The 71,053-nt window shown below is 38.4% G+C and overlaps 4 protein-coding genes, 1 long non-coding RNA gene and 2 other non-coding genes across 10 annotated transcripts; 3 read left to right on the top strand and 4 right to left on the bottom strand.

Annotated features, from left to right (window-relative positions):
• Positions 1-5,870: 5,870 nt before the first annotated feature.
• On the top strand, positions 5,871-11,043 carry LOC110791496 (uncharacterized). Of its 2 annotated transcripts, XR_002534100.2 has the most exons (5): positions 5,871-6,689; positions 6,836-9,470; positions 9,564-9,672; positions 9,786-9,884; positions 10,624-11,043. It is a non-coding gene; the product is annotated as an uncharacterized lncRNA (long non-coding RNA). The 2 variants fall into 2 exon arrangements; XR_008930682.1 differs by lacking the exon at positions 5,871-6,689 and having other exon boundaries at positions 8,642-9,470; positions 9,571-9,672.
• A 27,272-nt stretch (positions 11,044-38,315) lies between these two features.
• LOC110791498 (uncharacterized) lies at positions 38,316-41,980 on the bottom strand. Its single transcript, XM_056839294.1, has 3 exons — positions 41,713-41,980; positions 39,855-41,605; positions 38,316-39,728 (listed from the first exon to the last, which is right to left on the bottom strand). Exons 1-3 carry the CDS (start codon positions 41,978-41,980, stop codon positions 38,316-38,318), a joined length of 3,432 nt encoding a protein of 1,143 aa, XP_056695272.1.
• Positions 41,981-47,146: 5,166 nt separating this feature from the next.
• LOC110791503 (kinesin-like protein KIN-14E) lies at positions 47,147-58,555 on the top strand. Of its 2 annotated transcripts, none has more exons than XM_021996255.2 (24): positions 47,147-47,498; positions 48,194-48,406; positions 49,322-49,394; positions 49,518-49,649; positions 49,722-49,960; positions 50,063-50,390; positions 52,588-52,687; positions 52,774-52,955; positions 53,060-53,175; positions 53,315-53,417; positions 53,925-54,077; positions 54,170-54,316; positions 54,388-54,600; positions 54,923-55,087; positions 55,178-55,282; positions 55,357-55,497; positions 55,577-55,771; positions 55,921-56,047; positions 56,132-56,334; positions 56,530-56,712; positions 56,829-56,924; positions 57,096-57,293; positions 57,447-57,718; positions 57,897-58,555. In XM_021996255.2, the coding sequence occupies exons 2-24, from the start codon at positions 48,261-48,263 to the stop codon at positions 58,090-58,092; spliced, it is 3,813 nt and encodes a 1,270-aa protein (XP_021851947.1). In that variant the 5' UTR covers positions 47,147-47,498; positions 48,194-48,260; the 3' UTR covers positions 58,093-58,555. The 2 variants fall into 2 exon arrangements, with proteins under 2 accessions (XP_021851947.1, XP_056696492.1); XM_056840514.1 differs by lacking the exon at positions 47,147-47,498 and adding an exon at positions 48,548-48,738 and having other exon boundaries at positions 48,266-48,406.
• Positions 58,556-58,864: 309 nt separating this feature from the next.
• TRNAE-CUC (transfer RNA glutamic acid (anticodon CUC)) lies at positions 58,865-58,937 on the bottom strand. Its single transcript has one exon. It is a non-coding gene; the product is annotated as a tRNA-Glu (tRNA).
• A 651-nt stretch (positions 58,938-59,588) lies between these two features.
• LOC110791502 (2-oxoglutarate-dependent dioxygenase DAO) lies at positions 59,589-65,321 on the top strand. The gene is made up of 3 exons (XM_021996254.2): positions 59,589-60,333; positions 64,463-64,778; positions 64,869-65,321. The coding sequence occupies exons 1-3, from the start codon at positions 60,005-60,007 to the stop codon at positions 65,115-65,117; spliced, it is 894 nt and encodes a 297-aa protein (XP_021851946.1). The 5' UTR covers positions 59,589-60,004; the 3' UTR covers positions 65,118-65,321.
• TRNAE-CUC (transfer RNA glutamic acid (anticodon CUC)) lies at positions 64,118-64,191 on the bottom strand. The gene has a single exon. It is a non-coding gene; the product is annotated as a tRNA-Glu (tRNA).
• Positions 65,322-65,465: 144 nt separating the features above from the next.
• Positions 65,466-69,677, bottom strand: LOC110791501 (probable L-type lectin-domain containing receptor kinase S.5). Of its 2 annotated transcripts, XM_021996253.2 has the most exons (3): positions 67,833-69,677; positions 66,674-67,532; positions 65,466-65,672 (listed from the first exon to the last, which is right to left on the bottom strand). In XM_021996253.2, the coding sequence occupies exons 1-2, from the start codon at positions 69,100-69,102 to the stop codon at positions 66,709-66,711; spliced, it is 2,094 nt and encodes a 697-aa protein (XP_021851945.1). In that variant the 5' UTR covers positions 69,103-69,677; the 3' UTR covers positions 65,466-65,672; positions 66,674-66,708. The 2 variants fall into 2 exon arrangements, with proteins under 2 accessions (XP_021851945.1, XP_021851944.1); XM_021996252.2 differs by lacking the exon at positions 65,466-65,672 and having other exon boundaries at positions 66,351-67,532.
• Positions 69,678-71,053: the final 1,376 nt, after the last annotated feature.

Below are 71,053 nucleotides of genomic sequence, written 5' to 3'. Positions count from 1 at the left end.
GGAAGAGGGAGGGTAACATCCATTTCAATCAACACTCGAGCAAAAGAAATTCTATCCTGCCTTGTGGTACTTAAGGGGAGGTTGAGAAATTTAACCCATATGGGTATAACCCTAAGAATTTCTTCACAAAAATCAAATGTAGCCCTCCATGGCTTAATAATTATAGCTTTCCCAAAGAAAAGATGAGGCCCATCAGCCAACAAAGCATTCTTATCATCCACAGATTGAAATTGAATAACAAAATAGCCATCATCATGCAAAAATATCCTAGGCATACCCACATAATTCCACTTAGCAGCTATGTATTTAGACATAGAGGCAATAGTAGGGGTATAACTAACAACATACAACACAATAGCTTGATTCCATTTAGCATTCATAGTCTCAAGTTTAGAAGATTGCAGTTGAACCACCTTCCTACCCTTCTGAATAACAGGAGCAACAAAAGAAAGAGGATCACCTTTACCTGCTAGTTTTGACCCAGAAACCACTGCAGACCACGTAGTCGACGGCGAAGGTATCTCCATTTCCAACCTCCTATTGACCAGAGCATCAAGAGAAGCCCTCCTGTACTCCGCAATCACCTCCAATAATTCCCTCGTAACAGGGATTGTACTAGGGTGTGGGAGCAATTGTGGATCCATACCATAGGTATCAAAAATCTCTTCACCTTGTGAAGATCTCTCAATAGTTCTCTCTAGAGAAAGAGCCACTCTCCCAATACGAGCCACAATAGTCTCACAAAGTTTCTCCATCAAAGCAGCTTCTTGAAAACTAGTTGAAGGAGGAAACCCAGAACTCGACGTAACATCCGAGCTTCGACCTCCACCTCCTCTGATGGCTTCGTTTGACCTATTTTGTTTATCAACAGAAGATTGCGCATTTTCCTGATTAGTTTTATTCGTGTGAGATTTCTTCCTTCCCCCATTAATGGCGGCCGATTCACGTTAGCTAAACACCCTTAACGTGTGCCGAGAGCATTTCTTGAGAGAGAAGAAATTTTTTTGTGACACTCCACATTTATCTATGAAAGAAGATTAAATTCTACTATTATTAATTAACTAGAGTCTTAATAGGATTAGTTAATTGATTCTTAGTAGGATTATAATTCTCTATTTCCCACCATATAAATATGTGTTCATGATCACAATTTAGATATAACATTCAATACATTAAATTCAACGGAGAATTTAATATTTGCCTATCACATTTGTGAGTTTCCAGAGTGCACATAAAACCTTAGAGAATATTCTAGTCGGTTGAATCTAAGGCGGATCCGGACATACTGCGGACTTGCTACGGAGGGACGACACTTGGAGTCCTTTACTTGTTCCTGTTCGGTTTGGGAGCATCTAGAGAAGGCACGCATCACATAGTATGTGTAACACCCTGATAATTCCTTATATTTATAATCCCCTTTTTCCGACTAATATAAAAGAATTACGAAGATATTACCGCCATCGTGATAACGGCTAAGGCTATTCACCAGAATTACGCAGCGGAAATAACTAACTTTCAAAACATAGTAAATAGTTAATGGTCAATTAACAACCTGGAACCATTAAGGCCCAAAAACCAAAGCATTAAATAGTTTAAAACCCATTAACTATAGTTTAAACAATTATAGTAGTCATGACTAAAAATAAAAGTAGAGTTTATAAATACGGAAGAATAAAGAGTCTCTCAACCCAATTCCCATGATAACTTCTCCCGCAAGTTATCTCTACGAACCTGCTTATTGAAAGATACTCCGCAACAACGCAAGTGCAATGATGGATCATTATAGGGTCATTAAGGTGAAGGCCATGACAGATAGACATGAAGCACGAAGTCAGCAAAAGATGAGTACGACAAGCTAGAATGAAATCCTAGTTTAACATGCTTCACTCGACAATATAATAATCCACATGCAAAAGCCATTTAATAAAAAATTAATCATGGAGACAGACTCGATACTTGACACGACTCTTGACTCACAGATTAATAAGAATTAGCTTCGAACGGGTAAAATATAACAACAAAACCCACTGAGGGAAAGATAAGGGTATTGGGAGCCAACCAAGCACCAAATAAATATGGTCGTGCTTTCTACCGACAGTCGGACCATACCGACGGAATTCCTGCGCATACAAGCGATAAAACCAAAGGAATGAAACAATGTCTTGTATCATTCAAGGAGTACGAGTTTCTCCGACGTGACTCCCCCCATTGTTCATACTCAAGGTATATACATTCCAAGAGTTTTGAAGCTCATTCGGGTTACACTTTACGTTAGTTAGTATGTTATGTTCAAGGCGACTCAAGACTCAACACAAAACATAACATGCAAACAATTAAACAATGACACTTTATTTTGATCTCTTTAGGACTTGTGATCAAATATAGGACTCAAGTGAAATTACTCCCATTGTTCCTTCTCAAAACACTGTTGAGGTAACCCGACATTGCCAGTTAACAAGCGGGGTGTGCCCTTAGCACGAATAGTCCTTAGTTCAATTCACATAAACTTCTTAAATGTATTCTACTCGGCGGTAGAATAAATGATGCACTGAGGCAAATCCACTAGGCTCAAAGTATGCTAGACATCCCGTACAATAGCATAATCATAATAACTTGCATGCAAAACACTCATACATGCATATCAATTTGAACAACATGCTTGACATAATTCAACGATTATAAAAGTCCATAACATGATTGTTCACATAGAATTCACAGATTCAATAATAATTCACAACATGCTTGTTCACACATCAAACATGAATTCTCAACACTTTAAGTTCACATGATTCTTCACAATCAATACACATCATATAATCCTCATGGAATAGGTGGTCACCCTAGTCATGTACGTACCCGGAATACCTAAGTACGGGGGCCACTGTGCGAATCACGACTCAAAGCTAGAAATCACCTCCTATAAATACAATGGAGAAACTTAATTGTTATCCATGTTTACTAAATTTCCAGCAACTATTTAAGATTCTAAAACCTTTGTTTTAATTAGAAATGAATCGTTCTTTAACAACTTAATAGTCTCAATTGGTCAATTAAAGTCCTAGTACAAAAACATTGACTTTTGGCCTTTAAAATCATTAAAAATCAACACTTTACGGCCTTATATTAAATCTGAAAATTAAGTTTGATTCCCATAATTTAAATCGTCATTAAATTAAGTAAATCAATTGCCTAAACAGTTGGAATTAAAATCCTAACAATAGGTTATCATAAAAACATGTTTTGAAAATAAAAATTGACACTTTAATCATTTATTAAATCTGAAAATAATAGTTCGTATAATTAAAATCAATCTCATCAATTCAAATAGAAAACATTAAAATACGGTGTTCATAACCGTTCCCATCGGTTTAAATAATCCAAAACAATAATAATGATTTAATATTTTAAAACGGAATTTAGACAAGAGTCAAAAGTATACGGAGTTTTGGAAAAGCAACAACAACAACACACAACACAACCTTGTGTTGCGTGCGGGCAGCGAGCACGAGCAACAATAGTGCACGAGAAGGGCGCGGGACGCGGGGCAAGGCACGCGAGAGCAGAGACGGGCGAGGCCTTGGATGGGCGTTGGGGCTCGCTCGTTGCAGCAACAACACACGCACAACAATAGCACCCGCTGCGTTGTGGTGAGACGAGAAGAGAGGGAGAGGTGGAGTGTGTGCGTGAGGCACGAATGGAAGGCAGTAGTGAAGGCACGATGTCACTCTTAGGGGTAGTTTTTAGGTATTTTTTAGCCTATTTTATTATATTTTTATCTAATTTTTTCATTTTTAGCCTTAATTTCTTTTATTTTATATTTTGTAGCTTAATTTATGTAATTAGTTATTTTTCTTAGTTATTAAGTCTTAATTTCGTAATTTATTTATTTATTTGTTTTGATAATTTTATAGTTTAGTTAGTTAGTTTTAATAATTTATTTCTATTTTTATTTCCTTTTAGTTCCTCGTATTTTTATTATTTAATTTTCGTTTTATATTATTTTCGCGTTACTCCGTCGTGTTTTATTTTACGGATTTTTCATGAAATACCCCCGAATTTTGGCGTAATTCACCAAATGCCCCTCGACTTTCAGAAATTCACCAAATGCCCCTCACAAATGACTTAATACCCAAAATACCCTTACTAATAATGCGCCGTTAGTCCTCCGTTAACCTAATTTTCAAATTCACCAAATACCCCTATTTTAATACTTATTTCACCAAATACCCTTATTCAGAAACTTAATTCACCAAATACCAATAACTTAAAATTACTCATTTTGATGCTCAACGACTAGTTTTTGTGTTTGAAAATTAGCCGTTGCTTATTGTTTGCTTATAAATACTCTTTTTCTGACGGTTTATTGTAGTTTTCCTATTATTTTGTTAATTTCATATCATTTTTGTCATGAGTTTTCTTTCAAAATCATCATCCACACCCAATGAGTCCACATATGTAAGAGTCCCAAATAAATTTTGTTATCATGGGAGAAAATTTGACATCCGAATATCTGATACAACACTCAATCTGAAGCTCCGGTACAACACTAAAACAGAAAACACTCCTAAAAACACCTCAAAACGTCGCAACTCTTCAAGAAAATAGCTACTTCTTTTGTACCTTATTCTTTATGTGACCAATTAATTATATTTACCACGCAATCGGAAGGTATTCCTTTTTCAATATGGGAAATATCTTTAACATATGCAAACAGATTAAAAATAAAGCTCTTATTAATTTTATTCTAACGCATATGTTCCAGCTACCTCGGCTTCTATTGCTTCCATGCCACATATTTAACGTTAACTCCCTTTTGTCTCCTGTCTCTACTGCCTCCAAACATCTTTCTTCAATCTCCTAACTTTCTCTCAACCTTACAGTCGAGGCATAAAGGTTTTCCCACTTTTCTTTTGAGCTAGGTCCTATTGACATGGTCAGATTTATGGACAAATGTCTATTTTTGGATTTGAGGGAACAAGAAAAAAAAATGAAACTAAGGTATGTTCCAAAGCTCATGAACCAGTGAAAAAACATGAATCTTGGCACAAAGATTTGCCTCCAAACTCAAGATTTTCACATCATGAATCCAAGTTGAAATCGAGGTTGTGATAAAAATGTATGTGTTATTGAACTTGATTTCTTAGTTTCTTTACCATTCGGACAATAAGAAAATTAAGGTGTTAGCTTTAGATTGATTACTTTAGCTTCACTTACATAAGATCCCTTTGAAAATGGGGTTTTTTGGCCTTTTGCTCAGCTAAAGTGCATTGTCTTTACTGGATGAGGCCTGAACTTATTGGATCATAATTGAAACTTACTGAGTGTTGTATCGGAGCCTCAGATGGAAATTTCCTCCCATAATATTAGAAATTGTTTGGGACTCTTACATATGTGGATTCATGGGTGTGGATGATGATTTTGAAAGAAAACTCATGACAAAAATGATATGAAATTAACAAAACAATAGAAAAACTACAATAAATAGTCAGAAAAGGGGTTTTTATAAGCAAACAATAAGCAACGGCTAATTTTCAAACATAAAAACTAGCCGCTGAGCATCAAAATGGGTAATTTTAAGTTATGTGTATTTGGTGAATTAAGTTTCAGAATAGGGGTATTATATGAAATAAGTAATAAAATAGGGGTATTTGGTGAATTTAAAAATTAGGCTAACGGAGGACTAACGGCGCGTCATTAGTAAGGGTATTTTGGGTATTAAGTCATTTGTGAGGGGCATTTGGTGAATTTCTGAAAGTCGAGGGGCATTTGGTGAATTACGCCATAATTCGGGGGTATTTCATGAAAAATCCGTTTATTTTATGTGTAGGTGGTCGGGTGCTTTAAATTTCGAGCACGAGTTAAATGTTTCGACTTGTCAAAGAATGAAAAGAATAGCTTGGGCTTTTGTCTTTGTGGGCCTCGAAGCCTCAACCATGCTGCCAGCACTATCCTACACCACCCTTCTCCTTATCCTTCACCACATCTGCCCAACAAGATCAGCAACCAACATCAACAACTGCAGCACCACAACACCTAATGAAACCCAACACAACCATCCCCCACACCTGCAGACACGCGACACCACCCACAACACCAATACAACACAACAACGTCAATTACGCAGCAACCCACTTATCATTCGCACACCAATAACACAACAATTCAGCCCAAAATCACCCAAAAAAAGAAGCAAGAAACAGAGAGAAAAACAGAGCATTGAGTTCGACCGAACCCGTACTAAGTTCGACCGAACCGAAAATTTAGAGTTCCTGATTGTAGGTGGTTCGGTCGAACCTCAATGGAGTTCGCCCAAATCGACAAAAGTTCGTCCGGACCTTCTACTAGTTCGCCCGAACCCATTTTGCCCTCAAATTGGTACGGAATTAATAAAAGCTCATGGTTGTCACGTGGTTTTTGCCTTTGTGGTTCGTTGTTGGTGGCTTGGATTACCGTCGTACACCGTCAATTGAAAGGGCTGCGATTTCAAGGTTTCGATCAACGGCTGATGATCGATGATGGTAGATGTTGGATGGTGCTGATGATGACGATTAATGATGGACGGTGATGATGATAGTTTTTGATGATGATTGACGGTCTTGATGATGGTTGATGATTAAGGATGGTGATCTTTGGTAGAGGAGCGAAGGAGTGAAGCTGCGAAGGGGACGAGACAGGGAACATGAAGAGGGGTCTGACTCCTCTACATTTTGGGGGATTTTAGATTCTTTTTCTTTTTAATTTAATTTATTTTGTTTCCCTTTCCTTCTCTTTTATTCTTCTTTTAATTCTTGTTATTTTCTTTATCTTATTTAGTTTTCCTCCTTTTTCTTTTCAGATTTTCTTCCCTTTGGGGCTTTTGAATTCAAGTGTGGCAATTTTATTCAAGATTTCCACCATTAATCAATGAGAAATTTCTTACTCTCTCTCCTCATTTATTTATTTATTTATTGTTTTCATTTATTTGTTTAATTAGTTTAATGGTTTTTGTTTTGTTTAATGATTCATGTTTAAATTAGTTGTTATTAATGTTTAGAATCATGTTTTTAGTTGTTAATTTCGTTAAATTTCATATTTTTAGGATTATGAAGTAGTTTATTGATTAGGGTTTGGTGAAAACTCAAAATTGATTGGTTTGGGTGTTTGTGATTGAAAATTAGGGATTTTCATGATTAAATTATTGCATGTTTAGGCATTTCCAATACATGTTGCATTTAACTTGATCAATTAAGTGTTCCATGATTGCTTGGAGTACTCTAGTTGGGTTGGAAAGGGATTAAAGACCTAAGCTTGGCTATGTTATTGAATTGGGATTTTGATTTACCCCGAGTGTGATAGGGTAGAACGGGAGTCCATCCTTGATGCTTAGGGAAATTGTTCGCGCATCGGGAGATGGTTGGAACTATTTGTGAATTCAACGCTTATTCACGTAGTGCTTGTGAATCTTCCCCGTTTTCAATTGTCTTATGTCCATCCCGTGATTTGTTGTTGTTTGACCCATTCCCTAATCTCGTTTACTTTTGATTTCTTAGTTTAATTTAATTAGTTCTATTCTATTAGTGATTTTTCAAAACCTCGTTTCGACCTAGCTTGTTGTCCGATTAGCATAAATTAGCGCACCTTAGTCCTTGTGGATTCCGACCCTTTCTTACCGCTTTACTTGTGTTTAGTGGTTAGTTTCGGTAATTTGTTTGATTAGGAGAAACTAGTAACGACCTAGTTTTCCCCTCGATCAACGGCTGCACGAACGAAGGCGAGGCGAGGGTGCACGAGTGTGTGCGGCTGGGCGGATAGCGAGCAAGGCACGAGTGGCGTGCTTGCTTGTGGTCGAAGAAAACGGGCAAGAGGAGAGAGAAAGAGCCGAAAATAAGAGAGAGAGAGAGAGAGAGAGAGAGAGAGAAAAGAATTCTGAATTTTTGTGAGGGATTTTTGAAAGGGTGGGTTGTATTTATAGTTTTTCCTTCCCTAATGGGCTAGGTTTTAGGGTTTTGAGTTGGGCTTGCTAAGGGGTTTAATTAAAATTAGTTTCTTGCAAGCCTTGCTGGGTTTGCCGATGGAATTAGGTTGGGCTTGGATTAGAAATAAAATAGTTTTCGAAATACTACCCAGCAATTCCCGAATAAATAAAATTCGTTTAATTTATTTAATAAAATCCGGTTTTCATAAATAATTAATACTTCCTCCGTTCCGGAAATATCGCACCATGGTTGACTTTTACTCCTCTAACCATTACTTTGACTCTTAATATCTCAAATCGTGTGCAAGTAAAAATTATAAAAAATTAATATTTAGAAAATATATATCGATACGAATCTAACATGACACCACATGACTAAAATTTCCTTACGTACGAATCACAAAAAATGGCCAAAGTCGTAGTGTGAATAGTGTAAAAAACAAATGGGCGATATTTCCGGAACGGAGGAAGTAATTAAATTATTTAAAAATAAAATACATTTAAATCACATTAAATGCAATTAAATTCATAAAAATCTTTATAAATACAATAAAATATATTTATAAATTACGAAAAACACGAGGTATTACAGTATGTATACTGAATTATGTTAATTGACTATGTGGCAGTTAATTTGGATTCCTGCCTTTTATGGTTTTTCGACATGAATTATATTGTTCATAACCCTACACTTACGTAGTCGCTTAAGAGGAGATTTTTGAAAGAAAAATGGGAAGCATTAAATTCAAAAAATTGAGGTTAGCAATGAAAGAAAGAGCGAATAAATCCTTCGAAATTTTTTAGCTCGACCGACTGTTTCAATCGCTCAGACATCCATCCCCTTCGCCCGCCCCAGTCATTCACATGAGCATAGAAATATCTATACTCGAGCGTTCATCCAAGCCCCTGGCCTAGAAGGACCTTCGTGCCATTTTATTGGATGACTTCAGTGGAGTCGCGTGGTCAAGCGTTGAGTCGGCTAGAAAACATGCATCTCCCATTTCTTCATATTGCTGGCGGAACTCGCATGAGTTTACCTTCGTACGTATAGACTGTCCATTTCAATAAAGATACACCATTAAGAGAGGGAATAGCCTTTACTTTTTATTTCTCGTACTTTTCTAATTAGCAACCTGCAGACCCGACCGGGCGAAGGACGCTACTATTACAAAAACTGGATTAAAGAACGCTTGATAGAGAATGGTTAAGTTAGATAGGCGTTTTCTGCAATTATAAATGATGCCTCACTTAGGTAACCGTTATCTAAAATGCATAAAACGAAACTCTTCCCTCCCACACCGTTTTCTATTCCTAACCCATATTTTAATCAAATCTATTTTTATAATCATGAAACGCACATAGAATGCCTTACTAACCTAGGCGTATTGCACCAAATATTTTGTGTGATGTCATTACCCTCCCCCTCCTTTTTCTCTCCTCTTTCTTCTATTTACCCACAAAAAAATAATATTAACATCTTAAAACTCTAGATTCTCCAGTAGCATTGGAGGCCTTGGTAATTTTATTTCTCTATCTTCTCTATATAAGCTCGCTCTTTCTTTTCCCCTTTTTACTAACAGATTTTGCCACGTGTTTTTTGTTTTTTGAGGTGATAGATTAAGCTCATGAAATCTGGAATTAAAGCATGGTCTTTTAAGCTTTTGAATTAATGGCATTGCAAATGATGTTTACGAGGATAAATTGATCACCCACTGTAGGTACTCCGTTTAATTCGCAAAATCTCTTACTCAATTACCCTAATCGCTTGATTCAGTAACATAAATCCCTTAGCAATTAACACATACTTATTGTTATCCCCGAAAATTTTGAGCCTGATGGCACCAACGGATCTGAAGATTGTAACAAGAAGTTAGGGAGCATCTATATTATTGAGGATGATAGAACTGACAAATCTGAAGATCTTCAAGAGGTACTCTCAATTTTGTTTTATTTTTCCCTAATTATATTGTTTTTATTGGAAAATTTTTCCCTCTTTTGTTTATATTGATGGTAATTTCATACGCAGTAATAATTTTAATACGCTGTAAAATGTAGTTTTTTTAGGAGTTAGTTCCATAAGTAATTTTGGAAAAACCAATTAGAGTTTTTGAAGATGTGAATTTGGATGCATTTAGATGGGCATTAGAGGGTGTATTGATTTTGTACTCACTTTTGATTTGAATTAAGAGTTTGTATTTAGCCTACGGATTTTACATTTTTTTTTTCCCGTTCCTATTGTTTTTTCATCCTTATTGATAATGAATTTCATTGTAAATGACTAGATTACTATTTTTATTTTTGTTCATCTAAATTATTTTACTCTTGAAAACAGTATGGTTAAGAAAAAATACGTACAATATGCTAAAAGAACCAAAAAAGTTATGGGCATTACTCATTAGTCCATAGTTAGCAAAGCAACCTATTAAAGAGTATAAGTGTAAAATGCACCAAACAATACAATTGAAAGTAATGTTGTATTGTGCATAAACAATTAAACTACAATATTGGAGGAAATTCTTTGTGCCCATGTCTCCAATTATTCTTTGCCTTTATTCAACTTATCCAATTCTTTTTGGGAATCTGTTTGAATTTTTCTTTCCCAGATTTGTTCTACTTTTCTATCGGAAATTATGGAAGTTGATTTTTTTCCCTTTGTATATGTTTTGCAGATTTATCAAGAACGGAGAATGATTGCTAGAAGACCAACACTATTTTTCCAATTATTATTGTTCGTCATCCTTGTTTCTACTGTGTTTGATTGTAATTCAGGACTAATATTGTTGTGGGAGTTTTTCCTTGGATGATGACGAGGAGGTATCAGGTTCCACGTAGTGTCGAGTCCAGTCCACGTCGGCGGCGTACCTACAAAACAAGAATATTCCCGAAGGAATATTCCCTCCGATGCTTAAGTAAGACACGGGTTTTTAGGAAGATGTAATTAATAAACATAAAGCATTAAAGTAAGTAGTGGAATGTTTCTCTATCTGAATTGTGTGTCAATTCCTTGGGAATTGAGTATATTTATAGTCTCCCCCTTTTGGGGGGAAACCCTAGGGTAATCTCATATGATTGGCTAGTTTATCAGATAATGACATGTGTCACTATCATAACATTCCCTATGGGCCATGGGCCTTAAGAGTAATTGGCACATTTAGGCCAGTCAAGCATCAGCATACTCTGACTCCTAGATTGCAGCCAAGTAGGCGGCTGACCAATCGGGAGGTGCCACCTGTCATGCAACAATTGGGCCACGTAGGCGGGGTATTTTTACCCACATCATTTGCCCCTCAAGAAGGGTAGTAGCGTAAAATAGTTAGTGTACTGCCCGTTCTTGATCATTGATTTCTTAATCAGGTTCTTTGAACCGAGGAGAGTGCACCACGTGGCGACTTTTCCTATTCTTCCCTCCCTATATATATGTGAGGGGGGTAAAAATTTTCATTTTTTACGCTCCAAAATTCACCTTTGTGCTTTCTAGAGAGAGAATTTACAGAGATTTCTGACGCATTCATCAATTCGGCCCATTTCCTAGGACGTAGGACAGACCGGACAAGCTCTTCGTCTCCTTTTCGTGACGCTCACCTTCGACGCCATCATCTCCGACGTTTTTAAGGTAATTGCCTAATCTTCTCGTCTTTATTTTGTGTTAATTTTTTGAACTACCTTCGTTTTGTCCATTGTGGTACCGTCCATTATTTTGGTCGGTGCTCCCTTTAAGGTTCTTGAGTCATTAAGGCTGGGACTTCTGGGTATGGTGGTCTGATCTGCGCCGCACCAATATCCCTCGTTTTTTAAAGCCGGTCGTTAAGTTTGGCCTCCCATTGCGTCTTATGCAGGACACGATGGCGAGGACGAAAAAGACGGCAAACATTGCTGACTTGCGGCTTAGGGGTCAGCAGATGGACCCTTCTTTCTCAGGGGGGAGATCCATCAAAGTGCCGGCAGGGGAGATAAGCCGGACTCCTCCTGGTGAGACTAGCGCTGCCCGTCAAGGGGTTACGCACTTTGATGAATTTTGGATGGAAGAGATGGAGGACGTTGGTCCATCAAAGCAGCCTGCCGACTCGTTCGAGGAGTCGGAGCCAGATGAGAGCGACGGCGAGGCTGGGGGTGAAGAGGCTTTGGAGGAGGAGGCTGGAGTTCCTCAAGCTGTGGCTGGAGGCGTCCAGGGAGAGAATGCCCAGGTTGATGCGGGTCACCTTGGGGCTGACCCAAAGTGGTTGAAATGGATAGAAAGGCATGGGGAGAATTATGCGGCCGGCATGAATACCGGTCCTGGCTATGAGATGAGATTTCCAGAGGACGAGGCGTCCACTATTTTTGACGTGGGCCCTGGGGAGTTTCCTGTATATGCTGGCGCTTTTAAGAGTGGCCTACGTTTCCCCGTCCATCCCTTCGCGGAGGAGGTGTTGGATGGGTTTGGCATCGGTCTTTGCCAATTGACTCCTAATTCCTGGACGAACGTACTTGGGTACGTTGCGAAGTGTGAGCTGTTGGGCCTGAGGCCGTCTTTCAATGCTTTCCTCAGGCTGGTACGCTTCCAGAAGGTGAAGGGAGCTGAGGGTTGGTATCAGTTGGCCAACAAAGGTGAATATGCTACCACTTTTGACAAGCCGTCAAAGCATCATTTTTGGAGGATGAGATGGGTTGTCATGTGGACCGCAGATGAGACGGCGGAACTGATTTAAATAGCATTAAGGGACCTAGCATGATAATCCGATTTCCCAAAAATATTATATTTGTTAGGTGTGATAGAACAATCATATTAGGTTAGTTTAACAGTTCATAAAAAGGGCGAGGAAAGCAGTTAAATCATCGAAAAGGAACACATTACGACGCACCCTTGAGAGGTGCGTCACGGTTCTCAGAAAACTAACCACTTTGACTTTGCTATTTCTCCTTTTTATTTAACGAATCTCAATTATGGGACAGGATACGTTCTGTTCGATTTATGGATCGATTGCGACAGAACGCGTGAACAGTTTCGCAGCGAGAGGCTTAGGCTAAAGGGTTTAGAGTCAATACTCAGAATATATTATGTGTTGTTGTGTATCCTTTCACGTCGAAACTAGGGGCCTATTTATAGGGAAGAGTTCGTGGAAAGATAGGATTGCAGAGTTCTAATCCACAAAGAATTAGGAAAAGAGACGTACCCAGGTATTTTCAGCGCCCAGAGCCAGGCGTTGAAAATAGGGTATGGGCAGTTTTGTTTAATCAGATTCAGATTCCTAAAATCCGTAGAGTTTGAGATTAATTTGAGTCTTTTAGCGCGTATCAATTTTGTGACGGAATGCGTCTGGGCCCGTTACGAACTCTAGGTTCGTTAGGATTTTAATTAATACTTAACTCTTATTTCCGGATCCTATTAGGAATAGGATTCTCGCAGTTTTCTATCTTATTTAGGATTTATGTTGGAGTGAAACACCTAATTCTGACAGGTTTCTATCTTTTATGATTTGCCACTTTTAGACGCTACCTTTTACGGCAGTTACTATTTTTAGCAGGTTTCCATAAATAGCAGGTTTCGGGTGAAATGAAATGGGGAATCGAGATTCGTTTATTTTATAGGAGATGCGTTGTCAAGTGGAGTTTTTATGCTTTCATCATCGAACCTTTCCCTTGCGGGAACGGGGACAAAAGTAGGTGTCTACAGTTAGCCCCCACTTTGACTGAGTCTTGGAGTAAGACGATGGTCAAAGTATTAGACGGAGTGCGTCACACAAGCCATGGTGTATGTGACCTGTTTTGCGAGGCTCTCACGAGCCCCCGAGTGATAACATTTGACTTAAGGGTCATCACTTGAAGTGTTGACATATCCCTCACGCGTCATTGGGATTTGTCAACTGATAGTATAGAAACTTCCTCACTTTGTCATTGGAAGGATCTAAAGGTGCGTAGAAACTCCCTCACTTTGTCATTGGGAGTAACTACAGATGTTTTCGAAATTAAAGCTGTAAAGTGTAATTGGGCCTGGCCAAGCCCAATCACGAGGTAAAACGTTTTTAAAGATTCTCATTTTCAGGGATAGCTAAACGAGAAAACCCCCTTGTTTTTATAGGACGTAAAACGAAGGAAAATCCAACACATCGTTCTTTTTTGGAAAAACGAAAAACCAATCCTTCAATTTTTGGAAAAAGGGAAAACCAATCCTTTAATTTTTGGAAAAAGGGAAAACCAATCCTTTAATTTTCGGTAAAAGGGAAAACCGGTCCTTTAATTTTCGGAAAAAGGGAAAACCGATAAAAGTTATCGCTGCAGCGACTAAGGACCTGCGCTGTTAGTGACGCAGACCCCGCCCGCTGAAGGTGGGCGAGCTTGTCCGTTGAGGGTGGACCCCCCGTCTGATAGAAGTGGACGAATCTGTTTTGATGTTTTTGAAAATAAGGACCTACGCGGTTTGTGACGTAGACCCCGCCGGCTGAAGATGGCGAACCTGTCCGCTGAGGGTGGACGCCCCGTCCGATAGAAGTGGACGAATCTGTTTTTAAAAAAAAATTTGTTTTTTTTTTTTTGAAAATAAGGACCTACGTGGTTTGCGCCGTAGACCCCGCCGGCTGAAGATGGCGAGCCTATTTTAAATTTGAAGACTTTATTTTTCGAAAACTGAGGACCTACGCGGCTTAGAGACGCAGACCCCGCCCGCTGAGGGTGGGCGAGCCCATTTTGAATTTCTTATTTTGTCTATGTAGAAGGGCTTTTGTGATTACAACCTGTTGGTGGGTCGTAATATTTTTAGATGTGTCCTATAAGTGGGTCCACATTGTGTATATTTTTGTTTAACAATATATTTTTTGAGATATCCAAACATGACATGGTGCATGGCGCAGTCCGTGAATGTGATTTTGATCGCGCGCTCCTCGTTGGAGTCTATTTTTTTCGTGAGCCCCCAAGCACTGGGGCTCGTCGGTTGTTTTTCGCATCTTGTAATCATGTTTGGGGTCATGCTTGTATGTGCGAGCGACCTTTGTAGTGGTGTACTACTCTTAACAAAGTCGTGAGGTGCGACTTTCAGCAATTTTCAAGTCGAATGAGTATGGCAGGGCCCACTAGAAGTTAGGGCCTTTTTTGAGCATGGGTACATTTTTGGCGCCCAGGCCTGGGCGTTGAAAGTGTTGTTCGGGCTGGTCTTTTGATGACACAGTTGGCCTCTTGTTCATTCGTTTATTTCACTTGGAAGTTCTATGTATTCTCTTTTCTTTTGTTTTTTTCTTTGTTTTTAGAACGTGATGATTTTCTTGAGAAGCCGTAGCCGATTGGTGGACTACGGTGCTTGTCTCTTTGGGGCGATTATTTTAAGGAACTATTGCTCTTTAAGGCGTACAGTTATTGCAACAGTTGGGCGAGTCTATATGGCCCGAGGAACATACCTTGAGGCGTAAGACTTTGATCGCTCTTGTATTTTTTTGAACGTGTTCGTGAATGATGATATGTATGTGCGAACGAGCGTTCATAGAATGGCCGTTGTGTGCGGTCCATTAATCAGTTTGCTTGAATCATTTTTTTTTTGAGCAATGACTGATTTTGAATAGTTTGCTTAGAAGCTTGATAGGGGTCAGGTCCATTCATGAAGTGGGCTCAAACATCGTGCCCATTCGATTGTTCAAACATTTCCTTCGAGATTTTTTATTTTGTTATGGTTGTTTCGTAGCTTGGAGCCCCCAAGTATGCATGTTGGGATGCTTCCTTTTGGCGTACGATTTTGTAGGTTCTTTCGAGAAAGATGCCTTGGGGTTTCGCTCGTGTAGGTGCGAGCTATCCCTTCCGTGGTAGGTAATGTTTTGCTACCTTTAATCCTTAATGTAGAAGTCGTGTGGCTTGCATTTGGGCGATAAGTGGTCTTTGCCTCTTACTCTTGGTCGTGCTTGCATTAGTGCAATGTGCCTTACCCTTTTTTAGACTTGTACTGTAGGATTATGGTGCAACGCAGGCTTGTGTGGCCTAACGGCGTGTCTTAGAATATTCCTCCAGGCGTTTGGGATATCATTATTATTTTTGCATGGGAGTACTTCATCGTGCCTCGTTCAGGTGTTTGAACAAGTGTAGCACCTTCTGCGTGGGTTTGCACGACTTATTACTTCGTTCGATGCGAGAATTCATAGGTGTTTCTTTCTTATTTCTATATCTGGGCAACACTTGGCTAGCAGAAAGATTCAGCGCCCAGGCAGGGGCGTTAAAGATATCGGCGCCCAGCTCTGGGCGTTGAAAATGATTTCTGGGCAGAATTTTGACAGTTCTTTTTCTTTCCTGATTTTTTCTTTCGCTTTTGCTTTGGAACGATGTAGACTGTGTAACGGGCGCTTTATAGGGCGAGCGTTATGTGCAGTGGTTTGATCGGAGTTTTGGTGACTCGCGATTTTCAGTTACCCTTGTTAGTGGGGTGACTTTATATATTCTAAGTAGTGCTTTAGAATTTGGGAGGGGTTGTAGCCATTCTAAGGTTCGTTTTACACGATTAAAGCTTAGGATTGTGCCCCTATGATGTACGTATAGCATTAGCGTCGAGAATTTGCGATAAAATCGCTATTTCGAGCATTTTTAGAGTGTTTTTATCAAGCCCCCAATTGTAGCTACGGGATTGGCTTGGTGCTATAATGCTTTGCATACGTTTTTATGCATTCATGGTGACATGGATCATGAACAGTTTGAACCAGACTCGTTTAGTGCGAGGTACATTCGAGTAGTGATTTTGCTACTTTTCCTGTAAATGTCGTTTTGTGCGACATTGCCACGGTCAAGGTAGTCACATGTTGAAATGTGCCTTGGCCAAAAGCTAGGTGCCTTTCTTTACCCATAATCATATTTAAAAATCTTTTTGACTCACTTGCAACGTTGAGATGGACGCACACTAAGCTTAAACCAACGACACTTTATTTGTCCGAAGAAGTCTTTAAAAATCATTTGAAAATTATTTAAAATCCGAGTCCTACTGTGTACAATCCGAGGTGTCCTAAGTAGGTTGACTTATAGAAGGGTTCGTACAGGATTACATGAGTGAATCAAAATACTGTTACGATTTTTGGAAGGCTGTCTAAGGATTTGTTGGAAGCCAGGGTGCAGGCGTCAAGATATACTTGTGCCCGTTTGGCATGTGCTTTAGGCTTTTAGGGCCGTCTTTTCCAGAATTTGCGGGAATATAAACCGTTTTCAAATCGACTTAGATTTACTTGGTGTATGTCTGCACAAAAGGTCAAGGTATACTTAGTTCTTTCCCTAGCTTTTTCATTTCAATTTTTTTAGCCCCCAGTTGTTGTTATGTCTTCCCATTAATGATGCTTTTAGATTTCGATTTTAGATGCCTGTGTCATATGTCTGAGTAGGGTGAGCCTTGGTTAAGTGCCAAGTCCTATTGATAATGTCTGGTTTTTTTTTTTTTTTAAAGGGGATTCGCGAGCATTTGAGTTACCATGAACGGGTGCCCTGAGCTCGAAGGAACGATGGGGCGACGCCGTAGAACAATCCTCTTTATTGCAAGCTTACTGCCCTTATTACTTGTTGGCGATTATGACTGTTTCTAGTGGTGAAAGAAGGTCTTTAAGCGAACGACTATGTCTAGTGGTGAAAGAAAGTCTTTAAGTGAGTTAGTTCGCTTTTAGGGAGGGTCAAGTCGAGTACTTTTAGAGGTCATAGACGCTTGCGCTAGCCCCCATTCAATTGAGGCAAAGCGATCTTTTTGAGTCTTGGCTAAGTGCCTAGGAGTGTGAGTGCTCCTTCTGGCAAGGGTATGTGCCCTTATTATTTTTCGATGTGTGCTTATTTTGGCATTTTGATGGCTTGGATTCTTGCTTTATTTTAAATTTTTCTTTCGACTTGGGTTGCAAGTAATTAAATTTCAATAAGGGACTTCTATTCTTTATTCTTGTTTTCCTATAGGTTTTAATATATATTGTAAATTGGTTGGACCGAATCATGGATTGCCTACGTATCCGCCTTAAATAGATTTAATTTGGAATCAGGTCTTGCGTAGTTCTTAGCCTAGAAAATGGTTTCTTAGAATGCCGATTTTAAACAAGTATGTTCTGAGGTGGAAACATATTATTTGAAACGGTAGAATAAGTGAAGTTTATTATTATTTAAATCTGCTGCCTTGCCGTAAGCCAATTTTTTTTTTTTTTTTTGATTGAGTACGTGTATTTTTTCTTGGTGGTACGTATATCTGAATACGTGTTGTACCCCCCCAAGTGTTCGTTATTTTTCCGTGTATGTGCGGATAAAATGACGAGCACTTCTGGACAAAATTTGGCAAGCAGAGAGAATCAGCGCCCAGACTGGGGCGCTAAAGATTCCGGCGCCCAGCTCTGGGCGCCGATAATGATATCTGGGCAGATTTTTTGGTTTTGTGCCAAATATTTGTGAATCTTTTTTGTGCGCTAAATGTTCTTTTTCTTTTTAAACGAATTTTTAAAGGCGCTTTGTAAAGTTCGCCTTTTCATTATTTATTATTTTTTGTACTTTTCATTTGTTTTCCTTTTTATTCGTGACTCAAGACGGTTTGAAAGATGGGTTGAATGAGTTGCATAGGTATTGGTCAAGCATAAGGATTACATCTTCTAGGACTCATAATTTGCAGCCTCAAGCTAGTATCATAAGTTTAAATCAACTAAGGTCAATGAGTAGCATGGGGACGGCTCAAAGGTATATCAACAGGACGTATCCAAACCAGTTATATGGTCATTATGCTAATGGTGGTGTAAGAGCAGGTTTGGACTTTGGAAATGATGGGCATGACGCACGTGTCAATGGCCGTGCGTGGTTTGCGGTTGATAACAAGTTCAAAAACAAGAGTTGAGGTAATGGTTTCTTGGGTCATGAGAACATGGATAGGTTAAATGAGCTGAACAGGGACCCTAGAGCGAAGGCTTCTAAGAGCATAAGGATTGGAAAGGGTAGACATCGTAGAATTTTATTATTTGGATTGGTTGACTCAATTCTTTTCCTTCGTTTACTTAGGTAAATGTTGCACTACGGGATAAGTATTCCATGGCTTGCTCTTTTCGCTCTCCCTTTTCTCTTTCTATTTTTCTTTCTTTTCGCTTGGGATTCCTCCCCAACATAAATTATTCAATTTTTAATTTGGGTTAAAAGGTAGATGGTTGTGGTCTTTGAGTCACCAGGCGAGACTAAGTGAGCCTCGTTTGGTAGGCCTATAGTGGACCTTTGTTTTAGTAGGCCTAGGGTGGACCTTTAAATTGTCTTACTTTGCAAGCGTATTTAGTCGTTTCTTAAAATATGCAAATAGCGTAGATTCAAAATGTTGTTTTTACCTTATTGAATTTTAACGAAAGAATTACATCAAAAGTAATTTTTGTTTCTTTTCAGATTCTAGTTTCTGGGATTTAATTGGAAGTTGTGATTTAGACTCAAACTTTCATTAATCTTTCTGATTATAACCCGTGTATGAATACAAGGAGGTGGCCTAGACTCAAAATAATGACGTGGCGTAAGCCTATAATACTTGACCAAGCAACTCTCAGACTTAGGCTAATTGGACCATAACTTTTGTTGGTTGACACTTTAGATTTTAACCCTTGGGTGTTCATTTGTCATGTGCCATTTTGCTCAATGTTGGCAATGTAGTTAATTGGGGAGATCGAATTTTTATTTTTGCAAGACTAGAATCATTAGTGCGGCTTCTCTCTTAGCGTGTATTGCTTTACCCCAATGGTAGCCTTATGGTATGCCGATTTGGGTATTTTCATGGTTGGTCATGTTGCATTCATGGAAAATCTTTTAGTCCGTACTTAGTAGTATTTCAAGGAGTGAGTGACTCGAGAGGACTATGATAGTCGTGACCCAATGTGATCATAAGCCTTGAGGCCATTAATTTTTCGTTGCCAATGGTGTTGATACCTTAGGCTCACTTTGGGGGTTGTGCGACTATGGGGGAATGATTTCCAGAATGTGACCGTTTCCATTTTGCAAATACTATAATATATTCTTTTTATTGGTGAGAGAGAGTATTGAGGCCGTGGATTCCTAGCAAGGGATGACAATTACATATGGGTGCTCATTGATTTAAATGTTAGGAAGGGAGACTCAATATGGTTTAACCTTTTAGCTTGCAGAATGACACCAAGTATTAGGACCGATTCTACGGATAAGACAACTAAGACTTAGGATTTGGATTGTACTTTGGCATAGCCTAGTCTAGACTCGGATTTACCTTTTTATTTGAACATTATTTTTTGAAGACTTTATTCGAACACCATTTTTTTTAAATTCTTTGCCCATGTGACATTCAAGGTCGTTTAATTAGCATGCTCGGTTTTGGTGCCGAGCATTGCCGTCGTAGGAGGCCTAACAACGACACAAAGAGTTATTAATTTTTCGCGAGTCGCTTTTGAAATCGAGTGCTTTTCTTACGCCCTCGTAGCAATTCTCTTTTTTCATGAACATTTTTGCTACGTATTTTCCTTTCGCTCGGGCACCGAGGCTGCTGCGCCTGACCAGAAGGCCAAGCAGCAACTTCAGCGCCCAGCGAGGGGCGTGAGAATTTCTGGCGCCCAGCCAGGGGCATTGAAAATGCGTCCCTGGCTGGTTCTCGTTTTTCTGTCTTTTGTTTATGCGATTTCGACTTGCGTGCTTGCCTAATAACGTCCTTTACGCGTGGCAGCGTTTGTGGGATTCGTTACAGGCCATCCCGAGCGTCGCTTATTTTGTGGCGATCATTCGGGTTTGCGGAACACGTGTTTCGGTATAACTCTTTGGCAAATTAGTCTATGAATGTTTGGGCAGTTTTTAAGGTCGTTGGTTTTCTAGGATAGTTTGTCGCACACAATCACATATTTCGCTACACATAACTACATTACAAACATGGATTTGAAAATTAAATACGCCATGTAGTTTATGATAGGCTTCTATGGATAGTTTATTTGCGCCTGGCTTGGTACCGCTTCTATCGTAGATCCAACACATGCCCCGGTCGAGGTAGTGTCTTCAACAGACGAATTTCGCTCAAGAGGTCAACCCGCAAGTGCAAGCCAAGGGGGCATGCAGGCGAGAGGGACCTAATGAGCGAGCGATTGGGTTCGGGATAGGTGTACTACCTGCACAAGTACCGAGTGGGAAACATGCGCGGCGTATGCACCCCCCTATTGGCGAAAAAGGTATCCTTAGTCCCAACTCCCGAGGGAGCCGAGATTCGTTATGCGGTTCTGCCCGTTCACATTAATATGCTGATTTTCAGGTCGTCCCAACTTGATGGGGAAATAAACGCGGGGTAGGATCGTTTCACCCTTCGGCTATTTTGATTACCTACAAGCACGAGTATTTCCTTCACTATCCCCAGTGGAGTCGCCACTGTGAGGGGGTCGAAAAAGCGCGAGGCTAATGCGTGACCTTGTCCCTCGTGGGTGTGACGATTCTTTTTATTCAATCAAGTGTAATTGGAGTTCCTGTGAGTATACACCCAATTGACTAGTAATATAGGAGTCGCCATTCAGTTTTTAACGACAATGAGAAAAACTGACAAAACCCGGTTATCGTGACATAAAGGGAGTGCAATTATGTTTGACCACGATGGCCGTAGGTTCCCTTGTGATCCCTGGTGTGGGGATCTCTCAATATACACCCGCAAGGTAGAGATTGAGGGTTCGGGGGACTGTAACTACCGAGAGGAGTAATTCGCTCGTCGATAACTCCAGAGGCAGGATATCCTTACTAGCTCAGCATAAATAATTGAAGGGACATGCGTTAACTATTAAACTAATCTGAATTGATTTTAGCAATATGCAGCATATAATACTAATTCGATCGTGATTATCTGATTTAAATAGCATTAAGGGACCTAGCATGATAATCCGATTTCCCAAAAATATTATATTTGTTAGGCGTGATAGAACAATCATATTAGGTTAGTTTAACAGTTCATAAAAAGGGCGAGGAAAGCAGTTAAATCATCGAAAAGGGACACATTACGACGCACCCTTGAGAGGTGCGTCACGGTTCTCAGAAAACTAACCACTTTGACTTTGCTATTTCTCCTTTTTATTTAACGAATCTCAATTATGGGACAGGATACGTTCTGTTCGATTTATGGATCGATTGCGACAGAACGCGTGAACAGTTTCGCAGCGAGAGGCTTAGGCTAAGGGGTTTAGAGTCAATACTCAGCATATATTATGTGTTTTTTTGTGTCCTTTCACGTCGAAACTAGGGGCCTATTTATAGGGAAGAGTTCGTGGAAAGATAGGATTGCAGAGTTCTAATCCACAAAGAATTAGGAAAAGAGACGTACCCAGGTATTTTCAGCGCCCAGGCCTGGGCGCCGAAGATTTCGGCGCCCAGAGCCAGGCGTTGAAAATAGGGTCTGGGCAGTTTTGTTTAATCAGATTCGGATTCCTAAAATCCGTAGAGTTTAAGATTAATTCGAGTCTTTTAGCGCGTATCAATTTTGTGACGGAATGCGTCTGGGCCCGTTACGAACTCTAGGTTCGTTAGGATTTTAATTAATACGTAACTCTTATTTCCGGATCCTATTAGGAATAGGATTCTCGCAGTTTTCTATCTCATTTAGGATTTATGTTGGAGTGAAACACCTAATTCTGACAGGTTTCTATCTTTTATGATTTGCCACTTTTAGACGCTACCTTTTACGGTAGTTACTATTTTTAGCAGGTTTCCATAAATAGCAGGTTTCGGGTGAAATAAAATGGGGAATCGAGATTTGTTTATTTTATAGGAGATGCGTTGTCAAGTGGAGTTTTTATGCTTTCATCATCGAACCTTTCCCTTGCGGGAACGGGGACAAAAGTAGGTGTCTACAGCGGCGGATGCGCAATTCGGGGCTATGCAGGCGGTTCTCCTGGATGTAAGCATCCGTCTTTTTGTTTCATTCCTGTACTTAGCAATTTTTACTCTTTCTTACTTACATTTTTCTTGCAGCTGCTTATTAAGGCCGAGGGCTTTAAACGCTGGCGAGCTGACGTCACCAGTCAGCTTCAGCGGCAGGTGCATAAGGCCACCAATGCCGGGGACTATGCCATGGCGACGGTGGAAAAGGTTCGGCTGGAGATGCAGGAGACCATTGAAGCTCAGAGCAAGGAGCTTGCCGTCCTGAGGAGTGACAAGAGGCAGTGCTTGATCAAAATTAATGAATAAGTTCTTGCTATTGAGACCCTTAATGCCGAAGCCCTTTCTACCCAGTCGTTCCTCCAGGAGGCCGAAGCCAAGGTGAAAGAAGTTGCGGGCTTGCGCCAGCAAGTGGCCAGTCTTGAAGAGATGGTCTCGGCTTCTCAAACCGAGGTTTCTCAGGTCAAGGCCGAGGCCAAGTTGGCTGCTGAGGAGGTGAGAGAGAGAACTCGCCGAGCCTGGGACGCCTGCATGGAGGACTTCTCATTCGCCTGGTTTGAGCGGCAAATTCAGGAGTAGGGTGCAATTATTGAGGCCGAGAAACAAGGTCTTCCTCCTCCCGTTTTTGAGGATTCTGACGCCGAAAGTGAGGAGGTGAACTCACCGGCTCAGGAGGAGGAGACTTCTGCTCAGCCAATCTCAAAGCCTGTAATACCCCATATTTTTAGGCATTTTATTAATCATTTTATGCATTTTTTTAATATATATTTGATATTAAATTATTTTGGAGGGAAAAATATTCAAATATTTTGGAGGGAAAATATTCAAATGTGAACATTATTTTCAAAACTGAATTAAATTATATTTTTCATATTTTATTAATTCCTAATTCTATTAGGAATCAATTTTGGAGAAAAAGAGTTTTAATCAACTTAAAATTATTTTATAAATCCGAAAATTACGTTTAGTATTTTATAAAATCAGTTTTATATTATATGATATTTATGAGAATATATTTCGGAATTTGTTTTGGAAAAATAAGATAATTCTATTTAAAATTGGATTTAAAGAGTTTTACCAATTCAAAATTCCCTAAAAATCCGAATTCTTTGAGATAAATTCTGAAAATTTCAGGATAAATCTTAACTAATTATTCAAGCCTCTGTTTAAAATTTCGTGATTTTATCTTTTGTATTTATATTTTAAACGATTTTACTCTAAATCGAATATCACCAAAATCATGACTAGATTCAGAATCCTATCACAACTTGAACACCAACCACGGCCATACCCCTTAGGGTTCCATTATAACCCTAACCCTAATCCTACACCTATAAATACCCCCTACTTCATTCATAATTCCTCACACCAAAAGTTGAGAGTTTTCCCAAGCCCGCTCTTAAACTTCTTCTCCCTCTTTGGCTCTAAACCTTCTTACCTAAAACCCTTATACAAACACCACGACACCCCCGCCGTGCACTCCTTGCCGCCGACGTCTACCTCTTGGTGTCGTGACTTCCACACCCCAATTGTTTTCAAAACCTTCTCTTTTACGGTCAATTTTTACTATTTAAACTCTTCTAAATTAATGCCGTAATTTTTAAAAGTGTATTTTTAAATCATGGGTTCGAAATTTTGATTTATAATATTGTTATTATGCATTCATAACTCATGAATTAAATTTAAGTCCATTAGATTTATTTTTATTAATTTAATTGTTTAATCATGAATTAATTAGGGTTTTATTTATTTAATTGTTAGGAACTCGTGAGTGATCCGTAGCAGGATCAAACTAATCTTTGTGTGAGGTGTTATTTAATCAAGGTAAGTTTATGTGGCTTGATAACTATGTGTTAAATCTATGTATGGTTTGAATTGTTATATTCTAATTGATTAATCGATTTTCAATTGAATTGTGAACTTATGATTTTGATTTTATTCTTGAATTTATGGACAAATGATTTATGGATTTAGAATTTATATATTAATATAATGATTTTCAAGTGTTAATGATTCAATAAAAGGGCACTTCGAAATTATTGATGAATTTTAATGATTTAATAATTAATCATTCATTTACACATGTATTTAATCAAAAAAAAAATTATATTTGATTAAACAAAAGGAGGTTATTGGTTATCATGTGGAATGGAATTGGAAAGTCTTTCACGACATTATTATACTTTTGTAAAGTCTCAAAATGGAATGATCTCATGGAACATTAAAGTTCATACGCATCACTTGTTGTGTAAGTCGAGGGTCACTTGTTGACTATTATTTGGTTAGTACCCCAATGCATAGATTTGTGATGGAATACTAGATTGGGGGTGTGCACATTTAGGAAGGAAGGGGATATAAGAAGAGGTGTTTAGATTTCCATATTCTCATTGTTTTTGGAAAGTTTCTACTTTTGGAAAGTTTCTATTTTGTGAATCTTAAATCTTGGAAATGTTTATACTTTTGAAAAGTTACTATTTATGGAAAGTTACTATTTATGGAAAGTTTCTAATTTTGGAAAATGAATATTCTATGATTTCAATTAAGCAAGTTTGAATTAAATGGTCTATGAAAGTATGTCCAACTATATATAAATGTTTTACATGTCTTGCATATATTCGTACTTAGCTTTTGCTAACCCGTATTTCCTATTTGTTTTGGCTTGGCCCTGTTCACCTTTTGGTGAGCAGTTTTCAGGAACTTGATGTGATGATGTGACATGCTTGCATACGGGATTAATGGAGAGTTCACTAGTTAGGATTTACTTTTCTAAGTTGGTTTCATTAATGAGTTCAGATTTTAGTATTTTAATTTTAAGGGTTTATCGAATATACACTATTATCATTTCGATTATTATTATTCAATAAAGAAAAGTATTTGAGTTATTCCGCTGCATTAGTTGAGTTAATTAGCCTTTAACGTAATCACGTGGCAGTAATACTCCTAAGTTTCTCTCCATGTTGGTTTTGTTCAAATAAATGTTGGTTTTAAAAAGAGAGAAATTTGGGGGTGTTACAAAGCCTGCTGTCGACGGTCCAGATGGTGTGGGCACGTCGACCTCCGCTCATTCTGCCGCTGCTCGTCCTGCTGGGTCCTAACTCCAGTCCCCTTTATCAAAAAAACCAGTTTTTATGGCGCCTCGAGCGTCTGTAATGAATAATTTTTGTTTATGTTTCAACGCCTATGGCGTTTGTTTGGATAATTTTAATTTTTTTGTTTTGATGAATTTGGCGCCGTTTTGAGCGCAGACCGGTGGTGATTCGTCACCTTTTTATGTTATTTTTCTTGTTAGACTTTTAAACGCCTTCTCTGTTTATGTCGTGTGTGATTAGACGTCCATTTTATGCCCCAGAGCAGGTGTTTGCAAGTCTCTGAACCAGACTCCCATGCCCAAGTTTATTTTAGTTGATTGATTGACGCAAGTCAATCAATCAGTATGATTGCCGCTGAACTTGGGTATGGGGATTATTGTGCGGCTTCTCGCAGTTAGACTATTTTTTGTTTCGGCATGTAGGAGTAGTCCTACTTGCCTTAGAGAATATTCATTGTTTTAGGATAGCCACATTGTATGGTGTTTGTCCCCGTCGTAGATTGGGCGCGGCATGTTTGATGCCGCAGCGTATGACTTATGTGGGGGTTTGCCCCATCGTCAATGTGAAGCGGCACATGTGTGCCGCGGCATATAGGGAATGAACCTATTTGCCTTAGAAAATATTCATGTTTTTTAAGAAAACGACAAATTGTGAGGGGTTTGCTCCCGTCACAAGTTGGGCGCGGCATGATTGCTGCCGCAGCGTTTGACTTATGTGGGGGTTAGCCCCCGTCGCAAATTGGGCGCGACATGTTTGATGCCGCCGCATATAGGGAATAAACCTATTTGCCTTAGAAAATATTCATGTTTTTTAAGAAAACGACAAATTGTGAGGGGTTTGCTCCCGTCACAAGTTGGGTGCGGCATGATTGCTGCCGCAGCGTTTGACTTATGTGGGGGTTAGCCCCCGTCGCAAATTGGGCGCGGCATGTTTGATGCCGCAGCATTTGACTTATTGTGGGGGTTTGCCCCCGTCGCAAATTGGGCGCGGCATGTTTGATGCCGCAGCATTTGACTTATTGTGGGGGTTTGTCCCCGTCGAAAATTGGGCGCGGCATGTTTGATGCCGCAGCGTTTGACTTATGTGGGGGTTTGCCCCCGTCGTCAATGTGAAGCGGCACGTTTGTTGCCGCGGCATATAGGGAATGAACCTATTTGCCTTAGATAATTTAGACGCTCGTGTTTTCGGGAACGGTTTTCACAATTTAATAGGTGATCTATGTTTATGCTAATCTGGGCCAATTCTTAGGCTTCAAACAATTAGGCTTGTAAATGTTGTGCTAATCTGGGGCCACTTCTTAGGCCCTTTATTCGATTAGGCTTTTTGCATGCATATGTTAGATAAGTTAGTAGAGAGTAATAAATAGGACGAAACGAGAGTAGTATTATTTATACTTTGTAAGGCACATTTAGCCGGTTACAAGAGAGACTACTACTCCATTAGGACCATTAGCGGTCGTTGTCTAGACCACAGATTCTTTCATAAAAGATAGTCAGAATACACCCTAGAAAAAGTATTTTTTGAGATTGTCTGCATTCCAGGTGCGTAAAATAGGCTGGCCCTGCATGTCCTGAATGCGATAGGTTCCATCTCTGACTTCGTCATAGATCTCATAGGGTCCCTCCCAAGTGGGCGTCAGTTTACCCTGTTCGTTAGCTCGTCCCACAGATTCCATTTTCCGGAGAACAAAGTCTCCTACTTTGAGCACTCTTTTGGAGACTTTCTTGTTGTACTCCCTCGCCATCCTTATCTTGTACAGTTGTTGCCTCAATGCTGCATTTCCTCTCACTTCAGGTAAAAATTCAAGGGCCAACTTCATCATTTCCCAGTTGGCACTCTCGTCATATAACATGACCCTTAGTGTAGGTTCACACATTTCTATGGGTAATACAGCCTCAGCTCCATAGGCTAACAGAAATGGGGTCTCGCCGGTTGAGTTTTTAGCCGTGGTGCGGATGGACCATAAGAAGTTTGGTAACTCATCGGCCCATAGACCCTTGGCTTCATCTAGTTTCTTCTTGATCCCCTCGGAGATGATTTTGTTAAAAGCTTCGACTTGGCCATTGGCTTGAGGTCGTCCCACAGAGGCAAAACAGCTATTTATGCCGTGATCTGCCAACCACTCCTTCAGCTTAGGCGTCTCAAACTGAGGTCCATTATCAAAGACGATATCTTGAGGTATTCCAAAGCGAGTCATGGCATTTTTCCAGATTAAATTCCCTCACATCACTTGTCTTTATGTTCTTGAGAGCTTCTGCTTCAACCCACTTGGTGAAGTAATCAACAGCCACTATCACATAGCGCCGGCCTCCAGGGGCCGCTGTATATGTGAAGGAAATAATGCCCTTGGTCCAAGTATGCATTCTATGTTAAGTCTAATAAATGCGGTTCAGTATTAATTAACAAGTTAATAATTCAGTGAGATCAAGTGAGCTGAATGCCTAGCTAGAGGCCGCTTCAGTTCAAGTGGAATTAATGATATTAATCCACAGCTTACTCTTGACTGAACCCGTAGGGTCACACAAATAGTACGTAAACGGATCAAGTATTTAATGGCATTAAATACTCTATCTATGGATATTCAAAATCGACGGATCTTGGTTTCAGTGGGAGCTGAGATCGTCACAAACAAGAAATGAATACTCCGGAAACGATGATATTGCCGGAAACGGAAATATGGATCGTATCGGAAATATAAATATTATCCAAGTCGTAGATGTTGTCGGAAACGGAAACATGGTACGTATCGGAAAATATTATCGGAAATGGAAATATTGCCGGAATCAGAAATATTGCCGGAAACGGAAATATTGTCAGAATCGGAAATATTATCGGAATCGGAAAATAATTCCGTAAATGGAAATATTAAATATTTGTTCGAAACGGAAATTAATTCCGGAATCGGAAATATTAAATATTGTTCGTATCGGAAATGAATTCCGGAATCGGGAATTTAATCGGAAGCGTATCGTACGAATTAGCATCGGACGAGGCCCGCTAGACGAAAGCCCAGCACGAAGCCAGGCCATCGCCCAGCGAGCCGCACGCAGCAACGCACGCCTCGACTAGGCCCAGCGCAAGGCCAGACCCAGCCAAGGGCGCGCGCGCGCGCAGCACTGCACATGGGATGTGCGCCTGTCGTGGGCCGCAAGGCCTGCGCGGGTGCACGGCTTGTACGATGCGTGTGCGGGAAATCCTAATCCTATTAGGATTTGTGCAAAGATTAAAATCCTAATCCTATTAGATTTGCTTTGTTATTTAGAGTCCTAATAAAGTTCTAATTAGCAAATCCACATCCTAGCAGGATTACAATTCCTTTTCCATACTCCTATAAATAAGTGCCTAGGGTCACAATTTATGGGTACGATTGAAGTATTCAAAGGGTAAGTTTTTGAAATATAAATCAGCCATATACTTGCAATAAGAGCCGAAAATCCTAAGCACCTTAAGGGCGATTCTAGTTGGTCTAACTTGAGGCGGATCCGGACGTACTGTGGACTATCTACGGAGGGACGACATTTGGAGTCCTAAAGACTTGTTCTTGTTCGGTTCGGGCGCAGCTAGGGAAGGCACGCTACAACATGTATGCATCTATTCTATGCTAAATGATTATGTGTAAATAATATGCTTTCCTGGCTTTATGGTTTTTCCGCATGATTTATGAATTGTCATATGTATCATAACCTAACAGTGGTATCACGAGCCTCTTATTATTTTCATAATCTAAATTGCATGAACATGGTTAAATATTACAAATTTGCAAGAATTAAAAAGGGTGATTAATTTTCGTAATTGTTAATTAATTGCAAATTGCGTTTATTTAATTATACGTACGCAGTTTTTCGGCAGTTTCTTCGTTACTCATCCAAATTGAGTGATTTTTGTGTCAATTCCGCATGTAAAAGGCATTCTAAAATTTTGACAAAAAAAGGATTTTTCGACCGAACCCAGAATTCTCAAATTCGAAGCCTAACTATGACTTTTCGGAGGTTTTAGTTTTTCGAATGCCAAAATTCGTAAATTTAAGATGTTAAATTAAATATTTGCGATTGTTGTTGATAAATCTTGAATTTTTGATTGACCTACAGTATATGTTTAACAAGTTTGAATGCCTAGCCTTGTTAATTATGCAATCTAATTTGTAATTATGATTAATTTGTTGAAAATTGGAATAATTTAGAATTAATTTGATTTTCATAATTAGTTATAATTTAATTAGATACCTATGATTAAAAACCACCATAAAAATTGTAAATTTATGTTAAATTTTAAATTTTTATGATCTAGACTTGAATCCATGTTAATCGGAAATCAATTAAATAATAAATTTTCGATTTTTCGCCCTAAAATTATGAAATTAATATTATTTATTAATTTGTCATTAATTTTGAAAATAAATTCTTAATTTTTTATGCGATTCGCTCATATAACTTGCACGCACAAAGCAATGGACGCTACGTGTTACCCTTAAGGGGTGTTGTATAGTGCGGGCATGCGACGACGAGCAAGGGAGCTCGTCGCCCATGCGGTACGAATGCAGCGAGCAAGGGCATGGTGCACGAGCACAAGGCAGCAGCCCTGCCTTGTGTCGTGGGCTGTGTGCAATGGGCGCATGGGCAAGGGCGAGAGCAAGGCACGAGCAGTCGCGTATGGGCAGCAAGCGAGCTGCGCCACAGCCTGCACTGCCTCGCGCAGGCGTGCGGAGCCTCGCGCGCAGCGAGCGCAAGTGTGCGTGCGACGAGCGTTGCGCCCAGCGATGGCATGCAGCGTGCTTGTTGCGACGTGCGACGAGCGCTGCGCCCAGCGATGGCGAGCAACGTGCTTGTTGCGACATGCGACGAGCGCTGCGCCCAGCGATGGTGAGCAGCGTGCTTGTTGCGACGAGCGCTGGCGCGCGCCTTGCGATGGGGAGCAGCAGCGATGCGACGCAGCGCATGGGGTGCGCGCACATGGCCAGCGATGGCTGTGTGCGTGTGGCCCATGGGCGTGTGTTGCGTGGGGTTGTTGTGTTGCGATTAGATCATTTTGAAATTTTAATTTGAAATTTTCAGTTTACGTAATTTTAATTAATTTTAAAATTAAAAATTTAAATTATTTTCTTGGATTTTAATTTTGAATATTGTAATTATAATAAATTGTATTTATTCTAATTATTTTACTAAAATTAAAATCATGAATTAATTTAAATACGACTGAAATTAAATTAAATTTTTGGATTCAATTATAAATTTATATGAGCTTTAAATTTTAATTAAATTTGTATGTTTCCGGTTAGACTAGAAATACATTTTTATGTTTAAAATTAGTAAAGCATATGAATTTATTGGTTTAATTGGGAGCCCTTTTTAGTCATAAACTCTTGATTAGGTCTACAAATCCTTAAGGTTAAAACAACTTGATTAGAATTAATAAGGACTGAATAATTTGTAGATTATTGGTGCCCTTGATTAATTGCTGCAAATGTTTATGTGATGCATAATGTGTTTTACTAACCAGCTATGTTGGCCATTCATGATAATGAATGGGTGAATGGTATATATTGTATATGTACTATTTTGCAGGTTATGAAGTGACTAATATGGCCCAAATAGGATAGAAAATATGGTCTGCGTACCATTAATTTGAATGTAATTGGTCTAAAGTACCAAAGTTGTTTTTTAATTCAAATATGGTCTGCGTACCATCAAATAGTTGTAATTAGTTTTAATTATATATTATCCTATTTGAAGAAAATGGTGCCTCCCACGGAGATTTTCGAGACGGACTTTGAAGTTGAAGCTTCAAGATGAAGTCGGGCCATACTAGATCACATTTATCTTAAGCATGCTTTAAGTTATTTATTGCTTTAAATATGTCTTAAATATGCATGAGATCAAAGCTTGATTATGTTGCATGATTAAGGATTTTAGTTCACTTAAAATCTAACCAACATAGTAAGAGCCTTAAGTTCCAAACTTAAAAATTGAGTTAAAAGGTGCCATGCCAAAATATACACTTGCTTGGATATCCTTTACATCAATCTAGTAATAGTTTTCGCTCAGCGAGGTGTTACTTATTGGTCCTAAAGGGGCAAGGTACACAAATAATTGTGAGTACATGTTAGTTTTGGTGAAACTCAACGATATAAGTAAGGAGTCCTTTTATGTCGTGGCAAAATTGATAGGTTTACCTAATAAGTTCTTAGACGTACCTATCAACCAAGAGTAGTTTCTAGACTATTAGCAAAAGGTTTTTGCTTACCTAAAATGTTTTAGGATTGAGTCGACAAACTGTGCTTAATTCTTCAATGGTTTTAGGATCTTGGAATCATTTTATTCACACCTGCCGGAACAATAAATTCGAATAAAATGCTAATAACTTGTTTGAAATGCATGATTGCTTTAATTTCAAGTTATTATTCATGATAAATGTTTAGACTTTGCATGCTTCAATGTATGTTTTAATTATTGTTTATAATTAAATATCTTGCACTGCAGTAAATCCTTTTAGAAAGGTAACAGTAAATTTCCTCGATTGGTAGTGAATCCAAGAACGATTCACGGAAAAGAGAGAAAATGAGCAATTTAAAATGTACGTTTCTTATATTGACTTTTATGGTTGTTTTCGAATATCAGAATCGAATGGCAAACCAATTGGTGCTTGTGAATTCAAAATACACTGTAGTTTTGAGATCATAAAGCATTGAGTTTAAACGCTCAGCTTTACCAATGGTTAACAACCTAAAATCTTTTTCCATTTAATTCTCGAATGAGTCTAGTCCCTAGACATTCGAATAGATCGATGCTTAGAGAACTTTAGAAGCTTCTGGTAAGATCATCTAGTTGAAACTTAATATTCAACATAAATGGTAAGAACCTTGTTGGAGTGACATTGGACATGTCTAACAAAGTATAAAAGTCAACACTAAAGAATTCAATTCTTAAAGACTATAAGAAAGGGTACAAGAAATAGGAAAACAAAGGAACAAATGAAAGGAATTTACGATTCCGTTTCTACCTATAAATGTTTAAAGATAAGTGACCTAGCAATCAAACTTCCTTGGTATCATATACCGCTTGAGGTTCTTACTTCGGTAATAACTCAAACAATGGAAGCTAGGATACACTAATGACCTACAAGTGGGAAATGAAGCATGGCAATGCTACATTAGTTGTAGGGTCATCTGGTTTGTTTTAAATCCTTTCAAAGGCTGGAACTCAATGGCTATTTTGTTCCATAATCAGCATACCTAAATTTCTGTTTCAAACACAGAAAGACTCACATTCAGAAGAACAAAAACAATGTTTGTTTGTTTATTTGAATGAAATGGTCATTTACGGGTTGAGTCAATTTGCTTGATTAAAACAAACAACTCTTTAACAATAAAAACTTTACTAGGTTCAAATCAAACCCTTGATTTGAGTTCCACTAATCTTTGGCATTGTTGCTTAGACCATATCAACAAGTTAACATTCATAAGCTCTATTTTGACGGACTTTTGAAAGTTGATTGATTTCTAGATCAATTTAAGACAACTAGTCTTACTTGTTGAAAGTAACAAAAGATATGAACTATTGTTAGAACGCCTAGACAATAGAGTTCAAAGCTAAAGAAAGATTTTATGACTTTATTATTTCACATAGATTTGAGTGAATATAAGTTTATTTACTCAAAGTGATATAAGTTTGAATCTGTTTGGCTAGTTCAAAGATTCAGAAGTATAAAATCCACTTGGTAAGAAATCATAAAGATCTAGGATAGATCATGTTGATGATTACTTGAGACCAAATATGATCATCAATGATTGTGTGTTGTAATTTCACAATCTAGGTCCATAAGATATGGCATATCTTAGTTGGAATAATTGAAGTCAATTAGTACTTGATTCGATTAATGATGAATCATAAAGACTTTTTCTATAATTTCTAAACAAAATGCTCAACTACCACCAACTAAACCAAATTCGTCAAAGCTATTGAAAAGTAATTTCAGTATATCTTTTCATAATGTATCTAAAGAGTTCCTAAACTCAGTGGGAGCTTAGTGTTTGTTATTCAACAAACTAAGTCCCAAGTATAGATATATGTTTCATTATGATTTATTCAAATGAGACACAAGGGTATTGTTTCTACCACGAATTTTTGAGAACATAATGTTTGTTTGCTCGAAATAATGTCCTTTTGGAGATTCGTTTCCAAAATGACAAGTGGGAGAAAATAGACCTCGAAAGTCTTCGAGGCGAATAAACGGACATTCCGGAGGCTTTTCGAAGTTCTTTAGAAAATCCGAACACGTATTCTTTAAGGACTTTAGAAGTGGCTTTTAAAGAATAGACATCTCTTAGAAGACTTTTCAAGTGCTTCAAGGAGAAAAGAATATTCAAAGGACTTTTAAGTGGCTATTGATATTCTATTGTTTGATGTTCTATACCCAAGTAGGCATAGAGTTCAAGTCACTGAAACTATGCGATTCTTCTATTAGATAATGAAGAAACCTACAACTTGCAGTCAAACTATTATCACAAAGATTAAAGAGTTTGTGACTTGTAAGAAAGCTATGACGAAATATAGATTCCCTAAAATGGTTAGAGGCCATATATAGACTCAAATGTTTTAGATGGTTAGAGGCCATAAAACATACTCAATGTTTTGATGACAAAATTGAAATTTTGTTGATTTGCAAGAATAGTTTCACACCTATTGGTTGCAAGTTTGTTTTAAGGATAAAAACCATCAAACATAGAATTTTGTTCACACACAAAGCTAGATTAGTTGCTAAAGGTTACAAGCAAATTCATAGCATGGATTGTGTTGAAACCTCATGCATAATCGTAATGCTCAAGTCTATAATTCAAGCAATGATTGCATATTGGTACATATGGCAATTGGATGACAAAACGTATTCCTCAATCAAATGTTGGAAGAAAACTATGTACATGGTATGTCATAGGATTTGTGGATCCAAATAAATGCTTGAAAGAGAAAGCTAGCTTATAAAATCTAAGTACAGATTTAAGCAAGCAATTGGGAATTGGAATTGTATTTTAGTGAAGCTAATAAGTATTTAGTTTCATAAAATGTACATGATTCTTATAGATATATAGGAAGTTTAGTGGGAGTACGTAAAACTTAATTGGTCATATGTGTATCATACACATATCTCTCTATTGTGAAATAACATTCAAATGCTAATGACTTAGATTTGAAATTATTCATCAATGACGGACCAAGGCGAAACTTAGTACATAATGGGTATTAAGATCTATTTACAAAGATCTTATATTAATGTTTTGGATTAAGTAATGGCATTTACTAAATCAAACACGAATGACTCCATTGGAGATATTCGACCCATGTGAATAAATCTAAGTAAAGAATGTTTGAACTATGTATAAGCATTTACTAAGTTAAACATCAAAGGATCTAAGTAAGATTCTTAACCTATATTATATGTAAAAGAATTTAGCTGGATTTAGTATCTACTGAAACTAGATGAGCTAAAGTTACATGAATAGAATTCAATTGGGAATTATTCTGCAAAAGAATTTATCATGTATGATATAATCTGAGGATCGCCAAAACGTATCGTATGGCTTTAGGCATGACGAACATATACCAATCTCTATAGATCTAAGTGAAGATCAACTAGATTGAGATCAAGAATACTTATGGTACTTGAAAAGGTACATAGGAATAGTTCTTGATTCAAGGAAATAAAGATATGCTAAATATTGATGCTACACGCATAAACACTGGAAAAGGATCAAGCAAGACCCTTTGGAGTTAACCATTGATAAGGACGAGCTATAGAGCATCGTGTTTTGAAATGGCAACATGGATTGGAGACCATGAGTTGTTGCGTGGGATATTAAAATATTAATTTCTATGTTCTAAGATACAGTTGGAAAGTATTCCACATATCTGTGAACTGCTTGGATAAGTAATTCCAAACAAAGCATCACTAGCAACCTATAAAGTTGAATTAAAAGTACTTATTGCCTAAGAAGCAATAAAACAGGGTTGTTTATGTTAAAGAGTTCTTCACTGAACTTGTGTAGATCACATGTCTGCTGGCTTGATGGTTCTTCATTGAAAAACGCGTAGAACCACTCTTGAAGCAAGAAAAGACTAGATCACAAAGTAAACATACTCAAAAGATCTTATCATCTATCTCGAAGAACATTCGATGAAAAGGATATTAAGATTGGCAAAGCATGATAACTAAACCTATGCAACAAGTGAGAAGTAACACTCACGTTGTAGCACTGGAAATCAAGCATAGCTTTGAATTCCATGAACTGTTTTAAAGATGGGTTTGAGGCCCATGGTTGTAAAACAATGGGGTTGAACATTTATCATATATGAAATGTATTTTCATATTCCATTTAATCTTGGTTTAGTATTAAATGATGAGTCCCTTCAATTTGACGATATATTCAAGATAGACTGTCAGGACCAGTCCTGTGACTAAGAAATGTCTATCAAGTGAACTTGAATGTCAAAAGTTGAAAATGGTCCCTGGTCGGAGTTTTCTACAAAATTGGACGCATAGAAAACGTTAGACGACTAGAATGCAAGATGACTAGTAGTTTTGTTTCTTGAACTATGTGGACATGGCAATGTCGCAATCATTTGCATAGATACTTACTTTGGGAAGACTAGTATCGGACAGACCTATGAAACTTTACTGTAAGAGATGAAAATCTGTCATAAGTAAATTTCATTAAAATTATTAGACACTAAATCCTCAATACCTGAGTGATTTGAGATTACTTGTTTGAGAACTGGTTACTTTGACGTTGACCAACCGTCGCACCGTAAAAGGAGGCTATAAATGCAACGCTCAGGTAATCACCTATCAAACGAAGTCTAATCTCAAGATCGCAAGATTGGGATTGTCCTCCCATAAATCGGGATGAGATGCTTAAAAGTTGTACAAGGCCACTCGGAGAGCTAGAAACTGTGAAATGCATGGCCGTGCTCGGATGAATCATAGGCTATGATTATCTGTTTATTTGATCAGTTGAACTCTGAAACCGAGAAACACCTCTGGACATAATAAGGATGACAACTCTTACCTTATGTTCAAGAGCAAGCATCGAGCGACAAAGGAATTAGGAAATGCACACTTGTCCCTAAGGACAAGTGGGAGACTGAAGGAAATAATGCCCTTGGTCCAAGTATGCATTCTATGTTAAGTCTAATAAATGCGGTTCAGTATTAATTAACAAGTTAATAATTCAGTGAGATCAAGTGAGCTGAATGCCTAGCTAGAGGCCGCTTCAGTTCAAGTGGAATTAATGATATTAATCCACAGCTTACTCTTGACTGAACCCGTAGGGTCACACAAATAGTACGTAAACGGATCAAGTATTTAATGGCATTAAATACTCTATCTATGGATATTCGAAATCGACGGATCTTGGTTTCAGTGGGAGCTGAGATCGTCACAAGCAAGAAATGAATACTCCGGAAACGATGATATTGCCGGAAACGGAAATATGGATCGTATCGGAAATATAAATATTATCCAAGTCGTAGATGTTGTTGGAAACGGAAACATGGTACGTATCGGAAAATATTATCGGAAATGGAAATATTGCCGGAATCGGAAATATTGCCAGAAACGGAAATATTGTCAGAATCGGAAATATTATCGGAATCGGAAAATAATTCCGTAAATGGAAATATTAAATATTTGTTCGAAACGGAAATTAATTCCGGAATCGGAAATATTAAATATTGTTCGTATCGGAAATGAATTCCGGAATCGGGAATTTAATCGGAAGCGTATCGTACGAATTAGCATCTGACGAGGCCCGCTAGACGAAGGCCCAGCACGAAGCCAGGCCATCGCCCAGCGAGCCGCACGCAGCAATGCACGCCTCGACCAGGCCCAGCGCAAGGCCAGGCCCAGCCAAGGGCGCGCGCGCGCAGCACTGCACATGGGTTGTGCGCCTGTCGTGGGCCGCAAGGCCTGCGCGGGTGTACGGCTTGTACGATGCGTGTGCGGGAAATCCTAATCCTATTAGGATTTGTGCAAAGATTAAAATCCTAATCCTATTAGATTTGCTTTGTTATTTAGAGTCCTAATAAAGTTCTAATTAGCAAATCCACATCCTAGTAGGATTACAATTCCTTTTCCATACTCCTATAAATAAGTGCCTAGGGTCACAATTTATGGGTACGATTGAAGTATTCAAAGGGTAAGTTTTTGAAATATAAATCAGCCATACACTTGCAATAAGAGCCGAAAATCCTAAGCACCTTAAGGGCGATTCTAGTTGGTCTAACTTGAGGCGGATCCAGACGTACTGTGGACTATCTACGGAGGGACGACATTTGGAGTCCTAAAGACTTGTTCTTGTTCGGTTCGGGCGCAGCTAGGGAAGGCACGCTACAACATGTATGCATCTATTCTATGCTAAATGATTATGTGTAAATAATATGCTTTCCTGGCTTTATGGTTTTTCCGCATGATTTATGAATTTTCATATGTATCATAACCTAACAATATGGCCCTAACAGGTCCATCCCCCACTTGGCAAACGGAATGGGACTCATAATAGGGGTAAGTGGGTGGGCCGGCCTGTGGATGAGATGAGCAAATCGTTGGCACTTGTCACATTTTTGCACCATGGCTAGGGCGTCTTCTCTCAAAGTGGGCCAATAATAACCAGTTCGCAAAGCTTTCTCTGCCAGGGCTCGTCCTCCAATGTGGGAGCTACATAATCCTTGGTGCAAATCGTCTAGAATTTCCTTTCCTTTCTCAGGAGTGACGCACCGCAGGAGAGGTCTAGAAAATGACTTTTTGTACAAAACTCCATTCCACCATTCAAACCAATAACTCTTCTTTTGTATTTTGGCGGCCAGACTTGAATCGTCCGGAAGCGTACCGTCCATTTTATAAGCAATGATAGGGTCCATCCATGTTGACGACTGATCCAGGACAGCTACTATAGGAGCGCACAATTCCTGCTCAATACTTCGCTTATCCTTTACTTCCCAAAACACGTGACGCGAAGTATCACAGGAAGCCGAGCTAGCTAGTTTCGACAGGGCATCGGCCTGATTGTTCTCCGTTCTGGGAATCTGCTTAGCTTTGAAGCTCTTTAGATGTTCTATTTCTTGATGCACAGCTTGCATATATTTGATCATGTTAGGGTCCCTTGCCTCATAGTCCCCATTTACTTGGCTCACAATGAGCCGAGAGTCGGAGAAGGCAAGTATCTCTTGAGCTCCAGCGGCTTTGCACATTTTTATACCGGCTAATAAAGCTTCATAGTCTGCCTCATTGTTGGAAGTTTGGAAGTTGAATCTCGTGGCATACTCATACTTGTCTCCTTCAGGAGACTGACATATTATGCCGGCTCCACACCCGTTCTGGGTTGACGAGCCATCTACATAGACTGTCCAGCGAGTCGCCACATTCTTTTCAAAATTCGGCCTCGTCATCTCTGCAATGAAATCAGCAAATGCTTGTCCCTTGATAGCTTTTCGAGGCTCATATGAGATATCAAATGCATTTAGCTCAATTGCCCATTTCAGCATTCGTCCGGCAGCGTCTAGCTTAGGAAGAGGTTGTTTCAAAGGCTGGTCTGTGTATACCACTAGTTTGTGTGCCAGAAAATAAGGGCGCAACTTCTTGCTGGCCATAAACAGCGCAAGTGCGAACTTCTCAATTGGAGAATATCTTAATTCAGCGTTTTGCAAGACATGGCTCACAAAATAGATGGGGAGTTGCACTCCTTCCCTTTCAGTCAGCAAGACAGCACTCAAGGACCACTCAGAAATGGCCAAATATACATACAAAGTTTCCCCCTGAAGAGGACTGACAAGCCGAGGTAAGGTGTGGAGGTGTTCCTTTAATCGGACGAAGGCAGTTTCTGCCGCCTCAGTCCATTCAAATTTGCTCTTTTTCTTGATTGAGCCGAAGAAGTAATGACACTTGTCACCTGCCCTTGATAAGAACCGCCCCAGGGCTGCTAGACATCCCGTCAGGCGTTGGACTTCCTTGACTTATTTTGGCGATGTCATATCTATTACCGCCTGTACTTTATCAGGATTGGCCTCGATTCCTCTTTCATCAATAAGGAATCCCAAGAATTTCCCAGTCGTTACCCCAAAAACACACTTCTTTGGATTCAACCTCATCTGATATTTTCGGAGCGTCTCAAAAGTTTCTCTTAGGTCAGCCAGGTGTTCTTCGCGTTGCTTGCTTTTTACTATCATATCATCAATGTAAGCCTCGATGTTCCGTCCTAACTGACAAGAGAAGACAGTGTTGACTAGACGTTGAAATGTAGCTGGAGCATTCTTTAACCCGAACGGCATCACTTTGTAACAGTATAGACCTTGCTCATTAACAAATGACGTCTTTTCCTGATCGTCTGGCCACAAAGGAATTTGGTGAAAGCCCGAGTATGCGTCCATGAAAGACATCAAAGCATGGCCAGCCGTTGAATCTACCAACCGGTCTATCTTGGGTAGAGGGAAGCTGTCTTTTGGGCAAGCCTTGTTTAGATCTGTATAGTCCACACACATTCTCCAGGATTTATTGGGCTTCGGCACCAACACTACATTTTCCACCCAATCTGGATATTGACTTGGCCGAATGAAGCCAGCCTCCAACAACTTCTGCACTTCTTCAGCTGCAACTTTGTTTCTTGCTTCCCCATGATTTCTCTTCTTCTGACGAACATGTTTTAAGGACTCATCTACATTGAGCTTGTGTACAGCTATGCTTGGATCGATGCCCGGCATCTCTTCCACGGCAAAAGAAAAAATGTCCTGGAATTCCCTCAGGAGAGTGACTAAATGTGCCCTAAGCTGGTCGTCAGGAGAGACCCCTACTGGCACCGTCCTGTCTGGGCGAGCTTCATCAAGGATGATCTCATAATGCCCACCAACCGGCTCAGGCCGCCTAGTTTCCATATGAGCTGTGGCAATGGTAAAGGTCTCCTTGACTTTTTCTTCTATCTCATCTAGTTTTCTTTTTGAGCTTGCTCTGGCTTCGTCAATTTCCCCCCAAGCCTCGGGACTTAGCGTAGTGAGATAACAATCTCTTGCTAGCTGTTGATCACCATGAATTGTGTCGACCTGACCTTTATCACATACATACTTCATGAGCATAAGATGAGTGACGACCACTGCCTTGGCCTGATTCAAAGTTGGACGACCCAGTATGATATTGTAAGCAGTGAGGTCCTTCACAATTAAAAAGCGGACGTTCAAGTTCTTGCTTTGATGCCGGCCTCCAACTCGTAGGGGCAGGGTGATTATCCCCTGGGGGTGGATTATTCCGCCTCCGAATCCAATGATAGGATAATGTATTTTCTCAATTGTCTTCGGATCATGCTCAAGACGACTTAGACAAGATGTGCTGATAATGTCTGACGAACTCCCTGTATCCACTAGAATGCGCCTTACCTTAAGGTTTGCCACCTTCAATTCAATGACCAAGGGGTCGTCATGTGGAGTGGCGATCTTACCCCTGTCAGATTCACAAATTTCTACTTTAGGGAAATGGTAAATTGGGGCTTTTCCAGACAACATGACCTGTCCCAACCGGCTTGCATAGTCTTTTTGTCCTCTCATTGTTGGTCCCACAGCAGCTAAACCCCCTGAGATGACGGCTACAATTTCTGGATCAGTGTCATTGTCATCACGTCGGTATGACGGTGACTTGCTTTTCTTGTAGAACTTTTTACCACTTCCTCCTGCACTCGAGCTGGGATATGACTTCAAGAATCCCTTGGCGGCTAACCCATCAAGGGCCCTACGCAAACTCTTGCAATCTTTAGTTTCATGTCCCACGTCACAGTGGAACTTACAGTAGAGAGAGCTGTCCCGCGTTTCCACCGCGACTTCATTGGGAACGGACGATCAATCTCATACCTATCACTGACGTCCAGCAATATTGTGTACAAGTCAGTGTTATACTCAAACTTCTCTTTGTCGTAGGGGCGTCCCCTCTTCTGTCCTTGGGAGGCGTTTGCTTGATATCCTTTCTTTTCAATGGCCCACGTCCCATTCGGACGGTTGGACTTTTTCTCCGATTTGTCCTTCCGCTGGGAGTGGTCTGCAATCTCTGCTCCCTTAGACTCCTTGGGGACTGAACAGATTTCAGTGGCATGAATAAAGGATTCGGCCTCGTCCAAAGCATCAGCCATTGTTCTCACGCTCTTCTTCACCAGATCGAACTTAAAGGACCCCTTCTTAAGTCCCCTAAAGAAATTATCAAACGCCACCCCGTCAGGCAGGTCTGGAATCTATCCTGATTTCAAATTGAAACGTCGAACATAGCTTCGCAAAGATTCGTATTTTCCTTGCTGTATTCGACCCAAATGCATGCTCGTCTTTTTCTCTTCTTTGTAAGCCATAAATCTTGCTGAAAATAACATCTCCAATTCGGCATATGTGTTGATCGTTCCCGCAGGCAACTTCTCGAACCATTTGGAGGCAACTCCTTTCAGAGTGGACGGGAAGTATTTGCACTATGTTGCATCAGTAGTCCCCTGGACATACATATGATGCCTATAGGCCAAGAGGTGTACATCAGGATCAGACGTTCCATCATAGGCGTCAATAGCAGGTGGTTTTACTTTAGGCTCCTTGGGAGCATTCATGATATCAGCACAGAATGGGGTAGTGTAATCAAGGATAATGCCGGCTACCCCTTGTTGAATATGGCAAATTGGATCTTGCCTCCTATTCTGGGATGTTCTACGCCGCTCGCTGTCCGGCGGACATGAGTCCTGGTGAGACGGCGCGAAGGGGCAGCGAGGGGTGAATCTTGCATGACAGGAGTGGAGCCTGTATCTGACAGCTCAGTTTCTTGAGGCCTATCTAGTTGAATGATCGGCACTCTTCGGGACGGTTCAGGTTCAGGCCGAGAAGTTGGCAGAATTCGACGCGAAGCTATGGGCTGGAAGGAAGTTCTGGTTCTGTCAAAGCGTCTGTCATGATCGTCATTTCGCGCTTGGTCTTGCCGCCAGACATTAGACCGAGTGAGTCCATTAAAGAATGGGATTCCCGTCCCCTGAGACTAAGAACGGATAATCTTGATCTCATCTTGAAGGGTGTCCATCTGTGCCTTGAATCCAGCTAGGATATCTTTAAGCTGCCCAGCAGACACCGGCAAGTTTGGGTTCTCTTCCATGACTGTGTCGGCATCAGCTCTCAAGTGGCCGTCTGGAGGAAACAAAGGTTGACCCGTCTCATCTTCCATTTGAACCTGCTCAGGTTGCGACTCAGGAGGAGGTTCAGGACGACCGTCCTGCCCTACAGACTGGTGGCTTCTGTCGTCCCTCCCTCGAGGAGGACGATCACCATTGATTGTGGTTTCGTCGTTTTCGTTTCGACTGATGGGTCCGTCTCCGAAGTGCTGGACGTCTACCATGTTACCTTACCTTCCCACAGACGGCGCCAAATGTTGTGGGAGTTTTTCCTTGGATGATGACGAGGAGGTATCAGGTTCCACATAGTGTCGAGTCCAGTCCACGTCGGCGGCGTACCTACAAAACAAGAATATTCCCGAAGGAATATTCCCTCCGATGCTTAAGTAAGACACGAGTTTTTAGGAAGATGTAATTAATAAACAGAAAGCATTAAAGTAAGTAGTGGAATGTTTCTCTATCTAGAATTGTGTGTCAATTCCTTGGGAATTGAGTATATTTATAGTCTCCCCCTTTTGGGGGGAAACCCTAGGGTAATCTCATATGATTGGCTAGTTTATCAGATAATGACATGTGTCACTATCATAACATTCCCTATGGGCCATGGGCCTTAAGAGTAATTGGCACATTTAGGCCAGTCAAGCATCAGCATACTCTGACTCCTAGATTGTAGCCAAGTAAGCGGCTGACCAATCGGGAGGTGCCACCTGTCATGCAACAATTGGGCCACGTAGGCGGGGTATTTTTACCCACATCAGATATGTTAGTTATTTGTATTTTAATCTTAATAAATAATATGTTGAGTAGTTTTTTTGTGACTAGAATTTCATACAATAAGTTTTATTTAGATTTGGTCTTTCGGTTATTCCCTTGAATTTCGCGACATCCGTTACAGGGGAACGCTCTTTTATTAATATATTTTTTTGTAAATTAAAGGAGAAATACATAACGTTTGTCTAAGAAAATCGTTCTCTGTATTAAAGGAATACAAATTGGTTAGGTGAGGTAACAATTTTATATTCCTTCCTTGTTTTTTTTTAAATTAGGAAGGGAATAGAGTACGATCATCTCAGACCACCATATTCTATGGCTAGGCATATAAAACTCCTCTTTCTTATTTTATAAACTTTATAGCGCGTTGAGTTGAAGAACGCCTCTAAGGCGTTTTATAAAGCCTATTTCAACAATATTCTTTGCTCTTTTTTGTGCGCTTTTAGAGAATCTCTTCCGACAAATCAGAATTTGATTGAAGAACGGTTTGCACTTAACTTAAAAAAAAGCTTATGATTCCATACAATGGGATTTTTTGAAGGAGATGTTGGATGCTCTTATTTTGCGTTATGAGTGAGAAGCGGGAATCGATCGAGGAAAATAGGGATGCCATCAGAATTATTTTCCATTGGTCACCTTCTTGGTTGTTTTACTTTTGACTTATTTTAAGTATTAACACATGGTACTTTTTTTGTTAGTTGTCAGATAGTCACCTCTATCTCCTATAAGCACTCTATTGTTCCTAGAGACCCACATGGCCTATTGACAAATGAGATACGAAAAAAATTCACCCATTCTCCCACCCTCACCTAAGAAAAGTCAGGTATAGTAGATGACCCAACTTTTTGAAAGGAGATGTCATCATCAAAATTAGAAACTCCTCCAAACTTAATGAGTCAAAGGGCATGGACGAAACAAGTATCAAATATCTTGCTCATGCGTTCCACACATATCACATGTTGAAGAAAGTGAATTTCCCATAGTACCTAAACTGGCTTAATTTGACAAATAATCCCCATCATCAAATTCTACACCAACAATTTCCATTTCGGAGGAATAGCTAAGGACCACAAATCTTATGACCACTTATTAAAAATACATTGATACCTCCAGATCCTGACTGAAATCCATTTATTAGAGAAAAGCGTATCCAAATTTAACAATAAAGGATCTTGGATGATGGTTATCCCAATAAAGGTAATCGTCCTTATTCATATCCAAAAATTACATAAAAAGGATATCACATAGTGTCGCCGGCCTCAAAACAATGTCTTATCAATCATGCATTCAACTGTAGCACCGTCGTTCAGAAAAAGGCAGACCATCCACTTGCGCACCTCACAAAGACGCACGTTAGAAGCAAAGACATGCACTTTCCCCCATTACCCATGCATTTATCCTTTCCTGCCACCACCTTAGATACTAAACCCACTTTTCATGCACACCCCTTAAGAGATTCCCCGCTCTTCGAATATCCCTCATACCACATGACATTTTCTCATGAACCACAAATCTAGCTAGCACCCACAAGTAGTGAAGAAGTCATTCTCGCTTGGTACTCCATGGAGATCAATAATTGAGGATTCTAATGCATACAAGATGCTTGTGTAGTTGAAAATGATGTGTTAAAGGTGGAAACCTTCCTAACACCCGAGCCCCATCCCTGGGCATCTCTCTCTCTCTCTCTCTCTCTCTCTCTCTCTCTCTCTCTCTCTCTCTCTCTCTCTCTCTCTCTCTCTCTCTCTCTCTCTCTCTCTCTCTCTCTCTCTCTCTCTCTCTCTCTCTCTCTCTCCCTCCTTGCTTAGCCCCAGAAAAACTATTATCATTGAATCAATCTTATTCACGATTGACATAGGAATTTCCAATAACTTAAGAAAATGGGATACCATAGAGATAACCAATTTAATAAAGATCAAAGTTTGAGGCTGAGACATTGGAATCACATTCCATTAAGTAGGTAAAGCGACAACCTTATCAATTGGAGAGTTGAATGGCACACGTCGCTTCCTACTAAGTCCATAAAGACCTCTAAGTGAAATTTAAATTGGAAAACTAGTGGCATATGAAGAACCTTATTTAATTGGGAAACTTGTGGCATATGAAGAACTTATTTAAAAGCATGTTGCTCCTATATATTGAAGTATTCAAGCTAAATTTTGCCAAGAACTTCTTAAGATTATCTAACCTTATTATTTGGAGAGTTGAATTGCACATGCACTTCGCTTCTCTTCTAAGTAAATCAGGACCTCCAAGGGAGATCCTTGGGAAACTTATGACATAGGAAAAACTTATGTAAAAGCATGTTGATCAACTGAATTTTACGAAGAGTTTCTTAAGGTTTAACTGTTGACATGTTCATAATTGAGCCTAATTAAATTACCACAAGCCTATTTGGTTGTTTGAAAAAAATAATAGCGTCACAGGCAAAATAATAACTGGAAAATGTGCGGCACTCTCAGTAATATCTTGAATCTTTAAAACAAATGAATATCCTTCCCCTAACTAACCAACGACCTAAAATAACCTTATGAAAAAATACAAGGATATAACGAATCTCCTTGGGGTAAACCACATTTTGTTTTAAATTATGGAGAAACATTTCAATTGGCAATGACCTTTTACGAAACAACTGAAATACATTGTTCGATCAATTAGTCGATCCACAATGACTGAAAAGAATACCCTTGAAGAACTCGTAAAAAAAATTTCATTAGACCCAATTTTACGCTTTGCTCATATCTATTTAAATTGTTGCTAAGCTTGGACTTGTTCCTTTACAAATGTTAATCGTAGACATTAATTCATGGCTTAGAAGGATAATGCAACTCATGTTACGCCATGGGATAAAATCATGTCGCACTTGGCTGATTAAAGAAGGAAGAAGGTTTCAACCGGTTAGCTAGGCCTTTAGAAGCATATTTATACATACTCTGTAGTTGCACAAATTTATAAAACAAATATAATAAACCTCTCTCGTTGAAGCCAACTTAGGAATCATCACAAGTAGAGACTGATTTCAATCTTCTAGTAAATGCCGGGCCAATTGCAAAGAAAAGTTTGAATACTATTGATAAATGGCTTACCAACAATATCCCAGTGATGCTTGACGAATTCAGTTGAAAAATTAGCGTTCTGGGAATTTATCTCCTTTTCGCTCTAATCTACATCGAAGAAAGCAGACTAATAAGGTGGTTACACCTTTTATTAAGAGAGTTTGTACACAAGGTATAATTAAAAGTTTGTTAAGTCGAGAAGAGTATCAACTTAGAGAGGTTTAACTCCCATTTAAGCTCAGAGTTTAATGCAAGTATTAGGGAAATAACGTTTAGTATTACTATTATTATGTCTTAATAAGTTTAAAAATTTGAAGAAACAAAATCCCGAAGATTCCCCATAGGTTGTTGTCCCCCAAACTCCCTTTTTTGTTGTTTCTCTCTCCTCTGCCGTCTGCCGTCTGCCCCAACAAGCAAGCAGTAGTAGTAGCAGACGAAGCAATTTCTCCTGCGCGCAGGAAAAATAAAAACAAGTAAATTCCTTGCCATACTAAATTTATTCACAAAAACTCTCGTGACTGCTTTCAAACTTTTTTATTTTCTCTCTCTTCCGGCGACGATTTCCCCACTAAAAAAGATCCCTCAATTCTCTCTCTAATTTTGTCAATTGCATTTTGCATTTCCCTCTCTCTGTCAAAGCTTCACGCTCTTCTTCTACCTCCACCTCCTGCTTCTGCAATCTTAATTGGGTAATGTACACTTTTTTTTTTTTTTTATCTTCCCTTAGTTTTTTTTTTCATGACACATTTCACATTTGCTCCGGTGTTCTGTGATTATGTCTATCATTTCTTTGTCATTGTAAAGATCTGTTCTTTCTCCCACATTTTTTGATTTAGATTTGTTGTAATTTTCTGGATTCTGGGTGAAAATTACTATTTAATTTATTGCAACCTTTTCTGAGATTTTTTGTTTTTTCCTTTTTATTTTTAGCCCAGCTGGTTTTTTTAATTTTCTGTTGATTCATGAAGGTTCTTTGGTCAATTTATTATGTCTTATTCTGAGCTACTTGTTCATTAGCCTTTGATTTTCTTATATTTTTACCTCTTTTTTTGTGGTCCATGAACATGGTTTAATTACTTACTTTAATTGACGTGGGTTCTTGTTCAGCTATATGGCATTCTCAAATGTATAATTTCATTGATTTTCTTCTCAAATATATGGATAATGAATTTCTTAGGTTAATTTTGGGTCAATTCAATTAGGTATACATTTATTTCTAGCTGATTGAGTTGACTTTGCATATCCCTTATTGAATTACAATGTCCCTTTGTGTGATTGTGTCCCGTGAATGTGTTAATCAATAACTGTTATGCTGCTTGCATTTCGTTTTCTGTCATTTGAGTTGCTGTTCTTATTGAGTTTGTGGGAGTGGCATGTATTATAGGCTGGCAAGGATCTTTCAGTGAGGTGAAGCTTGTGAAGCCTTCAAATGTTTGGGAATTGATTGTGAAATGACGATGGATAGAACATCTGATTTGTCCCAAAGTTCGAGATACTCTTCCATAAGCGCTAATGGGAATGGATCTCCTTCCCACTCAGGTGCCTTCTCCAACGTAGATGATTATGACAGTGATGGTGCATCAAACTTTGCTCCACCGTGAGTTTCTAATTCCTTTGCAGAGAATATGATTTTGTTGTCATATTACAATGTCGATGTTTTACGTTAAATAGGGCATACACTGGTTAGCTGAAAGGCTTAATTACCTGAAGTCCTGAATAAAAAAAGTCAATCATGTAGGATAACGCTGTATGAGCTTGTGTGCTCAAATCACATTTGGGGAGACTGCACACTTCCTTGCTTCAAAGTAAAGAACTCAAGTATTATATCTCCCATAACTAAGTTTCAGGCTAGATCATGTGGAAGTTGGCACCATTTTTCATGCTAAGCTACTCTCTGATACCAAATGTTATTTGTTTGCTGCTGTGAAGGTATAGGTATCAATCTAAATTATATTCGTGGTTTAACTATCTGCCTGATTGATTAAGCTTCAATCATCCTTTTAGTCTTCCAAATGTCATCTTCAGACTCTTGTATTCTCAAGTGAATACTCACACTAGAGTGTCGCCGTCCATACTTCTTTTAATTATTTATACCTGATTGTGTTACCACTTAGCGTGGTGAGTTTGATATCGTAAACGAGAATCCCTTTTTGGTCCTTATGAACTAATTTGCATTACGTTCATGCACTTTTGATTTTGTATGTTTATATTGATCACAATTGCAACCTTTTCTAAAAGATATTGATTAGTTTTGTGACACTATTCAAATGCAACCAAATATTTTGGAAATGAATTGATACTTTAGATTGATTAACCCCCCCCCCCCCCCCCCCCCCCCCCCCCCCCCCCCCCCCTCCCTACCCCCACAAATCAATGCTTAGTATGGCATAAACCTTGAAATCATAACATAGCTTTCTAGTATTCTATCATGTGGGGGATCTTTAAGTTTCTGTACATCACTATGAGGAATTGATCACTGACTCCTGGGTTTTGGTTTTGAACATACTGACAGTACACCAATGACCCTGTCAATGTCCATTCCAGCTGAACTTGCAGGGGCAATTCCCTTAATCAATAAATTTCAGGTGAGAAATAATTCTGTCACTGACATGCTAACTTATTCTTACTTCACAATAATTATACATGGGGTTAAATATAGTTTTATTTACTTTTTTGCCTCGTAATATCCTGAAGCGTGGTTGTTTTAGGTGGAGGGGTTTTTAAGAGCAATGCAGAAACAGATTCAGTCTTCCGGAAAACGTGGCTTTTTCTCTAAGAAACCCTCTGGTCCTCAAAGCAGGGAGAAGTTCACCTTCGAGGATATGCTATGCTTTCAAAAGGTATTCTACTAGTTTTAGTACATTTTATTTTCCCTGTTAATTCCAAACTCAGTTCAAACACAAATTTGACAGGATCCAATCCCAACTTCCTTGCTTAAAATCAATAGCGATTCGGTGACTCGCGCTACAAAACTGTTCCAAACAATATTGAAGTACATGGGAGTTGATTCTTCAGATAGAGTGACTCCAACAAGCTTAGATGAAAGAATTGAACTAATTGGAAAATTGTTTAAGCATACGCTGAAGCGCTCTGAGCTCCGAGATGAACTTTTTGTACAAATCTCAAAGCAAACTAGGAATAACCCAGACAGGTACTAAAGTCTCCGACAAACTGCACTTATATTGACACTATATATTTACGGTAATTTTTTTTATTGTGCGTTGCTTCCGCCCTGAAATTTCTTTCATGACAGACAATATCTGATCAAAGCATGGGAGCTCATCTACCTATGTGCATCTTCGATGCCTCCAACCAAGGAAATCGGTGCATATCTTTCCGAATATGTTCACAATGTTGCATATGGTGTAAACATGGACTCCGACATTCAGATGCTTGCTCAAAATACATTAAATGCTTTAAAAGGTTCTACAAAGGCTGGACCTAGGCATATAATTCCTGGACGAGAAGAGATAGAAGCTCTTTTGACTGGTAAAAAACTTACTACAATAGTGTTCTTCTTGGATGAAACGTTCGAAGAGATCACCTATGACATGTCAACAACTGTAGCAGATGCGGTCGAGGTACGCTTAAAAATCCATTGTACAATTTATTCATGCATTTAGTTATCCACATGTAATTCAAAATAGAAATTTTGAGAGAGAATCTACACCAGTCTTTATTAACATATTGTACTCTTGTGTCTTGTGAGGCATTGTCGTGGTTTCCTTTCGTGAGTTTCCTATACGAAATCTTCATTGCTTATCTCTAGTACTAATTGCTTTCACAGTCATACATGCCTACTCTGCTACCCAATCAACTTGTGAATTATTGTAAATAGAAAAAACAGCTACACATGGAACCACGGGGAGGGTAGTTAAATTATGAAAATGTTAACTAGTGAGTTCCTGCAGTGTATTACTCCCCCCGTCCCTATTTGTTTGCTGTATAATCTATTTGCTCCGTCCCTTAAAGATTGCCCCATTTCTTTATATAGTAACAGGTCCCCACCATTTACCACACTTGCGTACACTCACAAAAGTGAAAAAGACAAAGATACCCCATCTCCTCGCAAAATGTGGCCCAAGCCTTAATAAAGCACCTTTTGCCTATGGGGCAAACAATACGAGAAGGAGGGAATATATATCTAACTACAAAAATTAAAAGGAGTATTCACCCCCTTAAAGACCTAAAGAAAATAAAAGGGAAAATTTAATAAATGCAAACAGATAATTCCTGTAAGAAGCTTTGTTATTATTAAATGCTTGATTTTCCATATGATCCTTGTAAGGGCTGTCCTACTCATGCCATCTACGTCTACTTTATGCTCCTATACTTCTATAACATATGGATTTTGATGAGAAAAAAGTATATTAATTGGCTGGAACAGTACAAAACAAAGAGTGCAAAGCAAATTATACCTCTATCATTCCTTATCATTAAGTTTAATTCAACATCTTCAGGGCATTCCATTTCATTCTCCTAAATCGTATGAATGTGTATCCTTTACAAATACAGCGAAAGTGGTGATCTAACCTGAGCTCCTTTAGATCATTCCTAATTCTACCTATCAACGAGCTTTTCCTCATTCTTCTATACTTTAAAGACACATGTGATGCCCTCTCATTTCAATTGGAACCTCAAATTTATTCCTGGGCCGTATAATTTAAGGTGTCTCAGGATCCAGAAAGAGCAGTGATACAAAATGGATTTAGAATGCAAGTTTTTGAAAATTCCCGAAACATTTATGTATATTTTTAATGAAAATGATTTTGTGAAACCTTAGGTCATGCTTTGTTCACTAAATTATATTATCAAACTTCTTCACTTGGCCAACTTCATCATTTTTTTCTTTCCTACATCATCTTCCATTTGTTATTAGCTTACACAATAATACAGTAAACGGTTTGTATTTGTCCCCCCCTCCCCCATCTCTTTAGCCAAAAGGGGGCAAAAAATTATCGATTCTATTGCATCCACCTCCTAAACTCACTATTGGTTTAGATGACTTGATTTTATAACATCTGATGAATGCAAGGTTTCTTGGGTTGTCGGACATACAAATAATCTCATTCCCTTTTGAAAGTTCATGATGGGGCATTTCTTTGTCCCACTTATTCAATATAAAAGACATTCATCAACATTTGAAAATTTTGGTCCAACTAAATTACTTAAATCCCCTAAAATAGGAATGCTTAAGTGTAAATCAGTCAGAATGTCAGATGTATACGTAGTACATCTTTATGTCTGTAGATTACAGCATATATGCTGCATTAGCATGTGAAATATCAAAATCATTTAAATTTGAATCAATATCTTAAGCAATTCATTATAGATCCTAACTTGTGACTAGATTATTAGCGAGATTAGTGACAATATATGTTATTTCTGCTAATTTTTGTGCTCAGGATTCAGCTACTCTTCTTAAGGTAGGGTAGGGTAGGGTAGGGTTGGGTAGGGTACTAAGGATTCATGTGATGGGTGTTTATTTTTCCCGTATTGCACACCTGACTGCACCCCCTCTCCCCTGTCTTCCCCGGGTGAAAATCTTTGATGATATTCTTTCTGGACCAGCATAGTCTAGTGGCATATGCCTACCTGATTGTCAGTTGGGCTCCTAAAGGGGATTGATTATCCTGGGTGTTTCATTATTCTAGGTGAAGACTGAAGATTTGCATTTAATTTCAATATCTTTTTGTTAGCAACTTAGCATACGTGAGCCGCCAAAATTTTAGGTCTTATGAATGTTGCTGCTACTAACTTTATCCTTGCCATTTTCAGGAACTTGCAGGAATCATCAAACTCTCTGCTTATTCTAGCTTCAGTTTGTTTGAGTTCCGCAAAGTTGTAGCAGGTTCTAAATCAAATGATGCTGGAACTGGTATATATTTGATCTTAGTGATAGCCTTATATGATTTGTTCTCTTCTTAGATGCTGATCTTGCAATATCTTTGTATTGTTACCTAGAGGAGTATATTGGTTTAGATGAAACCAAATATATTGGCGATCTGCTTGCGGATTTCAAGGCAGCTAAAGAGCGTAGTAGAGGGGAAATCTTGCACTGTAAATTGGTTTTTAAGAAAAAGCTATTTCGGGAGTCTGATGAAGCTGTGACTGACCCAATGTTTGTTCAGTTGTCATATGTTCAAGTATGTGACTTGCATCTATCAATAATTTTCAAGATTCTGAGAATCGATTATGTCGATGTACTTTGAGAACTTACATATATTCGTATACAATTTTTTTGCTGCAGCTGCAACATGATTATATAATGGGTAATTATCCTGTTGGAAGAGATGATGCTGCACAGTTGTCGGCTCTGCAGATCTTGGTTGAGATTGGATTTGTTAGTCACCCTGAGTTGTGCACGTGAGTAAATCATCCTTATGAACTTACTACCAAGACATAATTACCAAATATGCTTGAAGTGCTTATTAGTGATTTCTCTTAGGATAAGAATGTTTTATGTATTTAGCAAGCATTGACAGTTTGGTGGGTGTACATGCAGTGATTGGACTTCACTTCTAGAGAGATTCTTACCAAGACAAATTGCAATAACTCGTGGAAAGCAGGACTGGGAGGTGGATATTATTTCTCGATATCTCTTGATGGTAAGAGTCAAAGCTTCAAAATCACTTTTTTATTAGAAAAATAAAGAGCTAATGCTGTGTGAATATAGAACCCCTTTTCACCGAGCATTAAAGAACAGGTAATAGTTTTTGGCCCTTCTATTTAAATTTTTTATTGATGTTAATGCTTCTTCCATTTGGCTTGGACTCTGTTTCTTTTAACTCACACACTCATAGACACACACTTTTGTATAAGTACATATTTAATGATAATTTGCTCCAAAGAATAACAATTTTTTCCATATCAAGCCTTTCAGTAATCTGACTGGTTGGTTTTGCACTTTGGTAGAATTCACTTATCTATGTATTACATATAATCAGAAGGTCAATTTGTTTGGTGATGCACTTTGACAAAAAAAAATGTAGTATGCTGTTCTGAAATCATTCTTATATAATATTGTATGGTGGAATGGATTATGTGATAAAGGATTACTAGAGAAGATTCTATGTTACTGGACACTAAAGTTTAATTATGATGTGTTTTTACAGGATAAGTTGGCCAAGGAAGATGCCAGGCAGCAGTTTTTAAGGATCTTGAGAATGCTTCCCTATGGAAATTCTGTCTTTTTTAGTGTTCGCAAGATTGATGATCCCATTGGCCTTCTACCAGGAAAGGTTATTCTGGGAATTAACAAGCGTGGGGTGCGTCCTTGAAGAATGTTTTTCTATATTGTGTGGTTTATTTGTTTTATTGTTCAAAACACTTAACATATCAATTCTTGTTACCCCTATAGGTTCACTTTTTCCGACCAGTTCCTAAAGAGTATTTGCACTCGGCCGAGCTAAGAGATATTATGCAGTTTGGTAGCAGCAATATTGCAGTGTTTTTTAAAATGAGGGTTGCTGGTGTTCTCCACATCTTCCAATTTGAGACAAAGCAGGTATTTTCCTCTTTGGTGGTTGATGTTTGACTTGGAAGTCTACTGTGCACTAAGTTTCACATATAATTTAGGGTGAAGAAATATGTGTTGCCCTTCAAACGCACATTAATGATGTAATGTTGCGCCGCTACTCCAAAGCAAGAGCTGGTGTCAACAATGCAACAAGTGGAGAAGTTCCCAACAATTCCAAGCCCCTTGCTCCTACTTTTACTGCAGAAGTTTATGAGAAGCAACTTCAAGATTTGTACAAATCTGTTGAAGAATCTCAAAATCAAATTGATCAAGTATGTGATTTCCCTTCATGTTTTTGTTAAAAGTTTCTGTTTATAACTCGTACGGAGTAAAAAAACTTTCTATGCATGTGGTCGTAATGGGAAATGAGGTGGTGACAGTGAAAGAATACAATAGCATTGTTTGTTTTTGTATTTGATTTCTTAGTGTTTTTTTTTACTATGGTTTCTATTTGAAAAATTGTAAAGTGGAGAGCTATTGATTTTGCTGGAGTAGTAGTTCCAAATTTGTCATGACTCTGTTAGTGGTAACCAGTTTTCTCCTCTCCGGTTAGAGGTTGGGCTGGAGATTAATCGATGTACTTGTTCATTTCAGTTGTTGGGAGAACTACAGGAAAAACAAAAGATAGAGGAGAATCTGCAGGAAGAGTTGGATGCCTTGAAAGAGTCCTCAAATACCGAGCAGCAGAATTTGGAAAAGATTATAGATGAACGTGACAGTCTGAGCTCTTTATGTGATGAAAAGGATTCTGCTCTCCAGGTTAGCATTTTGCTTCCTTTACATCTCACTGTCTGCAGATGTAATGAGCTCCTTTTGCTTCATCTTCTGATACGATATTGTACTTTCCAGTCAGCATTGTTGGAAAAAAATAGCCTGGAAGTGAGATTAGCGAAGCTCAATGATCAATTATCTGAGCAAAATGCCAAGAGGGACTTTCCTGGAACAAATAATCAGGTAAACAGGAAACTTGATTTGTACTATTTATAGTATCGCGTAGTGTGCACATCAATATGATCATGTTTGAGCAGGATTTACATAAGATACAAGATGAGTTGAGAGTGCGAAGTGAAGAATTGCATTCTGCTGAAAAAACAGTGAAGAGACTAATAGAGGAGAAGTTATCACTGGAACAAAATATTCGAAAGATTGAAAGGAAACATGCGGAAGAGGTAACATAACACTTCTGGTATTGGTTTTTCATGTCAACTTGTTATTAGACATCATAGTTAAATTGGTGCTGGATTTCAGAATGGCAACGCAGGGAAAGATTTTGAGAAAGAACGCCAAAACTTAAAGCTTCGAATCTCCGAACTTGAAAAGAGGTTGGAGGGACTTAGACGCGATTTAGAGATGGCTGAAACAAAACTTGCAGCCAAGGAGTCAGATTTGTCTGTCTTACAGAATAGTTTAAAGGAGCTAGAAGAATTGAGGGAAATGAAAGCGGTAATGTACAACATTAGATTGTGTATTTGATTTGTTCTCCCAAATGTTTCTAAGATTTCCTTGTTCAACAGTGTCACACATTTTCATAGATCTTTCTCAAGTGTAGTATGTACGTCGCCATTAACCTTTATATTCTTGCTTATTTTCAGGATATTGATAGAAAGAATGAGCAAACTGCATCTATCCTAAAGTTGCAAGCTGCACAACTTGCCGAATTGGAAATGTTATATAAAGAAGAACAATCATTAAGGAAGAGATATTTTAACACAATTGAAGGTTGTTATTTTATGTTAGATTGAAACATCAATTATTCTGCAATAAAAATAAATTCAACTAATTTGTAATCTTACTTTGGTTCAGATATGAAAGGCAAGATTCGAGTCTATTGTCGTGTAAGGCCTTTAAGTGCTAAAGAAAAAGCTGATAAAGACAAGAACATCGTTATCACTTCAGACGAGTTTACGATTGAGCATCCATGGAAAGAAGAGAAAGCTAAGCAACATATCTATGATCATGTTTTCGATGGAAATGCAACCCAAGAAGATGTTTTTGAGGATACTAGGGTAAGTTTTGGTTAGTTAATTGAACTTTATGTGTTCAGTGTCATTCATTATTTGTATTTTCCACTTATCATTTACAATCTTGTGAGGTTATCCCAGATTGACTGAGTGTGCTATTTGTTTTATGAAAGAGTGGGTTTATGTAATCTTTCATTTCTCTAGTCTTTTTGTTACTTATGTTTGTTTATATATATGCAGTATTTAGTGCAATCTGCTGTTGATGGATTTAATGTCTGCATATTTGCTTATGGTCAAACTGGTTCCGGAAAGACATATACGATTTACGGAACAGAAAGTGATCCTGGACTTACACCACGTGCCACTTCGGAACTTTTTAAGGTTCTGAAAAGAGACAACAAGAAGTTCTCATTTTCATTAAAGGTACTTTTACCTTATTATGGTATTTTGATCACCAGTTTGATCAATCTATTTGTAAATTTGTGTATGTTGTCAAAAAATAATTTTATCATTACCAAAATAATATATGAATTGTGTAGGCCTACATGTTGGAGTTATATCAAGATACGTTAATGGATCTTCTAGTACAAAAAAATGCAAAGCGGATGAAACTAGAGATCAAGAAAGATTCTAAGGTGATTGTTTTGATTAAACTCCACTTACCATTGTTTTCTCATTTCTTTTTATTATTTTTGTTTTAAGCCATGTATGGTTCTATCGTGACTCCAATAATATATTGAATTACAATATTTTCGCACTTTAACATATTAACAATACCATTGCTAATAGTTTTGACATTGGTGTAGGGAATGGTAAATGTTGAAAATGTGACAGTTGTACATGTCTCAACATATGAGGATTTGAGAAGTGTTATTCAGAAAGGATCCGAGCAAAGACATATATCAGGGACCCAAATGAATGAGCAAAGTTCGAGATCTCATCTTATACTTTCGATTATCATCGAAAGTACTAATCTTCAAACGCAGTCGGTAGCTAGAGGAAAGGTAATGCAATTAGCTAACATCAGTATGCATGAGTAAATTGCATAGAATGCTAGCGATTGAAACTCACCGTGGTTTTTTCCCATTTAAAAGCTAAAGTGATTTTTTCTAATGTAATATTTTTATATTATTTAATGAGTTGTACAACACTTGCAGTTAAGTTTTGTTGATCTTGCTGGGTCTGAAAGAGTGAAGAAGTCCGGGTCAGCGGGTAGTCAACTTAAAGAAGCGCAAAGCATCAACAAGTCACTTTCAGCTCTTGGAGATGTTATTAGTGCGTTATCAACCGGCGGACAACATATACCTTACAGGAATCACAAGCTTACAATGTTGATGAGTGATTCACTTGGTGGCAACGCAAAGACTCTGATGTTTGTAAATGTCTCACCCGCTGAATCAAATTTGGATGAGACTTACAATTCACTAACGTATGTTCCAATATTCCACTATCCTTCCATAGTTGGTTTATACTCCATCTGAACATTTGCATATTTATTTTTAATAAAAAAAGTCTTAATCTTTGAGCATGCTTTAGTTATTAAAATGTCATTTGATTACGACTTGGTATATGTTAAAAATAATTCTCACGGTATATTTGAATTTTAGGTATGCATCGAGAGTTCGATCCATTGTAAATGATCCTAACAAAAATGTTGCCTCAAAAGAGGTAGCAAGATTGAAGAAACTTGTTGGTTATTGGAAAGAGCAAGCAGGTAGAAGAGGGGATGACGAAGATCTTGAGGAGATCCAAGATGAAAGGCCTCAACCAAGAGATAGATCAGATGGCCGTCATTCCATGTAAGTTGTACATGTTGTTACCTTGAAGATAATCAAGTGTTGAATTTTCCTCCCTCGGCTGTGCTTTTGGAGTGCTTTGGGTTTCATCTTTTGTGGCGGTCTGAGTCTGACCGATGCCACTGAACCATCTCAGTCTAGGTTCTCTGTACTCTGTACTTCAGTCTATTCTACTGGCAAGGGATGATGGATGATCATCAAACTGTATAGGCAGAAATATGAAATGTGTATATCTTTATTTTTTTATATTTTTTTATTTAATTTCTAATTTGTACCCTTTTACCTTTAAAATGATTAGATCTTGGTTACAGTAGGGAAGCCTCAGCTTTCAGTTTCGATGTTACTCAGAAAATGTTTACATTTAGGATGAGTAGGAGCTTGGTTACACCTTTACTACCTGGCAAACCAAGGTTGTTCTTGTTTGTCTATATTCAGCTCTACTTTGAGGATTTTCATTCCTCGTTTTGAAAGGGATAACCATCATCATATTCATATATACTGATGATGTTAATGTCGAATCTTTAAGCAAAAATACATGAATGTTTTGTACATTTTCTTGGTCTCACACTTGAACTCATGCATTCTTCTGTCTCGGTCTCTACCATTTGCTAGCCTCAGCTACAAGTTTAAATTAGCAATGCCAATACCAATATTTAATTTTTAAATCAAGGAGACCATTTTTCAAAGGAACAAATTTGCTGTATGACAGACCCAAAAATATTTAATAGGGGGGAAAGAAATTTTGAAAAAGGACTAGAAAGATTTGCAAAAGCAAAAAATTCCGTTGCCGGGACTTGAACCCGGGTCTCTCGGGTGAGAGCCGAGTATCCTGACCAACTAGACTACAACGGATTAGTTGTTAGGTACTAGACTACAACGGATTAGTTGTTAGGTACAGACATTGAAAGCATTTAATAAAATTTGTGTTTTTCAGCTGGGTAAGACCAAAATGTTGTCCATATATCTTTCTGTTTTTCTTTTAAATTGTTGGGTTGAGATTTCTTCTAAAACTGCTGGCAACTTTTTTTTTAAATATTTTTATGTTTACTTTATGAGATTGAATATGAATACTAGAACAATGAAAAAATGATACTTTTTTAAAAAAAAGTAATGATACTTGTTTTAGAAGAAATGATACTTGTTTTAAAAGTAATGATACTTGTTTTTTAAGAAATGATACTTTTCTCTCTCTACACTTTGTATTTTCTTTCTCTACTGTCATCTACTTCTCTTTGTATTTTTTTTTCTCATTCTCTCTCTACTTCTTTTCTCAGTCTTATTTTTGTGTTCTAATTGTTGTGTTTTGTCATTTAGTGTTTTGTATTTATCTATTACCTTTGTCCCTGTTTTGTCATGTTGTAGGGTGTGTTTTACCATATTGTGAAGTGATATGTGTCGTCACTTGCCACACATATCTGATATCCACCTCTCCAACCTCTGTTTCTGACTGCATTGAAATCAAATGTAGTTGAATGCTAATTTGGATGGACTCCACTTGAACTATATTCCGAAAATGACCTCTATCGAACAAGATTCGACCCAACTCGACCTAAATAACCCGTTTGCCATCTCATAATAACAATAAAAGTCAATGTAGCATACAGTGGAATGCGACAACTTGCAGGTTGTGAAGTTGATTACTGGTAAGCATAGGGATGGAACTTGCTTGGGCCTAATAGTAAAAGAAATTTCCTCAATTGCATACGGGAAATACTGTAGAAGATAAGAGTCCATCACGCAAATCCAAATCTGAGTAGTGAGTAGTGAGCAGTGAATCATTGGCTCACTGGTAGGAACATCTGACTGTATTTACCTTAAATATACTCAATCTACACAATCTCCTTCAAAATCTCATAAAAATCTAACCTTATTACAATCACAAAGTAACCAAACATACAAGAAAAAATTAGAGTGAGAAAATGGAAGGGGAAATCCCAGTAGTAGACTTAGAGCAAATTGAAGGGAAGTCGGAGAAATTAAGGGAAATATGTGAAAAATTGGGTTGTTTGAGAGTGATAAATCATGGGGTACCCTTAAAATTAATGGCAGAGATGAAATCTGTGTCAAGACAATTGCTTGATCTTCCTGATGAGATCAAACGGCGGAACGTGGATGTGATTCCAGGAAGCGGGTACATGGCTCCATCTGATAAGAATCCACTTTATGAAGCTTTAGGACTTTTTGATGTTGCTTCTTCTGTCTCTGTCTCTACCTTTTGCTCTCGCCTACAAGCTTCTCCCTACCAAAGGTATTCCTCACTAATTCTCTGTTTTTTTTTAAAAAAATAAATAAATTGTGGCAGCCATTAGATATTGTTTTTTGTGATAATAAGAGTATTTTCAATAGTAAGCTAATTTGACAATTAGCTTGTTATGCCACATGAGATTTTAAGTTATTTCATTATCTAGCTAATTTGTTCTCCAATAGTTAGCAACTAGCTTGTTATTTAAACTAGGTTTTGAGCCCGTTTAAAGAACAGACGGTTGTATATTGGTTGTTCAGATGTCTTTTGAAGTTTTACTTGTGATTGTTGGTAACATATGAATTAAATAGAGGTGTAATTTAGAGGTTGGAATGATGAATAAATATTGGATGTTAAAGTGGTGGAGTGGAAGAGACCAATGAGTATAATAAACTATTAATAACTTGATGTTGAATAAGGAAAATGAAGTGGAAGAGGCATTAGAAGTTGTAAAACATAGAAACAATAAAGAAAAATTGAAAAAAACAACAAAACAAAATGATGGATGAAAAGAGAGATGCCACATGGCTTCTAATAATGAAATGCTACATGCTTCTAATTACCTATGGTTTTCCTTTTTAAATACTACTCCCTCCGTCCCTTAATACTCGACCCGGTTTGACCGGCACAGAGTTTAAGGGACTTGAATTGACTTATTAGTTTAATAGATAGTGGGGTATATTTTAATGTAGTTAGTGGGAAATGTGTAAAGGGGTAGAGTATGAGTTGAATTTTTTATTATTTTTTGTATGGAGTAGGGGGTAGGTGGGTTAATAAGGGGGAGTGAGAAATAATATAATATTTGTTAAATATTTCCATTTTTAGAAACATGTCAAGTATTAAGGGACGGCCCGATAAGGAAAACAGGTCAAGTATTAAGGGACGGAGGGAGTAGGAATAGATAGATTGGTTCTACTTGTTCCACTTGTCAATTTATTATTTGGAACATTTGAAAGCTAGTTGTAATTTGCTTAGCCAAACTAATTTATTATTTCACTCCAATGGTCTAGCTATTACCTTAAAACTTTTATAAATTTCAAGCTAGTCCTTAGCTACAACCATTGAGGATGCTCTAAAAGGTGTTGTACGCACAAGTAGGGATGACAATAGATCGGACTCGGGTCGGATGTAGGAAACTCCAAATCTCATCCATTTAAAATTCGGACTCCAAATGCATCCATATCCAAATCCATTAAAATTCGGACTCCAAATGCATCCATATCCAAATCCATTTAAAATTCGGACTCCAAAATTGCATCCATACCTATATCCATCTCCATAACCATATCCAAATTCGAATCATGCGTTAACTTTACTTACATAGAACTTGTATTTTTTTACATTCTAAAATAAATTAGAAATCCTATTTCTCATTTGCCAAAATCTAATGAGTTTCTAATAAATTAATAAATTAATAAATTAAATATATTAGATTAAATTGGGAACTTCCTTTTTTTTAAAAAAAGTTATGTACGAAAAATAATACTCCCTCCGTAGTTATTTAAGAGATACACTTGGTTGGACACGAGTATTAAGAAAAAGAATTGAATGAAATAAAGTAATAAAGCAAGTGGGGTTGGGTAGATATTTTAATAAGTAAAACAAGTGGGGACCATGTCATTTTATGGGATGGGGGTGGGGATGGGGTGTAGATACATTATTTAATTAGATGGTGGGGTTGATAAGTTACTAAAAATGGCAAGTGTATCTCTTAAATAAATACGGCCGGAAAAGGCAAGTGTATCCCTTAAATAAATACGGAGGAATACACTTTAAAATAACTTCGGGTCGGATTTGGACTCGAATTCGGACTCGGGTCGGAGTCTCTGCAGACTCCATATCCGATCCATATCCATTCGGATTCAGATATTTTTAATCGGATTCAGATTCAGACTTTTTTTTCGGATCAGATTTTTCCTTCGGATCGGGTCGGACTCGGTTCAGATTCGGATGTAATTGCCATCCCTACGCACAATGTTAAACAAAAAATATATTGTACACCTAAATAATTTTTAACCAATTTTTTATAATTTGTATATTATAAAAAAAAGTTGATAGATAAATCTTTTAAAGGGTTAAATGATTAATTTTATACATTATGAGTGAGAATGAAGAAATAACTTTTGTTAAAATGAAATTTTTAATCACTAAAGAGTAGATAACTTTTACATATATAAAAGTAACTTTTAAGTATTTTGAGTTAACTTTATTTCGGTGTACAATAAATCACTCGTAAATAAGAATTTGTGATAAAATAATATTTTCTGCGATTGTTGAATTTCATTTGGTACCAAACAACATAGTTTGGTAAACATATGGTGGTTGCATTTTGTCATATGATACCAGACAACATAGTTTGGTAATCACAAGTCAAACGTGGTTGCATTTTCATTTGGTACCGTATAATGTAGTTTGGTATTTATAAATCGGTAAGTGTTTATTTTGGGTGTGCCAAACTCATTAAATGAGTTAAGGTTACCATTTTAACCTTAGAGCAAGATTAAGGAGGTCTTGTTTTAAGATTTTCTTCATATGCCAAAATGCCATGTCAGCATTTCACTATTACTAAATAACTAAATTATTATTAAGACTCCTTATTCAATCAAATTTAGCTAGTTACCCTTCAAACTTACTTAAAACTTGTATATTTATGCGACATTTACTATTTTATTCAACTCACATAAGGAGTCTTAGTGAAGTCTTAGTTTTTCAAGACTCGGTTTAAGACTTTGTTAAGATTCATCCAATTCAATGTTACAACTCAAGTCTTAAGATATAGGGCTGATCATGCTCTTAGTATTGTCTTTGTGAATGCTATTTATTACTCCCTCCGTCCCGGAATACTCGACCCGGTTTGACCGGCACAGAGTTTAAGGGACTTGAATTGACTTATTTAATTTAATAGGTAGTAGTTGATAGTGGGGTATTATTTTAATGTAGTTAGTGGGAGGTGGGTTAAGAAGTGGGGTTGGGGAAGAGTAGGGGTTGAATTTTTAATTATTTTTTGTATGGAGTAGGGGGTAGGTGGGTTAATAGGGGTGGAGTGAGAAATAATATAATATTGTTAGAATATTTCCATTTTTAGAAACAGGTCAAGTATTAAGGGACGGCCCGATAAGGAAAACAGGTCAAGTATTCCAGAACGGAGGGAGTATAGTCTAAGACTTTTTTGGTTTTCTGATCAAATTAGACACAAGTTACTCAATATAACCTTTTAAAGTACTAACATATATATATATATATATATATCACTCCTTTTATAAATACCAACAACGCAAATAGCTCATATTGATATTTCTTAACAGTCCAATATCACACTAATGGTACCAATATCAAATTAATAAGTACAATTAAAAAGTCATTTACATTTATTTTGAAAATACACCGCTTTGACATAGACTTTTTTTCTCAGGAATTTTCTAATTTTAACTTATCATGGATGATGACATACTCGCATATGTTTTTGTCTTGATTTAATTGTTATACTTCGTATTATTGTTTCAAATTAGAATATATTGACATGATTACTGACTTTTTGGACTGGGGGAGTATAGATTACCATAAAGTATTTTGGCTTAGTGACTTACAGAACGGGATTCTTGGAGCTAATTTTCTTAAATCAAAATTTTATTAGTTCGGCTTTACTCCGTATTAGTTAATTTTCTTGATAAACAAATAAAATACTAGAACATATTACATGCTCTTGTGTACTAGCTCTGAATTATTACGAGTATCACATCTTGTAACAAAATGTGCTGTAAAAGAAAACTTACTTAAAAACAAAACATTTTTCCGTTGCCGGGACTTGAACCCGGGTTCTCTCGGGTGAGAGCCGAGTATCCTGACCAACTAGACTACAACGGAAGATTGATACTATTTTACATTGGAAGTTAATAATTCTGTACATTTGAATTTGTCACATTAGAAAGGAATTGATCGAGTTCGTGAGCTACTTGAGCTCGGGTTAGCTTAATGTCAATTAGACCTCTTAAGTCAAGTATGATCATGGATTGAGTTGAATAGATCTAAACTTGCTTCGTGGATATTACAGACTTGCCTATTGTTAGCATTGCACGTCAAAAAATGATTTTGGGATTTACGAAGTTGTTTACTTAAAGCTAAGATTTTTCAACAGGGAGATAATTGAGAAATATGCTGAAGCAATATACAAGTCTGCAATAGATATTGCAAGCAAGATGGCAACAAGCTTGGGTTTGAAAGGTTACAGTTTCGAAAGTTGGCCTTGTCAGTTCAGAATCAACAAATACAGCTTCACCCCAGAAGCTATAGGATCCTCAGGCGTACAGATCCACACAGACTCTGGATTTCTTACTATACTACAAGATGATGAAGATCTTGGCGGTCTTGAAATTATGAATGAGTCGGGAGTATTCGTTGCTGTTGATCCATTGCCAGGAACACTCGTTGTCAATCTTGGAGACATTGCTGTAGTAAGTAATTAAACTTATCCCTGCTTTCACTTTCGTTTTATGTTTTTACTGATAAACCTGACCAGTGATTGTTGATACTGACTGTGAAAGCCATGGAGCAATGGGATTCTTCGCAATGTGCAGCATCGAGTTCTATGCAAGGGTGCTGGTATACGTATGTCTATTGCAACATTTCTTTCACCACCACCCGATCAAATTATCGAAGCAGATCCAGAGTTTGTTGATGCTAACCACCCTCGCCTTTATGCTCCCATCACGTATGGAGAGTTAAGGAAGCTTCGCTTTGCAAATAAGCTGCATTCTGGTGAAAGTTTACAACTCATTCGGCTTGATAATTAGATATTTAGATCCTACAGAATATTCTAAGTTTGCTACAATTACACAAGGACCTTCCTCCCAAGAATAAAACACCAATCAAACCTTTGTTTTAAATTTTTAAGTGTATTTTTCAAATGAGAGTTGTTACAGGATCTTATATCACTTGAAGATGATATTTCATATTGACAAAAATGATATTTAACATTCATTTTGGAACTTAATCCATTGATGTAGTGGGTTATTACTACCTTAATCATACTTGGATTAGGGTCGACGTGAATGGTTTAGGGTCTCTTGCTCCTCAACCTAGATCTTGGGCTTGAGCCATGGATATGGAAAAAACTCAGCGGGGAGGAATGCTACCCATCGAGGTACCCATGCAAACTCTCCCGAGAGAGATTATTCCATTCGACGAAACGGTTGGAACTCCTCGCAGTAGAACCAAAATAAATAAATAAAGACTTTCGTCGCTAATAATAAACTTTCTCCTAAAATCCAAAGGTTGAGGGTTCTGCTTCTCTGCTCTTGTTCTACATCATGCTTCTTGGTTTAGTTCTTGTTGAACAGATAATGACTCTGAAAGAATAAAATATAGAGAATTAACAATTAACTATGATTACTTGAGCTTCTAATTTGTCTTCGTCAACGGAGGAACTTTATTTTAATCAGTCAAACATGCATATAATCCAATTAAGTGACCAGATAAAATTTTGCTAATTACTTGATATTGATCATTAACGACTCTATTAATTTAATTGAAGATGACTTAACAATTTGACCGGTCGACTCAAATTATTGAGCTATTTAATAACAATGTTGTCCTTGTCAAAATTCAAAGTAACATAGTCATCATTTGTTTCTTATTCGCACTTGTGTCTATCCTCCTTTTAGTTAGAAAGAACGTTGTATAATGAAAAGATTTTTTAATTTTTTGTTAATTTTTTTTATATATAAGCTAATTAAATAATATTATGTAAAAGTAGAAAAGGAAATTAAATCTCGTTTGCAAGAATATTAGCTTGACTCACTCGCCGTCGCTCCACCTTGTAAACATGCTTACCTACGATCTTGTTTCTTCTAAGGTCCATCTAATATGCATTTCCTATAAAACTTCAAAAGCTAATTGCACCAGTTGCTAAGAATCAATAAGAATAGTAGCATTTTCCAACTTGCCTGCTGCGCCAATCTCATACCGGTATAATGAAGATAATGAAATGCTAGATGAGTGAGTTCTGTAAATTATATACTCCGAAGTTGGTATGAAATAATCAACTTTCTTCAAAAACATCGTTAATCGGCCTGGTAAATAACTGCCTACACATAACAGTCCAACACACAGGAATACAAGTACTCCGTACAACTAAAGAAACAATCAAACTATGATTTACAGAGGTCATCCATCCCCTTTCCCATGTACAAATTAAGTGGAAAGTAAAATAAAAATAAAAAATAGGACACAAATTACAAGTGCTAAAGACTTGAACTATAATTCTAAGCAAAACTTTTCATATAAAAGGACAGAAAAGTTACGAGGAAGAAGGGAAAAAAAAGACAGCAGGACAGCAGGAATGCCTTACACTTGTTGCTGCTGTTAACTGATCCGATATTCCTGTCATGCAAAGGAGAATCCACTACCACTGTGTGGACTTACAGAACAGGGAGTCCAACTGGATAAATCGTATTGTGATGATGTGATAGTGGTCTCGGCTGTTGTGCCTGAGGTGGTGCCGTCCATAGGTCCCATTGCTGGCCACACGAAAGATGGCTTGAAAGGCGGGACTAAAGGCACAGGCACTGTCCCTGACAGTATCTGCTTGATCACTTGTGTCTTAGGTCTCTCAGCAGCCATCGGGTGAGAACATGCCAAACCTAGCAGCAAAACCCTTTCTGCTTCCTCAGCTACATACTCCTTTCCCAACCTCTCATCAATTGCTCCAAGTATGTTTCCATCTCTGTGCATTGACCATACCCAGTCAACTGTACACTGATATCCGCCCTTCTTTGTCCAAGGGCGTAACCCACAAGCCACCTCAAGAAGGACTGCCCCAAGGCCGAAGATATCAGACTCCCTCGTGGCCTTGCCTGTGTGGAAGCATTCAGGAGCAATGTACCCCATTGTGCCATGCACACCTTCCTCCATCTCCGCATATGAGGTTTTTTCATGGTCTAATGCACGAGCTAACCCAAAATCACCAAGACGGGCATTGAAGTGGGTATCCAGCATCACATTGCTTGCCTTAAGGTCCCGATGTATCACCTTATCATCATACTCATTGTGGAGGTAATGAAGAGCAGAGGCTACCCCCTTCAGAGCCTTAAACCGGAGTTCCCAACTCAAGGGCTTCTTGTCATCTGCGCAGAATATGTGCTTGTCTAGACTGCCGTTGGGCATGTATTCGTACACTAGGAGGAGTGTCCCATTTTGGTGGCACCATCCTGAGACAACATATCAAGTTTATTTGACGAGATTAAGGTTATATACAAGTATTAACAAATCGTTCCAATTCATAGTTGAAAACAACAAAGACATTTTCTCCATACAAAACTAATCTTTGTTCATAATCATAACTCGTAGTTGTTCAGCTAGCATAGCAATCGTAAAAGTACGAAAGCCAAATAGTAAAGTACCAAGTGTCCCCAATTAATAAGCCCCCTACAAAAGGTCATATTCGAACCACAACTAGCACAATTAATACACCAAGGAATAAAATGATTGAATCGAATCAGAAAACATACCAAGTAATTTGACGAGATTTCGGTGGCGCAACCTATTAATAATAGTAAGCTCAGCCAAGAAATCATCCTTGCTCTTAATCTCATCCCTCGAAAACTTCTTCACCGCAACTTCATCTACAGTTTCCACCGGCAACAACCCTTTATACACCGTCCCATAACCACCTTGTCCCAACTTATTTTTCTCGTCGAAATTACCCGTCGCTTTTTTCAATTCCTTGAAATCGAACTCCCTCGGCATACCCGGCAAGCTTTTCAAAGCTCCCAGTATGTTGGGGTCCGACATCGATCTTCGCGACCTTTTATTCCAAAAATACACTCCTATTCCGGCGCATAGTAATAGTATTCCCATCACCGGAATCACCACGGCCAGGATGATAGTTAATTTTCCGACGCCGGGATCTTTGATCATTTCAACGGTAATATTCCAGCTCAGAACGCAGTGCAGCTCAGCGATGTCGTCTCCAGTTGACGCGGAAAACCCGAAGTAAGATACCGGGTTGACAATCTCACTCAGATCGATGCCGGAGACGTTCATGACCGGCGTTTCAGGCATACGCGCTACCGCTTGCTGGTCGTGCAGGTCGGTCATGTAAACCGTGAGCGATTTTCTCTCCCCTCCGTCGTAAAATATCCACACCTTGTGAAACACTGTCCCGAGTGGAGCTAGGGTGATGTTAAAATCGGAGAGAGAAACTGTGTGGTTAGATCTGATGGAATTGATGTCGAGTCCAATATGGTTGTTATCGGGGTCGTAAGGGCCGTTCTGGACGGTGTCAAACTCGACGGCGAAGAGCCTATTGCTAGCGTTTCCGTCGGAGGAGGCATTGGTTAAACCGAGAAACTCGGCGGAGCTGGAAGGAGGGACGGCGAGGTCAGGGGCTATGATGAAGGCGACACCTTCGCCAGGGCTAGTAAAGGGGGTGCCGTCAGTGTTGTTGACGCGGAAGATATTGATGAGGAAAGTTGTGTTGAATGAGGCAACACGGTTATTGTTTTGGCCTTGCGATTCCCATAAATGGAAAGGTTGTTTGAAGAGAACACGGCCGGAGCGGTTAGTTAAGGAGAAATTGCCGGCGGAGTCAGGGGTGACTTGTAGAGCGCCGTTGCTAATCATGGCCGGAGATTGGACTTCGAAGGTATCATAGTATGTTTGGTTAAAGGGGAAACCAAAGGTGTGGGAGGAAACTTTTACTGCGGCGGCTGAGGAGGAGGCTGAGAAAAAGAGGAAGGCCAGGAGAGAGAAAATAAGGGTGGCTGCCGGTGAAATCATATTTCAGTGGAGGAGGGAAATGCTGAAAGGGGGGAGATTAGAGGGTTATGAAGGTGGGTTTTTAGTAATTAAATTAAAAGAGGGGTGAATTGAAATTCGGTGATTGGTATAAGTGTAATTGTTTAATACAGTAGAAGATGGAGAAGAAAGATGACAAAATGGTGATGATTTTGTGTGTTAATTTAAGTAGTAGTATGTTTTTAGAGAGGGTATAAAGGTTTTAATTTTCCAGCAAAGAAGGCAAGTTGCAGCAGCCAGCAATGTAGGAGCATCTTTTCTTTTCTATATTATCCCTTTTCTTTTCTTACTGGTAATAACCATAACCACCGAGTTATGTTACTAGGGGTGGACACGAGCCGAACCGAGCTGAATTTTAATGAGCTCGGTTTGATTTGGTTAATTTTTCCCGAGTTTGAACTTGAGCTCGAACTTACCTTGAGCTAAAAAATCCTTATCGAGCCAGGCTTGATAAGAATCCTTCGAGTTTGAACCGAGTTTCGAGCTAGTTCGAGCCTTGATTTGATAATCTGATAAACCATATTCTACTAACAATTACAATAATGTTACTAATAATTTTCTTATTATAATAGTGTTTTTCTTAGACAAGTTATGTAAAATTTTGGGAAATTGCTAAAAGAGACCTTTTATAGTCCAGATTTTGCGAAAATGGACATTTTAATTTTTTTTTTATTTTTTTTTTGTGAAAACATACCTAAACGCAAAAATTATTTGCGAAAGAAAAAAAAAAAATTTCCGGCATTGACTCATCGATTCCGGCGTTGAACGTGATAGTCACGTGTTCCCTCATTTCACTAGCTGCACCCATTTTCCTCCAAAAATTGTTGGGTATATAAACACCTTATAAAAAAAATCGCAAAATTTTCATCCCCCCTCTTCTTCCTCCCCAAATCAACGCTCGAAATTTTTTCGATTCCCTCTGCAAATTAAATTGAACAAGTAATCACTGCAATCATCTCCATCATAATTCGAGTCTCTTCGCGAAGTATTGGGTAAGGATTTGCTTTAATTTTGTGGAATTTAACTGTCGAACAATTAGGGTTTTTCCCCCAATTATGTAATTCAATTGGTGTGAGGGGGTCGAAAAAGCACGAGGCTAATGCGTGACCTCGTCCCTCGTGGGTGTGACGTTTCTTTTTGTCAAATCAAGTGTAATTGGATTTCCTGTGAGTTTACACCCAATTGACTAGTAATATAGGAGTCGCCATTCAGTTTTTAACGACAATGAGAAAAACTGACAAAACCCGATTATCGTGACATAAAGGGAGTGCAATTATGTTTAACCACGACGGCCGTAGGTTCCCTTGTGATCCCTGGTGTGGGGATCTCTCAACATACACCCGCAAGGTAGAGATTGAGGGTTCGGGGGACTGTAACTACCGAGAGGAGTACTCGCTCGTCGATAACTCCAGAGGCAGGATATCCTTACTAGCTCAGCATAAATAATTGAAGGGACATGCGTTAACTATTAAACTAATCTGAGTTGATTTTAACAATATGCAACACATAATACTAGATCGATCGCGATTATCTGATTTAGATTGTTTTAAGGGACCTAGCATGATAATCCGATTTCCCAAAATATTACCTTTATTAGGCGTGATAGAACAATCAGATTTAATTAGTTTAACAGTTTATAAAAGGGCGAGGAAAGCAATTAAATCATGGAAAGGGACACATTACGACGCACCCTTGAGAGGTGCGTCATGGTTCTCAGAAAACTAACCACTTTGACTTTGCTATTTCTCCTTTTATTTAACGAATCTCAAGTTACGGGTCAGGATACGTTCTGTTCGATTTTTGGATCGATTGCGACAGAACGCGTGATTAATTTCGCAGCGTGAGGCTTAGGCTTAGGGGTTGGAGTCAATACTCAGAATATGAATTGTGTGTGTGTGTTCCTTTCGCGTCGAACTTGGGGCTATATTTATAT

Source organism: Spinacia oleracea, chromosome 3, assembly GCF_020520425.1.
Source record: "Spinacia oleracea cultivar Varoflay chromosome 3, BTI_SOV_V1, whole genome shotgun sequence".
Taxonomy (NCBI): domain Eukaryota; kingdom Viridiplantae; phylum Streptophyta; class Magnoliopsida; order Caryophyllales; family Amaranthaceae; genus Spinacia; species Spinacia oleracea.
The sequence above is the reverse complement of the archived record's forward strand: the minus strand, read 5'-3'. Positions and strand labels throughout refer to the sequence as shown.

Coding starts and splice junctions, on each gene's coding strand:
- LOC110791502 (XM_021996254.2), top strand. CDS start 60,005: ATGGAAGGGGAAATCCCAGTAGTAGACTTAGAGCAAATTGAAGGGAAG. Junction 60,334..64,462: donor CAAGCTTCTCCCTACCAAAG/GTATTCCTCACT, acceptor ATTTTTCAACAG/GGAGATAATTGAGAAATATG. Junction 64,779..64,868: donor ATCTTGGAGACATTGCTGTA/GTAAGTAATTAA, acceptor TGACTGTGAAAG/CCATGGAGCAATGGGATTCT.
- LOC110791498 (XM_056839294.1), bottom strand. CDS start 41,980: ATGGCTGATGCTTTGGACGAGGCCGAATCCTTTATTCATGCCACTGAA. Junction 41,606..41,712: donor CACAATATTGCTGGACGTCA/GTGATAGGTATG, acceptor ATGAAACTAAAG/ATTGCAAGAGTTTGCGTAGG. Junction 39,729..39,854: donor ATCCTGATAAAGTACAGGCG/GTAATAGATATG, acceptor GGCTCAATCAAG/AAAAAGAGCAAATTTGAATG.
- LOC110791501 (XM_021996253.2), bottom strand. CDS start 69,102: ATGATTTCACCGGCAGCCACCCTTATTTTCTCTCTCCTGGCCTTCCTC. Junction 67,533..67,832: donor AAATCTCGTCAAATTACTTG/GTATGTTTTCTG, acceptor ATGTTGTCTCAG/GATGGTGCCACCAAAATGGG.
- LOC110791503 (XM_021996255.2), top strand. CDS start 48,261: ATGACGATGGATAGAACATCTGATTTGTCCCAAAGTTCGAGATACTCT. Junction 52,688..52,773: donor ATCAAATGATGCTGGAACTG/GTATATATTTGA, acceptor ATTGTTACCTAG/AGGAGTATATTGGTTTAGAT. Junction 53,176..53,314: donor AGTCACCCTGAGTTGTGCAC/GTGAGTAAATCA, acceptor GTGTACATGCAG/TGATTGGACTTCACTTCTAG.